Source organism: Eurosta solidaginis, chromosome 2, assembly GCF_040869045.1.
Source record: "Eurosta solidaginis isolate ZX-2024a chromosome 2, ASM4086904v1, whole genome shotgun sequence".
Classification (NCBI taxonomy): Eukaryota; Metazoa; Arthropoda; class Insecta; order Diptera; family Tephritidae; genus Eurosta; species Eurosta solidaginis.
Window position 1 is genome coordinate 237,562,542 of NC_090320.1, and position 72,089 is coordinate 237,634,630.

General features: G+C 36.1%; 1 protein-coding gene across 1 annotated transcript; it reads left to right on the forward strand.

Annotated features, from left to right (window-relative positions):
* Positions 1-12,646: 12,646 nt before the first annotated feature.
* Positions 12,647-55,004, forward strand: TwdlE (TweedleE). Its single transcript, XM_067769928.1, has 3 exons — positions 12,647-12,794; positions 18,216-18,433; positions 54,038-55,004. Exons 1-3 carry the CDS (start codon positions 12,741-12,743, stop codon positions 54,375-54,377), a joined length of 612 nt encoding a protein of 203 aa, XP_067626029.1. The 5' UTR covers positions 12,647-12,740; the 3' UTR covers positions 54,378-55,004.
* Positions 55,005-72,089: the final 17,085 nt, after the last annotated feature.

The following is a 72,089-nucleotide window of genomic DNA, read 5'->3' on the forward strand; positions in this document are numbered from 1 at the left end:
GTTTTGGTTTTTAAAGCACATCTAAGTATATCTCCTATACATATTATAATTCCATGTCTTAAATTTAAAAATAGGTAATCTCCGACACTTCTGAATGTCTTGGGCCGTAACTTTCTTAAAAATGTTACATTCAGCTCTACATTCATTCCTGAATTATTTTAGGATTATGCTTTAAAATGGTTACACAGCGCACAGCATTGCTACGAATGGAAACGAAATTAAGTACTGTAGCAACAAGAAGTGTTATTGTCTGAGTCGTAAATTAACTGTCCTTCAGTTATTCACCCAAGGTATTGGTTTGTCGTGTGTGTTGTTAACATTCAAAAGTACTTCATCGTATTAAATTCAGCGCAGCTTTTAGGAAAACTCTTGAAAATTAGGACTGGATATTATTTGTGTGATTGCTTTACGAACGTTATGAAAAAACATCCACTTTATATATGGCTGGAATATTAATTAAGTGAAATTTGGAGAAGTTTCCGATGCTGTTTCGGTTGGTTAATGCCTTCGTCGAACCAAAGGCCGACATCACCGCCATAGAGGAAGCACGACGGGCGGGGCATGGCAGAAGGGCAATAGGACCTTGCGATGTCTAATGAAGTGGCAGTATGAACAAACTTGCGATTCGGAGTCAAGGTGTTAGTACTGCGGTACAAAAAAAAACTGTGAACGAGCATCTTGTTGCAATCCGCATCAGGGCAAAGTTTTTCAATACACCGTTTTTGAGCGTCTTGGGTTGAGTTTGATTTACTTCGCCGTGGCCTCAAATATGGTCATTTGCTGTACCAGGTTCCAGAATCGAATACACCAAGCTACTTGCCTGATCCATCAACATGAAAACCAAGTCGAGATTTACAACAACTAACCTGAAAATGTCTTTCACGGCAATTGAGAGGAGAGTGACTGCAGTTGAGAACGCGTGCTCTGATGTTCTGATGCTGCGTAATGAACTTATCGAAGCTCAGGCCCAACTCAATGCTCTTGAGAGTAGTTCTGTTGCATCCGATTTAATTATTACTGGCATTCCACAAACTGCTAATGAGTGTTTACCTGAGCTTTTCTCGAAAATTTGTTGTGCGGCTGAGCACAAAGCACCACCACTACGAGATGTGTTTCGACTGCGAAAGGGAGTAGGTAATAAACATCAAAAAACACACAATTCACCCATCGTTGTGAAACTGTTTTCTGCACCTGACCGAAATCATCTTCTGAAATCTATAGCTGTGTTTTGCAAGTCAAAAAAGAGATCGCTTGCGCTCTCTGATGTTGATTTGCCGGGTTATGGATCAGTGTTTTTGCATGAAAGCTTACCAAAAAAACTGCGAGTGGTGATGACACATGCCTCTGTGCTTAGGCGGCAGAAAAAGTTAGCGTCGGCGTTCTCAATTCGTGGCAAAGTTTTTGTTCGGCACAAAGCAGGTGAAGAGGCGAAAGTGGTAAGCAGCATAGCTGAGGCGAATGCTGTCATTGGGACATGAGTGCGTAAATAATAACATACATTGTATAACTTGCGAATGAACGTTTTGGATTATTTAAGATATGTTTTTTACCTTTTCATTTCCCATCTTACTCTCTTAAATATACTTTTTTCTATCTCTTTGATTCTGTGCTGCAATCTACATTATTCAAATGTTTACTATTATTGTTTCTTCTTAGTCTTTACTCTTCCCAGGCATAATTTTATTTGTTATGATCTCCTGCATTTGTTTCTGTGCTGTTGTTTTTATGTATTTAGCACCGCTTGTATTTGTTCCTTCTCCGACTGATGGACTCAGACCCCTGTAGGAAATCTGCCTTCAGCATAAACGAATATCACAAGATAGTAATTAACATTTTATGCAAGCAGTCTAATGGATTTAACATTGTGCATTTCAACGCTCGTAGCTTAAATAGAGAGAAACTGGATTATGTGAGGGATGTTTTTGCTGAGTCGAATGTGGACGTTGTTTGTGTTTCAGAAACCTGGTTTTCAAATGACATATCCGATTTCTACTACAATATCCCTAACTATAGACTTATGCGCGTTGATCGAACATCTAAAAAGGGAGGAGGCGTTGCCATCTATTGCAAGACTTCCCTTAAAGTTAGAACCCTAGTGGAATCAAAAAACAATGGTGCGGAGTTTATTATTGCTGAAATCTCAGATAACTCGAATAAAGTATTAGTATCATGTGTATACAACCCCCATAAGTGTTTTCTGTTAGACTCGTTCTTTGCCGAGTTATCCCCGTTTTTGATTGATTATGAGCGTTATGTTATATGTGGTGACTTTAATGTTAATATTCTTGTTGATGACTCTTATACCAATAAATTGCTCGATCATGTCTCAGCTGCAGGTCTCACCATCGTAAACACACATTTACCTACAAGATATTCGCAAAATACGACTCCGAGCTTGTTAGATCTCTTTATCACGTCAAGCCCGGACCATGTTCTTAAGTTTGACCAAATTAGCTTTATTTCGGACCATGACTTAGTTTTTTGTACACTGGATGTTACCTTTAATTGCCCTGTTGATACTCTTACTACTGTATATCGTGATTTTAAGTCTATAAATGTACGCTCGTTGTTTTGGGATTTGTCTAATGTCGACTGGACCGCGTGTTGGAGTATTGCTACGGTGGATGCGAAGCTGAACTTTTTGAATAAAACTCTTGGTAGACTTTATGATACACACGTCCCTCTAAAAAAAGTGAGTGTTAAAGCTAACTCTGTTCCTTGGTATAACGGCAAAGTGAGATATGCAATTAAAAATCGTAACAAGCTTTACTCCAAGTGGAAGAGGAGCAAAACCGTGGTTGCCTGGTCGCAGTATAAAATCGCCCGGAATAAAGCCACTGATATTACCAGAAAAGCGAAACAGATGTACTGCGACTATAAGCTAAACCCCTCACTACCTCCAAAAGACTTATGGCGCAATTTGAAAAATCTAAATATACATGGTAAGCAGCAATCTGAGTGTCAGGTTGATCCGGATACCCTTAATGACTATTTTGTTAGCTCAGGCAACCGCCGGGTCAATCCTGTACCTTATCATATAACCAGAAACCTTTCACCGGAGATTAACTTTGAGTTTAGGGCAGTGTCGGAGGAAGAGGTTCTAATATCACTTATGGCCATTAAGTCCAATGCAATTGGTGAAGACGGAATATGTTTGAAATTCGTGAAACTATTGCTGCCATATGTTTTAGGAACTCTCACACATATTATTAACCACTGCTTCACAACGTCATGTTTTCCAAAGGAATGGAAAAAGGCGTTGATTATTCCCGTCGCAAAAATAAATAATGCAGTCGAGCTTAGTAATTATAGGCCTATTAGCATCTTATCTGCTTTTGCAAAAGTGTGTGAGTCCTTGATGGCCTCTCAAATTTCAAAATATGTCCTAGATCACCATATTTTAAGCCCATTCCAATCAGGGTTTAGATCCAAGCATAGTTGCTCTACTGCAATAATAAAAATACTTGACGATATAAGAGTAAAATTCGATAATAGTGACCTTACTCTCCTGTGTCTCCTTGATTTCTCTAAAGCATTTGACTCAGTCAGCCATAGTCTCCTATGCAAAAAGCTTGAGTCCTATTTTGGCTTCTCTGACAGTTCTGTAAAGCTTATGGCTAGTTATTTGGCGAGAAGGACCCAGAGAGTGTTATGCAAAGGCTCTGCATCAAAACCATGTACTGTTTCCTCGGGTGTACCACAAGGCTCTGTACTAGGCCCTCTCCTGTTTAGTCTTTTTGTCAATGATGTGTTCTCTGTTTGCCAGTACGTAAATATCCATGCCTATGCCGATGACATTCAATTATATTTGTCTAGCCGTGTTGGTCTCGTCGAGGATTTGTGTTTTAAAATTAATAGTGATTTGTCTGCAATTTCGAAATGGGCGTTTGAAAACTGTCTCTGTTTAAATGCTCAAAAGTCCTATGTGTTGCCCATTAGTAACAGTGTTGTGCACGTTGAAGATATTCCTAAACTGTTAGTTGGAAATAGTGTTCTTCCGTTTACTGACAAAATTAGGAATTTAGGTTTTGTGATAAATTCTAAAATGAACTGTGTTGACCACGTTAATAAAGTCGTGAGTAGTGTTTATTCGGTTTTACGCAGATTAAGAATGTCTGCCTCGTTTACTCCCTTAGAGACAAGAAAAAAGCTAGCTGTTCAGCTTATAGTCCCACACATAACGTACTCAGAGCTAGTTTATAGTCAGTTTGATTCTGCCTCGTACCACAAAATTGATGTTGCGTTCAACAATATCACGCGTTATGTCTCCGGCTAAGGAAATATGATCACATCTCTCTTTTTAATCGCGAAATACTAGGATGCAGCATTTTTGAGTACATTGAGGCGCGAAACTGTATTTATATGTTCAAGCTCATCGAGTTCAAAACCCCTCAATATCTTTACGAAAAGCTTAAATTCCCAAAGTCTTGTAGGCACCGCAATCTGATAATCCCCAAATATTACTATCTGGCCTCATCGAGGCTATTTTTTGTAAATGCTGTAAGGCTTTGGAACTCTATACCTGATTTTCTCAAGGGTGCTTTGAGTAGGAGCAATTACAATAAGGTGATCCATGATTACTTCAGCTCAGCGTGAATATTGTGATTTCAACATAACTGCATGACTACATCTCTTTCACTTCCTATCTCTGTTTTTTCTTTCCTACCATATTTAAATGGCTCTACTCTTTAGTCTTAAGTGTATATTTAAGGCTTAACATTAAGTTTAGATTTAACATTAATATGAATTATAAGAAAGTCGTTTTATTGTTAATCTTAAGCTCGAATTTAGTTTTATGGTAATTATATTGTATTTATAAAACGGACGATGTGCTATAAAAGACTCCGTCTTACTGTCACAACCACTTTTTTCAACTAATAAATTTGAATTTGAATTTGAATTTGAACTAAGACATGACGTGGCTGAATGCGTTTGTAACACTTCAACCATTGTAGGAGCGCGGGTTCAAATCCCACTCCCGGGAAAAAAGGCTTTAAAGAGATTTACAAGGTACAATCGAAACAACTGTCGCCTTGTCCGTCCTGATGTTACGTTGTTTAAATTTTTCCCAAAATTATTAAATAAATTATAAATTAGAAATTGCTTCAAATAAATGTATTCATACATTTAAAGCAATAAGGGCAATCCCCGCTTAACTCATACAAATCGATTTCGACTTCGGTATCAAAGGCAGATGTAATTCCGATAACCTGGATGTGCGCATTCTACGAGATTCTATCATCGAATCGGACTACTACCTTGTGTCAGGCAAGATAAGTGCACGCCTCTGTGCAGCAAACAAAACAAAACTTAGCCGTCGAAAAGCTCCGCACTATATATACAGCGTGTGATTACTCCAGTCGGCTCTCACACTTCCACACTTAGAGCAATTTTCGACCTGATGACACCGAATAGTATAGTGGAAGCGTATTTTTTACCACTGCTCCAGACAGTATACGTTTTCAGTGAACCCAAAAACACAACTGGCACGATAAAAAATGTCGCGATGCCTCGGAAAAAATGCACCCTGCATATAGTACCACGTTTCGTGTGAGCGAGGCTAAGCGCGTCCGCCGTTTTTTGGCGATAGCGTGCACCGCCTACCACGCCAAAGGTCCTAGGTTCACGTCCAGTACAAAACAACTCTAAACATTTTTCTAAGCGGGGCCGCGCTTCGGCAGTGATTTGACAAACAGTCCGAGTGTAATTACGCAATGAAAAGCGTCCCAGTGAAAATTCATCTGCCTTGCATATGTCGTTCAGAATCGGTATAAAACACGTAGATCTCGTCCCACCAATTTGTTTTGCCCACAAAAAAGAGCACTATGCAAATTACAAGAGAAGCTTGGCCTAAATCTTCTCTGTGGTTAATCACGCCTTGTGCTTATATTTTATATTGGTCTTACTCTTACTCTTTCTCTCATTCTTTTTCTTGCTCCTCACCCTTTGCACAGCCTTCCTTGCCCCCAGAGAGCCCTTTCACCTTCTCTTCGCTTTTTCTCTTCCTCCATTGACACCCCTTCGCCCCTTTTCTATATTTTCTCCACCTCCCTGTTGTTGCTGTTGTAGCGGTGCTTCGTCCCATCCAATAGGTGTGACCAATCACAAATTGTCATCAATGTCCTCTAATGAGAGTCCAAGGAAACTTGCTGTTTCAACAGGCGTGTACCATAATGAAAGGGGTGTTAGAGGCGTTGGTTCCACATTACAATTGAAGAGATGGTTGGTGGCATGTGGGGACACATTACAAGTAGGACATACATTTTGTATGTCGGGGTTGATTCTGGAGAGGTAGGAGTTTAACCTGTTACAGTATCCAGATCGAAGTTCAGCTAGAGTGGCGCGCGTTTCCCTAGGGAGAGTGCGTTCCTCCTCTGCTAGTTTTGGGTATTTTTCTTTGAGTACCGGATTTGCCGGGAAATTCATGGCATAGGGGTCCGACGCCTGTTTGTGGATATCATTGAGGACTTGCTTGCCATTTTTTGCTTCATACAACACAGCTTACGGTTAAGCTCAGGTGCCGTATTTCCTCATAATGCTTTCTTTATCTTTACCACAAGTGCTGCCGGCAAGAGATTTGAGGATTTTATTACGGCTCTGAATTTTCGATACAACTGCGGTTGCATCCTCTCTAAAATGTAGATCATGATCGAACGTCACACCAAATATTTTAGGGTGTAAGACAGGCGGTAGCGTGATGCCATCGACGTGGATGTTCAATATGGTCGACATTTGGCACGTCCATGTTGAAAATAAGTTCGCTGATGATTTGGTCGGTGGCAATTTCAGGTTCCGCGAGACGAAGAAAATGGGGAGATCAATTAGACAGCTGTTTATTTTTATACAAACCTCATCGATCGCTTCCCAATGCAGCCGGTTCTATGTACCTACCGGAGCCACTCGGGATTTTTCCCGACCAAGGGCTGTCATTTGGGTGTAACCCCATTTAATTTGTCACGTCTACCGCTCCCTCTCTCCTACTTTTGACTTTGCTCTTTGAGCTTTCTCTCCATCTTCCTCTTGATTTCTGCTATCCTGCTTCAGCTCCCCTCACCCTCATTCCTTTCTATTCCTTTTCTACTCGTTTATCATTTTTAATTTCTATACCTTTTTCCTACATGTTCTCCTTGCACTCCCTATCAATTTTCCAAAACACATTCCCTTTCGCCTCTCTACCACCTCCATCTTTTTGCCAACTTCATTTTCCATTTCCTTTCCTCTCACCCTTCCTTTCCACTACGTTGTCAGTAGCTTTCCCTTCCCCTTTCTCTTGCTCTCCGCCTTTCCTTCCCTTTCGACTCTTTCGTACTTCCGACTATCTCGTTTACTTTACGTTCTTCTTGCTGTTTATGTTTCACTTCTTTTCTTGTCACTCTGTCTTCCTCCAACAAATTTCGCCAATGACTTCTTCCACAAGTCAACTGGCGCGAATTGGAAAGACCAAAGGAACTGAAATCGATTTCCGCCTGATCCTTGTAGTTCTAGGAAAGATTTATGACGAGTTGGCTATATACCTATATCGACTACCGAAAAAAATATTAAAATGAACTGCATGAACTCTACGTAGACATCAACATAGTCAAACGTATTGCAACACAGTGGATATATTGACTAGCCCATGTTATGGGAATGGAAGAAGATGTTTCGGCTTAGAAGGTATTGTACAATGACCTCCTAAAATGGTTTAAATGGTCTTGTTTTATTCGAAATTCAAAACTAGCAACTAGATATACGTTTATTGTTCGGTATCGTCAAGTAAAATGACGTATGAGTTGTACCTACTGCAAAATTTCAGATCATTCTTTGCAGTATCTTCTTAAATATTTTTCTTCAAACTTCACTAATTTGAAAAGCATTTAATTAGTCAAAAAACCAGAATGCTCCTATTTTCGGACAATAAATTTAACCTTGCGAATACCTAAATTTATAATAAAAAAAAGATATTAAATTATCACACGATCCCAATTTAGATTGAGCCAATCTTTTAGCAGTAAGCACAACTGTTGCTTTGATTAGCGACATATTCGTGTTGATTCAACACAAAAATTGATCTTCAACTAAGCGAAAGTTGCGATCGTGCTGACAATGAACGTTGTTACCAAAATGCTAGCATCTGTTTGACTGACTGATCGCAACGTTTGCTGGCCATTTGACCGCGCGCAAATGCTGCAACGTCGAGGGAGCGCCAGAGCAACCAAACAACCAAGAAACATATTATAAACAACAACGCAGCAAACAAGCTGCATGAGCCAACAAGATCTAGCAGTCAATAGCCATATGAGTCTCAGCTACAGAATTCTGCTGCAACATTTGGCTTAAGATTGTGGTAAGTGGCGAGTACCTACATTGTTGCATCTGCAGATGGAAAGGAATTTAAATTTTTAAATCAAAAAACAGTCAAATACACAAACAAAGAAATTACAAAAAATGAGAGAGAAACTAAGAAAAGCTAAATCTCAGTTCAAAAGCACACAGAGTGTAACTCAGTGTAGCTGATGAAGTTTGCTTTAATGGTCATTAAGCGTTGAGGCAGAAGACCACAAGTTTAACTTGAAACAAAAACAATAACACTGTAATGAAAATGAAAACAATTGCATCGTTAACAATGAAGAGCGATCCCCAACGATGCGCGATCCACAAACCACAAAAAGAAAGAAAAATTCAGAGAGTTTATCGCTTGATTTTTTATACTCAGTTGAGCAGAGCTCACAGAGTATATTAAGTTTGATTGGATAACGGTTGGTTGTACATATATAAAGGAATCGAGATGGATATAGACTTCCATATATCAAAATAATCAGGATCGAAAAAAAATTTGATTGAGCCATGTCCGTCCGTCCGTCCGTCCGTCCGTCCGTCCGTCCGTCCGTCCGTCCGTCCGTCCGTCCGTCCGTCCGTCCGTCCGTCCGTCCGTTAACACGATAACTTGAGTAAATTTTGAGGTATCTTGATGAAATTTGGTATGTAGGTTCCTGAGCACTCATCTCAGATCGCTATTTAAAATGAACGATATCGGACTATAACCACGCCCACTTTTTCGATATCGAAAATTTCGAAAAATCGAAAAAATGCGATAATTCATTGCCAAAGGCGGCTAAAGCGATGAAACTTGGTAGATGGGTTGACGTTATGACGCAGAATAGAAAATTAGTAAGATTTTGGACAATGGGCGTGGCACCGCCCACTTTTACAAGAAGGTAATTTAAAAGTTTTGCAAGCTGTAATTTGGCAGTCGTTGAAGATATCATGATGAAATTTGGCAGGAACGTTACTACTATTACTATATATGTGCTAAATAAAAATTAGCAAAATTGGATGAAGAACACGCCCACTTTTTAAAAAATTTTTTTTTTAAATTCAAATTTTAACAAAAAATTTAATATCTTTACTGTATATAAGTAAATTAAGTCAAAATTCAACTCCAGTAATGACATGATGCAACAAAATACAAAAATAAAAGAAAATTTCAAAATGGGTGTGGCTCCGCCCATTTTCATTTAGTTTGTCTAGAATACTTTTAATGCCATAAGTCGAACAAAAATTTACCAATCCTTCTCAACTTTCTTAGGAGCATAGATTCTCTGACGCTAACTGTTCTCTGTGAAAATGGGCGAAATCGGTGGAAGCCACGCCCAGTTTTTATACACAGTCCACCGTCTGTCCTTCCGCTCGGCCGTTAACACGATAACTTGAGCAAAAACCTATATATCTTTACTAAACTTAGCCCACGTACTTATCTGAACTCACTTTATCTTGGTATAAAAAATGGCCGAAATCCGACCATAACCACGCCCACCTACTATATTATGTAGAAGAAAATGAAAAAGTTCTACAAGGCAAAATCAACAGCCCTTGGAATCTTGGCAGGAATACTGTTAGTGGTATTGCATATATAAATAAATTAGCAGTACCCGACAGATGATTTTCTGGATCACCTGGTCCACATTTTGGTCGCTATCGCGAGAACGCCTTCACATATACTTCTAAGGGCCACTCGCTTTTAAAACCCTCATTAATACTTTTAATTTGATATCCATATCGTACAAACACATTCTAGAGTCACCCTGGCTCACCCTAATGGCGATATCTCGAAAAGGCGTCCACCTATAGACCTAATGCCCATTCCCTCTTAAAATGCTCAGTAACACCTTTCGTTTGATACCCATATCGTACAAACATTCTAGAGTCACCCCTGGCCCACCCTATTGGCGATATCTCGAAAAGGCGTCCACCTATATACCTAATGTCCACTCCCTCTTAAAATGCTCAGTAACACCTTTCGTTTAATACCCATATCGTACAAACATTCTAGAGTCACCCCTGGCCCACCCTAATGGCGATATCTCGAAAAGGCGTCCACCTATTGACCTAATGCCCACTCCCTCTTAAAATGCTCAGTAATACCTTTCGTTTAATACCCATATCGTACAAACATTCTAGAGTCACCCCTGGCCCACCCTAATGGCGATATCTCGAAAAGGCGTCCACCTATAGACCTAATGCCCACTCCCTCTTAAAATGCTCAGTAACACCTTTCGTTTGATACCCATATCGTACAAACAATCTAGAGTCACCCTTGGTCCACCTTTATGGCGATATCTCGAAAAGGCGTCCACCTATAGAACTAAGGATTACTCCCTTTTAAAATACTCATTACCACCTTTCATTTGATACCCATATCGTACAAACACATTCTATAGTCACCCTGGCCCACCCTAATGGCGATATCTCGAAAAGGCGTCCAACTATAGACCTAATGCCCACTCCCTCTTAAAATGCTCAGTAACACCTTTCGTTTGATACCCATATCGTACAAACATTCTAGAGTCACCCCTGGCCCACCCTAATGACGATATCTCGAAAAGGCGTCCACCTATAGACCTAATGCCCACTCCCTCTTAAAATGCTCAGTAACACCTTTCGTTTGATACCCATATCGTACAAACATTCTAGAGTCACCCTTGGTCCACCTTTATGGCGATATCTCGAAAAGGCGTCCACCTATAGAACTAAGGATTACTCCCTTTTAAAATACTCATTACCACCTTTGATTTGATACCCATATCGTACAAAAAGATTCTAGAGTCACCCCTGGCCCACCCTAATGGCGATATCTCGAAAAGGCGTCCACCTATAGACCTAATGCCCACTCCCTCTTAAAATGCTCAGTAACACCTTTCGTTTGATACCCATATCGTACAAACATTCTAGAGTCACCCCTGGCCCACCCTAATGGCGATATCTCGAAAAGGCGTCCACCTATAGACCTAATGCTCACTCCCTCTTAAAATGCTCAGTAACACCTTTCGTTTGATACCCATATCGTACAAACACATTCTAGAGTCACCCCTGGCCCACCCTAATGACGATATCTCGAAAAGGCGTCCACCTATAGACCTCATGCCCACTCCCTCTTAAAATGCTCAGTAGCACCTTTCGTTTGATACCCATATCGTACAAACATTCTGGAGTCACCCTTGGTCCACCTTTATGGCGATATCTCGAAAAGGCGTCCACCTATAGAACTAAGGATTACTCCCTTTTAAAATACTCATTACCATCTTTCATTTGATACCCATATCATACAAACACATTCTAGAGTCACCCCTGGCCCACCCTAATGGCGACATTTCGAAAAGGCGTCCACCTATAGGCCTAATGCCCACTCCCTCTTAAAATGCTCAGTAACACCTTTCATTTGATTCCGATATCGTACAACTAGAGACACCCCTGGTCCACCTTTATGGCGATATCTCGAAACAGCGTCCACCTATGGAACTAAGGATCACTCCTTTTCAAAATACCCATTAACAGCTTTCATTTGATACCCATATCGTACAAACATATTCTAGAGTCACCCCTGGTCCACCTTTATGGCGATTTCTCGAAAAGGCGTTCACCTATAGAACTAAAGCCCATTCCCTTTTAAAATACTCATTATCACCTTTCGTTTGATACCCATATCGTACAAACACATTCTAGAGTCAGCCCTGTCCACCTTTATGGCGATATCCCTAAATGGCGTCCATCCATAGAACTATGGCCTACTCTCTCTTAAAATACTCTTTAATACCTTCCATTTGATACACATGTCATACAACCACATTCCAGGGTTACCCTAGGTTCATTTTCCTACATGGTGATTTTCCTTATTTTGTCTCCATAGCTCTCAACTGAGTATGTAATGTTCGGTTACACCCGAACTTAGCCTTCCTTACTTGTTATATTTTATTTTGGTTTAGCATTTTAATTTTAGTAATGCTGTTTTGTCTTCTGCTCCGCAATGAAATCGAAAGTGATCGCATACGATCCACAAAACCAGCACCAAAAACAAAACACCAACAACAAAGACACAAAAGCATTGAGTGTAATGAAAGCAAAAGCAAAAATACCAAAAGTCTTCTTCATTTGCAGCAGAAGTTAAAAAAGAAGTTGGACGCTCTGGTTATTACGTTTGCCTTGCACATCGTCGCCGTCTCTACTGTCCTCACATTAACGGAAGGTTACGCATGCGTAGATGGTTTACTATGAGCGCGCCTGCTGACTTTGTTGCGCCAAAACGGTGCTTTTTACAACGCGTAGCTATATAAACGGCAAGCACCGCAGCAGAAACATGCAGAAAGACGCGTCGCGCGATACAGTGAATTTGGTCAACTAGTGAAAATTTGTGTATTTTGATATTTTTGGGTTTTTTCGTGACCCTCTTCAGCAGCGAAGCGCCGTAATCCTTGAAAGCTCCTATGAAAGAGTTTGTTTTTTCGAAAACGTCTAATAAAATGAAACGTTTTTGTGCGGTACGTTTAATTAAGTATATTTTTTATAATATGTCTTTTTTTTATAACTATTCAAAAGAACATAACAAACATTTTGAGAAATAACCGAGAAGTGATGAAAGATATATAATAATAAATTAGGTTTCAAATAAAAAATAAATGAAAAGTGTACCTACCAAAGTTATCAAAGATACAGATTCAAAAAAAAAAAAAATACAAAATGACAAAACAAAAGAAAACATTAAAGAAAAAAAAAATATATTGCAAAAAAAAAAAAACAGCAATACAATAAATTATAAATAGGTACTAAAGATGATATCTTACAAAATATATATAAGAGTTAATGCAAGAAAAAAATTTGTCCACTACCAAGAAAAGATTGTGATTTATTTCTTACAAAAAAAAAAAAAAAAAAAAAAACAAAGAAGCGAACTCACAGTTTTAAGTGTTAAAGGCTACTACGAATTGAAAAAAATTTAGTTGTGAAAAACTGTTCCTAAGAAAACTTCAGAGAATTAAGGACCTTGTTACTTAAAAAATAAAAAAAATAATATTAAAATCCAACTTATAAGCGTTGGAAAAAACCTACACGCACGGTAAAAAAGTGTTGGCACGAGCATTTTTTGCAGGTTTCGCCTAGTTTCGAGAAAATTCAAATTAAAACAGGAATCTTAAGTAAAATTTTAAAATTTGCAATAAGAATTTTTAGAACTTTTCTGACTATGCAGTTTTATAGGTGCCAGAATTTTAGTATAATAAAGTGGGTAATCTTAATCTTCAAAAAAATATACTGGTTTTGTCTAATTTTTTTCTCTGTTGAGTTGAACATTTTCTTTCTTTTAAAAAAATGATATTCAAAAGTTTGTATGGAAGAAAACGTATACTCCATTAATAAAAAAAATTGCAAAAAATCAGGGGATTATTAGAATTATTATTATTATTACTCCCGGAAGCACTGCGACCTTTGTGTAGATCGTTGTGCATGACCTTTCAGCTTAATTTTGTATGTGGAGGCTTTTAATGTATCTAAGTAGCTCTTCATGATTTTTACTCCTTATCACATAGGGATTAAGAATCACACCGCCTAGATGGGAGAGTCTCTGCCTGCCGGAGCGGCGCATTCGCAGAGAATGTGAACCGGCGTTTCATCCTCCAGCTCACAGAAATAACAAATTTGAGTATCGGATAGATTTAACTTACTTAGGTGATATCGTAGACCACAGTATCCCTTATAGTACCCAGTGACAGTTCGTAGGTTCTCCCTGCTTAGATTAATGAGTTTGGCTAATAATTTCGTTGTCGGAAGTATAAACCGCTTGGTCTGTCAATGCCCTGGGCCGTCAATCCGGTGACGTCTAAATTGTTTTGTTTCCCAGTTACTTATGGTTTCCCTGGTGTGTGCTTTTGTGAGTCGAAAAAAGGGCTCTGGACCATAGAATGCTGCTGTAGCACCCTGCTTTGCTAGGTAATCTGTATGTTCATTACCTTTGTTTTTGGCTCCCAGGTCATTAAAGATTTCAATGCACAGCCATTCACTAGATTAGATGTAACTGCGTAGGATTGCAAGGCACGGAGAGCCGCCTGGCTGTCCAAGGATGATTTGAACTGTCTCTAATTTAGCCTTAGATCTTGAACTTTACTTTATATTGATTTTATTACATATTTGTCTTCCTTTTTATAAAATATAAGCAAAGCAAGGCGAAACTGAAAAAAGTCCTTTTGTCAATACTTTTTTCCGTGAGCATAATTTTTTTGTAAATGTTTTATTACAAAACAAATATTAAGCGCGATTTAAAAATTATTTAAAAACTTTATTCCAAAGAGTTACCAAGTTTGAACACTTCCTTTATATAATATAAATATTAAATGAATAAATGGAACAAAAAGTAGCGGAAAATGTGTCCCTAAACGCAGACATGATGTTGATGACTTTTGATTTTTAAATTTAAACAAAAGCTACTGTAGACAGATTTTCCGATTTGTTACAAAAGCAGAGCACAGTTACTGAGCCTAAGTGAACAATTATTTGAAGTCCAGCTAGATAAGAAACTTCGCATTAAAGAAAACACTAAATTTTATTTAAAAAAAAAACAAAAGAAACACCAGGTGCCATAACTTCCGAAGAGACCCTTTTTGAATTCGCCTTTTTACTCCTTATGGCTTCCGCAATGCTTTTCAAATTTAAAACTTCGAGCCTTCCACAAAGTTATAAGTTAGTTATATATTAAAATGACCGAAAGATTTTAATTTTAAAATTTTCCATTTTTATTGCAATGTATGAAGTATGTGTGAGGTAGCAAATTTATTGTTCAATTGCAAGTTTTGTAAAACTCGATCCAGAAATTCTCTCGTTTGCTTTGAAGTCTCTCAAAAACTGATCACAAGATTTCATCCGATTTGTATTAACATTAACACTTTAGCGTGTTATGCCTCCGAAGAGATTTACACCGAGCTTCTCTTCCAATTTGCGTTATCCTCCTATTTAGTTTTTCCTACGAATTGGCGGAACGGGACCTACATATATGTTGTATGCCGACTCCGAACGGTAGCTGGAAGGCAGATAAATTTAAATAGTTAAAAACGCTTAGTGTGTTTACCAAAGCACTGCCGAGGGGCCACCCCTCTTTTTAATTGGAAATATGTTTTGTAAGTTTTTGATATCGCTTTATGCGGAACTTGAGCTCAGACCTTCGGTGTGCCGCTTCCACCACACTTCGTTGGCCGTGCTACTAATATTGAAACTTTTTGCGTTAAACTTACATTGAACCCTGAACCACACCAACTTCAGGTCTGCAGCTCGCCAGACCCGATGCAAATATCCTTAATCTCGTACAAATTGTGTAATTGTCTCGATCGGAACATTGGCCTTGTGGTAATTTTTTCTCCTTTTGCTGCATCGCTATGAGAATTGACTCAAACATCAATCGCCAAACATGTTTTATATGAATTTTCTAAATATATTGATTCCCGCCCCATTAAAAATAATTTTGGAACCTTGATATTGCATATTAAAAGATATTAAAAGGATGTTAAGCAGCATTGCAGCTTTTATGCCCCTAGGTTATCAGGAAGTTGTTTCAAAACACTATATTACAATTTCCAAATTCAGACATGTTTATTATTTTTCACGCTCTCTGCGCCACCTAGCGACACTTTTATCTTCTTGTGTTACTTTTTCATCAGATCCTGAAGCACGTTCCAAGTTTTAAGAGTACAGATTGCAAGATCCCCCAATATTGTGCTAAAATTGTTCCATTGTGCAGTTGATTTTATTAGACCCAGTCTTTCCACGCCAAGTTAAAACTCAGCTGAGTAAGATTAACCTCAACTCGGCATCTCTTATACAGCTGGCTTAGAAGAGTAATCCAAAAATTGAGTAAATGTTTTCATTTTGTTGATCATCAGTTAAAAGAGTCCGTCGACAAGCAAGTGCTAGTTCCCTGTTCTCCTTCTACTTGTATCGATAAATATACTACCCGAAGTTTTTGGGCTTGTTATCGATGTTGATGGTCCTTTGCCTGATCTAGTACGTTACGGTAACACGTACCATTAATTACCAGCCAGATTATCCTGCGAGCGACTTAACTTGACTGCAAAGCAGCTTCTAAGTCATCCCGTCCCACCCCCAGGTTCCATGAGGAACTTTGGATCGCCAGAGCCTGTCGTGCTAAATAAGTGTATGATACATTCATATTTGTAACAGTATTCGCCTCAGGTACGTGAAGTTGAAAACTGGGTGCTCGTTAGTGTAAAAGTGATGTAGTAATGAGAATAATTTTATATTGATATTCACATTTACATAGACATATTTTAGCCTATAGAGAGTTTTGACTAAAGGGGATGTTAAACTAAGTGACCTGACTTGGCTTAGTATTATGCAATCCTCAAACACTGAATTGAACTCTTCTTCAATCCTACCGTCCGCCATTTGAAGCATAAAATGGAATATATTATCTGGTGATTTCCACTTGGAAAAAGTTAATGCTGCACATTTAATTTTGCATTTGTTTAATTCTTCTCGTACTGTTGTGTTCGTATTCGGAACAATGGGAAATGTATGTCGAGAAGCGGATCCGGAAACTCTTCACTATGATGTGACCTCGTTCTCGTTCTTATATAAAGACCTTATCTCATCCAGATAAGATAGATACTCTGTTGACTCATCCTACTACGTCTCTGTTTCCAGAGTTTTTGCTAGCTTTAAAATCTTCCTTACCAGCACTTTAAGTAGAATTAGCTCCTATGTCCACCATCGCGGATTGTCTCAGTTCAGCCGGCCAAGTTGGCGGGGTTACTGTGTATTAACGTACCATCAACACGATTCCTACTCAATTTAGTTCGATTGTTAACAATAAAAATCATTGGAAAACTCTTTAGCTACAAGAGATTTAATTATATTTTAGCTTAATTCAGTTGCTCGACATTGGGAAATTATGACATCAAGTTCGTTTCTTAAGTCTTTTGAATAAAGTGGAAAATTCGTTTAGTTGCACTTTTTTGGACTAATTGTTATTTTTCGACTACAGTACCGACAAAATATTGATTCTAACACGAGGGCTATGTACAGTTGAGAGAACCAAAATAGCAGTGACTATTTTTATTAAATTTCGTCAAATAAATAAGAAAAATCAACTGCGCTTAATGAATTAATGTTAAGTATTGTATATTTATGTTTAGTAATGTCTATATGTTTTAATAAAGTTATTTAACATTGAATGTAAGTAGAAAGTCTGTTAAAGAGTTGTGTAAAGTTTTCATTGTTAAATACGTTAATGTTTGTTTTGTTTTATGTTTATATTTTTATGTTAAAATATAAAGCCTCCCTGAGGAAGATGGAAAATACCCATCGAAACGCGTAGGAGAAAAAGAAAAACTTGTGTTTTGTCTTCAAATTATCGGCCGAAAAGCTCCGATAACCACAAGAAAAATCAATTTTGTTCCTCAAACCAAGCAAATCATATCTCAAAAATGTTTTCGAAAAAAAAAAATTTTAATTGGAAAAAATTTTACGAAAATATCGAATCTCTTATTTAAGGTTTTCAGAATTTTTTCGAGTGGGCAGTTTTATTGCAACTGATATTAGAGAAAAACAAAAAATTTTGCATACGGCGATGGTTATTAGAACATGTTTCTGAATTTTTCTTATTTATCAGTTAGCTTTTCGGAAGCTGAGTTTTGAACTCGAAATCTTCAACATTCATACTTCATACTAGTGTAATGGCAGATGCCTTTATTCTGTCAGTCCTATGAGCTGAATAAGTGGACCACGTTGTTTTAACAAATAAATCGCTAGAGAGAATGAAACATAATGAAATCAAGCAACTTAACTTCCAAATTTAACAATAAAAAAAATACGTATATATGTTGCTTATAGAACCTCAAAATAAAATCGACCTCACTAAAGCTTATTTGTTATTCTCTCTTTTTCTTTCCTCACACCAGGTTTTTCTTGCCTTAGTTGCGGCTGATTTGACAGCAGCACGCCCAGAACCACCACGTGACAGTTATAGTGCACCACCGCCTAGCAGCTACCAGCCATCATCGTCTAGTGGCAACTATGGACCACCACCAGTATATGGTCCCCCACAACAACCACCTGTGGTACATAAGCACGTTTATGTGCATGTGCCACCGCCAGAGCCAGAATATCTTCCGCCAAGGTAAGTGATTGCTTGATATGGGAATGTAGAAATAAACGCAATTTTTAACGAATTTGAAAAGAAATATATAGGTGTGAGATATATATGTGCATAAGCGCATCATTGATTAAAACAAAAACTAAAAGCTAAAGAGACTTATTTCCGCCTTATTGAACGGCCATATCCGTTTAGACGGTTAAGCACCAATTAGGTAAGTAAGTAAGTAAGTAACTTGAGCTATGTCAAGCTAATTCGATTGTCTATGTCTGCTTACAAATCAGTAATGTGCATATTGAAAAAATTGTCACAACTTTCAATTAGGAATTGTTATTAATAACATCGCTTGAAACTCTTACTTACTTACTTAATTGGCGCTTAACTGTTACGGCTATAGTTGTCCAACAAGGCGCGCCAGTCGCTTCTTCGCTCTGCTAACCGGCACCAATTGATCACAACAAGCTAGTCTAAATCGTTCTTCACCTGGTCCTTCCATCCTAGTTGGGGCCACCCTCTTCCTCGGCTTCCATACGCGGGTTCGGATCAAAATACTTTCTTAGCCGAAGTGTCATCTTTCGTTCGCATAACATGGCCTAGCAAGCGTAGCCGCTACGTTTTAATTCACTGGACTATGCTGATATCTACTTAAATGTCGTACAGCTCATCAATAAATCTTCTTCGTTACTCGCTATTGCCTACGCGTAGAGGTCTGTAAATCTTTCGAACACTCCCAGAGCCTCTTTATCTGATGTTGTAATGGTCCATGCTTCTGCAACATATATCAGGACTGGTAGGATAAGTGACTTGTAGAGAATGATTTTCTTTGCCGAGAGAGGACTTTACTTTTCAATTGCTTTTCGCGTCAAAAGAAGCATTTATTGGCAAGTGTGGTTCTACGCTGGATTTCAAAGCTGATTTTGTTGTTATTGTTGTTGCTAAAAATAATCTAGGCGATTACCTGCAAATCCATATTTCAATGACAAAGACAACAAATGTTAGTGGAAATCATAAATTTTAGCAAGTTTTTCTTTATTGATCTGGGCAAAGCCAGCGTGTTCACAACGATTTGTTAAGCAAAGTTTAAAATCCACCTGCTTTTAAACTGCTGAAAGAAGTGATACATAAATCAATAAACTATCAACATTTTTACTAAAATTTTATCTGTGTTATATCAAAATACATATATTGCACTTAAAATAGTTATTTATTAAAACACATTTTATAATGTGTTTAACAGGTGAACTAATTTGTTTCTAGAAACTTAAAAATATACTTGGTACCCTACCAAACGATTTTTCATAGAAATTTGATCGAAAATTGCCCTTCTTACTGGGATTCGCCCAAAATATTACTAAACAAATTTCTACTGCTAGAATATTGCGAGGTGTAAGTAAATACCAACCTAAACATTCGTTCCAGTCTGCACGAAGAAAATACAACATACAACTATAGCGAAAAATCCTGATATGATCCTAAAATCAGTACTGAGACAGTCCAGAAAATAATCTTGTACTCGAAATTAAGCGCACACTATAGGGGAATTGTACGGAGATTAACCCACAATGATCCATACACTGAATTTCGTAAAAGGATTGGTTTCAATACTCCCCTAAAATACTATTTTACGAAATGATCCCGGTGATAGCTTAAAAATATACGGAAGTAGCAGCCCCAACAATGTGATTTTCGAACAACCTCGAAATGGCTTTGAAAACATTTCCGAAATAGTCTTGAAATAGTTTTGAAAATAATCTCGAAACTTTATGTAGATATTCCCAAGACAGTCATGAAATGTCTTCGGCGATATTATTTCGAAAACAGCCAGGACTCTTATCCCGAATAGTTCCGAGAAAATCTCTAACATAAACGGTCCTGAAATAGTCTTGGTTAAAAATCTAAAGACCCGCAATTTTCCCACAATAATCCCGAAATGCTCCCCAAATAGTTCAGAAGTTATCTGGAAGGTATACGAAATAATCCTGAAGTAATCTAGAAATATTACAGATTTGAACACAGTCCCGAACTGGACCAACTGGTCATAATTTTATCCCGAAAATCATATCGATCAAAATCATCCGAAATCATCCCGAAATGACTCCGATATGATATCAAAAACAGTCCGAAAATTAGCCCGAAATGGTTCAAACATTATCCCAAAAAGCCCCGTTGTGATCTGGAAATAGCCCTAGGACGACGCCGATACAATCTAGAGAAAGCCGCGAAATGTGCTCGTAAAAGCCTAGAAATAATTTAGAAATGGTCTAGGAATGATTCCGGGAACTAACTATTTTCCACAATCATATAGACCAAAATCTATAAAAACCATGAACCCTGCATACATATGTTGTAAATGCGAATGTTGGGATGTATGGATGACCCAAAGTTATCCTGAATTAGGAAAACGGTTCCAGATGGAGAGGTGACGCAGCTGTTCGCTGTTCACTTCATTTGTGCGGCCCATAAAATAAACAGATTTTTCTAACTCAAATAGATAAATGTTGTTTAAGGGTCATTATTGGGCGTGTGGCGTGATGAGCTAGTTGGGGTTAAGTTGAAGCGATAACCTTCGGTGGCGTAAATTTCGTGTCCTTCCACTCGCAGATACTGCTGCTTTCGCAATAAAAATCTTATCAAAGCTCTCGATATTGCAGGCCCTGTATCAGCGGTGTCTTTTCTTCGAGGCAGCATGACCTTCCGTATCGCACCAGTTTTTATTTTCGGGCTCGCTGAAACCCCTTAATGCCTTCAGCGTCTGTACGTATTGATTATTAAACGTGCCACCACACTCACCTTCATCATCAAGGTAATGGTTTGTGTATGTGCGTGCTACCGATGACCCATTCCCTGACTCTGCAATACCACCTTACTATCACGAAATGAAAATATAAATATCTCGAATAAAAAAACCCGGTAGTATCAAGTACTGGCGAAGGTCGATGAGTATATTTGCCTATTATTATTATTATTATGTATTTAGGCCTAAAATAAATTTAAGACTAACAAAAGAGAGCACTAGCTGCTATGGCTATCAGCTCTAGAAAACACTTCGATAACAAAACGATAGCTCATCGAAAACAAATCGGTAACATATCGGTAGGACTCCGAAAAATGGTAGATAACATTTGTTTTAAATGGCGAAACTTTTCTGATAATAAATATATCACTTTTCTATGGCAAACCGACAAATCACAGATAAAGTTTGATCGATAACAAACCATTAATACTTCCATACACGCCGTCCAGGTTCGTTTGTGACAACATCCTACAGACTCGACCGAAGCCATGTCTTATTTTTGTACAGTTTTTTTGCAATTGTCTCGCGCCTTTATCGCCTTGCCGCCTTCCCTAAAAGTTTCTTAATACCTCAATTGGTACGCTTCCTAGTGTAATATTTAGCGATAGGCATTTGAATATCTTCGGCATTTGAAATGCCTTAAAAATTTCAAACCTTTTGCTTTCCAAGAAGTTACATAAAAATAGACTGAAAGGTTATAAATCTCGTATGAACTTCGTTATTTTCTCAACCCGTTCGCTACTAAGCGGTACTTTTCCTCCTTGCTCCTCTCGACTAAGTGTAAGGTTTCAAGTTTGTAGCTCAATGGGAAGTCCTTTAAAAATTGTTCGCACTTACGATATTCCGCAATATGTAGGTGCGTCACCTAGCGTGAATTTTTTGTGCTTATTTTGCGTGTTTCATGTTCCATGATATAAGTGCAAGAAAGGGAGTTCCTAGCTTGATGATTCCTGCTTCATTTTCTTCCTTGGTATATCATATTTATAGAGCTCTGAACTATAATCAAGTTTTAAGTTTAAGTTTAAGCTATTTAAAAACCCAATATTAAGATATTTTATCCCGTATGCATTATAATTAATTATACGTCCGCCACCTTGAGGGATATTTTCCCTTTGCTGCATTATAACAGTGCTCGGGTGTAAGGGTAAGGTTTTAAGTTTCTTGCTCAGTGAAAAGGTACTTAAAAATCGATCGCAAGATTCCATATACTCTGAAGGGATTTGCCAAAAATCTCTAATTATCTCGATTCCTAGTCAACTCTTTATCCTAATTATCATAAACAAATAGGGCTCTAAGATATGTGGAAATTTTCAGGTACATCGGTTTTTAGGGACTCCCCATTGTAGAAGAGTTTATTTATGATAAATATCTAAGTTTATTACAAATTTGAGGTAGCTTACCAGGAAGTTACTTAAAACACTACGCAAACTTTGCAATTTCGAACGAATTTTTAGAATACTGTGATCTTTGCACCCCCAACGACAGTTTTTTCCATCTTCTTGCATTCTTATCGGGTTCTGAAGTTTGTTCCCGGCTTCTAGGCTCTAGTCATATGGGAAGATACTTTAAAATCCATTGCCAAATTTCCCAAACATGACCAACATGAAACGGTCCTAATATAAAACAAATAAGGAAGTCTAAGTTCGAGTGTAACCGAACATTACATACTCAGCTGCCAAATTACGGCTTGCAAAACTTTTAAATTACCTTCTTTTAAAAGTGGGCGGTACCAAGCCCATTGTACAAAATTTTACAAACTTTCTATTCTGCGTCATAAGGTCAACCCACCTACCAAGTTTCATCGCTTTATCAGTCTTTGGTAATGAATTCTCGCACTTTCTCGGTTTATAGAAATTTTCGATATCGAAAAAGGGGGCATGGTTATAGTCCGATTTCGTTTATTTTAAATAGCGATCTCAGATGAGTGCCCAGGAACTTACATACCAAATTTCATTTAGATACCTCAAAATTTGCTCAAGTTATCGTGTTTACGGAGAGACGGACATGTCTTAATGAATTTCTTTATTCGCCCAGATCATTTTGATATATAGAAGTCTATATCTATCTCGATTAGTTTATGCCGTTACGGGGTACCATTATGCGAACAAAATTAATATACGCTGTGAGCTCTGCTCTCGGCGAACGAAAATCATACTCTACAAGTCACTTATACGGGTACGATGCTGTATGGGGCAGAAGCATGGACCATGACAGCAGCAGATGAAGCGGCTTTGGGAGTGTTCGAAGAAGATTTAATGATGAGCTGTACGAGCTATACGCAGACATCAACATAGTCCAGCAAATTAAAACGCAGCGGCTGCGCTGGCTAGGCCATGTTATGCGAATGAAAGATGATGCTCCAGCCAAGAAAGTGTTTCTATCGGAACCCGCCTATAGAAGCAGAGGTAGAGGGCGGCCCCCACTCCGTTGGAAGGACCAGGTGGAAAACGATTTAAACTCCCAATTGGCGTCGGTTCGCGGAGCGAAGGAGCGGCTGGGGCGCTTTGTTGGATGGCCATAACCGTTTAGACGGTTAAGCGCCAATTAAGTAAGTAAGTAAGAGCTCTGCTCAGCTGAGTATAAAAAAGTAATAAAAACACTAAACTGGGCTGAAAAGAATTAAAAAAAACTGTGCTTAAATTTGAAGTTGATTTTGAGAGGATCTGGGAATAAATGTTGTTTTTTTGTTGTGGTTAACCTTTTCGGTCGATATATATAAGGGAAAATATCAAATTATTCCTTTATCCTCCTACGCGTTTTGATGCCACTGCTCCTTCTTTCGGGATTGTCTGAAGTCGAGCGCCATTTTCATAAAAGAATCGACACAGTTTAATATAGTTACATACATATCTAATCCTCAGACCAATGCTGGAGAAATATTACAACATTTTCTGCATAACAATATGACATAAAAGTGTTGAAACCGAAATTTGTTGGAAGCTTAGTGCCAATAAAGTGGAAATTATTAAAAAAAAAAAAATAAAAAAATATGAATATTTATTTTGTAATGACAACAAAGTATGTACATATTTTACTAAGCATTTGTGCTAATAAAAATAGTATAAAAACTGAATGTAAGTTATGCATATTAATAAAGTAATTATATTTATGTGCATATATTCGCACAAACAAGCAAACGTACGGACGCCAAAAAAGCTTAACAATTTTGCTCTACAAGAGGTTACAGGCATTTTGAAACGTGCAACTTTTTTACTACCAACCGTTCAAATCAGATGCACTTGCATATGCTGTCGACAATAAAATGATACAACAACAAAAATTTATATGCGCGCACGCATATGAAACAAATATCGCAGTGCCAGTTGTAATACAAATTACTCTCGTGTTTCATTTATAAATTTGTACTAACATTTATATCTATGTAGAAATGAGTTATTTGCTACTGAAAAAGTGCCGGCGATAATTTTTCTTGCCATTTCATGTTGCATGCAACGTATACGTACATAGTTTCCATACGTTTTCCGTTACATTTATTTGCGTGTAAAGCGGCCGGAAAATTAGCAGCAAGTATATGCGAGTTGCACAATAATTGAATACCAACTCGTAGCCCCCAGCGGGTAAGGGGGTAAGAATATACCCGCGGTAGGTATGCCTGTCGTAAGAGGCGGCTAAAATACCAGATTCAAGGGGTGTGTAGCGCAACCCTTCAGGTTGCCAGCGCAATATATAGCTTCTCCAAGCCCAATTGTCAACCTCACCTATCCGCGGCGAATCCTGTTTCACTAACAGACGAGGCTCTGGCGACCTCTAGCTCCTCATGGAACTTGGGGGTGGGGAGGGAGGGTATGGCCTGAAGGTTTAATGTGGCCACATAAATCGTTCCCGAGATGGTCGGGCTAGCACCTTAATGGTGCTGTGGTACCGGATCTGTATCCGGCAAAGGACCATCACATCGATAACACTCCCCAAAGCCTTCGGGGAGCAACCTTATCGCTACAACAACAACAACAAAAACCTACCTCGTATTATTGCATATGAACAAACAAACAAGAAACTGGTATTTTAAAGATAGGGACGGTGTTGGCCCGCCAGCAAGTCGTATCAGTCGCTTCTTCGTGGGTCCAACAGGCGTCAATTGGTAACACCAAGGAATCGTTTCCACCTGATCCTTCCAGCGGACGCCCTCTTCCTCTGCTGACTTAGGTGGGTTCCGACAAGGATACCTTCTTGGCCAGAGCATCAGCTTTCGTTCGCATAACATAGAATAGCCAGTGTAGCCGCTGTAATTCGCTCGACTAAGTTGGTGTCTGCGTGAAGCTCGTCGAGCTCATCATTAAATCTTGTTTGGTACTCACCGTCGCCAAAACGTAGAGATCCCTTAGTCTTGCCGCAGCCAACGCCTAGAGGTCTGTAAATCTTTCGAAGAACTTTTCGCTAGCACACTCCCAGAGCAGCTTCATCTGATGATTTCAGTGGCCATGTTTCTGCACCATACAGCAAGACGATACCATAAATGACTTGTAAAGCATGACTATTGTTTGCCGAAAGAGAGCTTTACTTTTAATTGCCTACCTATTCCAAAGTAGCATTTATTGGCAAGAGTGATTCTTTGCCGGATTTCAAAGCTGATGCTGTTGCTTGTGCTTGTTTCCACATAAACGAAGTCTTTACTATTTCGAAATTTTGACTACCAACAGTGGCGTGGTTGCCAAGCCGAAAATGTGCTGACTCTTTCCTGGTGACAGTCCGTACCTTATTTTATACTCATTCATCATCAAACCCTTGTTTTGTGCTTATTATTCCAGTTTGGAGCACGCGGAACGGCGCAGGAGTTCTGGTTGATAATATTAATGTCGTCAGAATAAGCCATAAGAATACATCCTTATATAGAATATGGTTCCAAAGGGGTTAAGATCTGCAGCTAGTGTTATTTTCTCCAGCGTTAAATTGAAGAAATCGTACTGTGTGAAACCTCTCGAATGATTCGGAGAGGTGCACCCAATTCTCACTGAGCTGATGGTGTTACTCAACATCTTTTTGCACAGCCGTATAAGCTTTGCAGGGAAACCAAATTCAGATATAGCGGCATATAGGCAGCTCATTTTCGTGCTGTCGAAGGCGGCTTTAAAATCTACGCAGAGGTGATGTGTTTCAATTTGTTTGATTTTTTCCAAAATTTGGCGCATAGCGAAAATCTGGTCGATTGTATATTTCCCAGGTCTGAGGCCACACTAATACGGTCTAATCAGCCAATTCACGGTGGGCTTTAATCTTCCGCACAACAACGCTTGCCAGTACCTTATATGCGATATTAAAAGGGCTGATCAAGCTATAGTTGGCTCATTTTGCAGGATCATCCTTCATGTGGGCTGGGCAAAGAAGAGTTATATTCCAATAACCAGGCATATAATCGACCGTCGACATTTTGCTAGCCGTTTTGCCTCTGTTTTTTTCTTTCTGTAAAGTCGTCTCGCTTCCTTTTCTACTCACGGTATCAATCACACACTCTCCTTGTTGCTTTCGCTGTGTAGGAAACATTCTTCCTTCTGCTTGCGACTCGGTAGTCTTCATCGTACCAGCTGCTTTTCCGTGGTCACGGGTAACCATTTTTTCCTTGGCAGCGGTACGAACTGATTTAGAAATATGCTGCCATTGTCCCTGAATTCAATCAGTTTAACTTGTGCTCTCAGCAGGTGCAACAGTTTATTGGCGAAATCATTGGCAGTCTGCTGCGATTGCAGCCTTGCAACGTCTAGCTTTCTTTGTGTTTTTGTTTCGTGTTTTTAGTCGCTCTGAAACGGATGCTTATTCTGGCTGTGACGAAGGAATCATCCGATTGGATGTTAGATCTTTGAATCGTGTGCACATATAAAATACTGGTGGAATACCTCCTGTCTATTATAACATGTTGAACCTTATTGCGTGTATTTTGATCGGGGGACCGCTTGGTGTAGCTTGATAAACATTTTTATGCATGTACCTCGTGCTGGCTATGACCATGTTTGGAGCAACGGCGAAGACAAGGAGCCTCAGCGCATTAAAGGAGGTTTCATTGTGGAGGCTGAACTTTCCTAACGTGGACTCAAAAACACCTTCTTGGCCCACCATGACGTTAAAGTCGCCAACTACGACTTTTATAATTCTGAACTAAGCGGATAGTTTTTCTGTTGATAGTTTCGAGACATTTGTCTATGCGTAAACCAAAGTACTTGGCAAACAAGTCTCTCTTCCACCACGAATGCACCACCGAAATTGCGCTTATTGTATGGCCAATTATACTGATTAGTCAATGAAAAAAGGCGTGAGTAAATGGGTTAAAGTTCAACCACAACTAAGCTAACTTAACCGGCACAAACAATTTTGGCTTATTTGAGGAGAGCTTCGTCGGTTTCTTATTGGTAACAATCGATCTTGTCGGTATCGGTTAATGTTTTATTATCGATTTATTTTCGAAAGTAAATTTACCCCCAAGTCATCGGCATCTTATTGTATTGAAATTTACCGGTATTTGTTTAATAACCAACAGATGAATCATCTATAAGAAACCGATATCACGCCATTCACAAATTGATAGCGCTCATAAAAAATCGGAAAATTTTTTGATTACTAATCTTAAACCTGTTGATATCAAAGTGCTTACCGTTCCATAACAAATCGATTAAACGCTGATAACATATCGATAGCTTTCTGTTGACTTATCAACCGTCGGTGGACCAACGATATTTCGATCGTACGTTTGAAAAGGATAACACGCCCATATTTCTTCGAAAACAAACCAATAACTCATCTACAGCAAACCTTTAACACTTCTTTAACAAATTGATGACACGAAGTCCGTTTCTGGCTTCGGTTCTGACCTCTTATCTCTTCTCATCCCCTGTGTTATTTTTACCTGTCATTTCTCCACAGTTTCTTTCTTTCCCTTGCCTTCTTTTATGTTTACTTTTACCTCACGCTTACAGTTCGGATTCCCCCATCAAAACATCAAAAATTTGCTCATCACCAGCAAAATGAATACTTTAAAAGATAACGGGACTGCATGTAGGCTAATTAGGTGCATTTAATTTAGAATATTTTAAATACAATAAAATTTTATCAAAATGAGTAATTAAAACAAACCCCAAGATGCAAGTATGTCAAGCCACGCACATATGCGGAAATTATGTTTGCTCATTGAACTGAAGACCATTTCAGTTATTTCAAGTTTAAACCTTTTAGAGGATGCAATATTTCCAAAACAACAAGTGTGGAAACCCCAAAGTGGCTGTCAAAGCCAAAGAAATTGCCACAAAGTCTATTACAAATAATCAGCAAAACTTAGTTAAGTAGAAAACGAAAAGTAGCCAACAACTTGATCGCATTAGACTGACAAGCGGCAATTTAACGATTGACAACTGACGATAACGATTAAAGCGGCAAACTCTTTATGGTAAGAGCGAAATATAAGGGGAAAGATATTTAGAAAAAAAGTAATAAATAATTAAATTAAAATAAAAAGGGGAAAGACAAAATGCCAAGTATTTGTGTTAGAGCTCGTGGCGCGTGGCGCATGCGCAAGATGGGCATATGAAGCAAACCAATTAAAAAAACACTATATAATGAATTAGTTACTTGTTTTTGTTTTTCCTACTTTGTTTAATTTTTTTAGTTATTTAAATTTTGTATTACATTTTCGTTCCACTGGCTGAGATTTAAAGCAATAATTAATTATTTTTAAAGCTTCATGCCATCGCCGTCTTTACCAAGCACTCTTAAAGTTTATTACTCTCCTCATATAAATTTCTCAATGATTTGTGCTTTGGTAAATTATTTTATTACTCATTTCAAAAGCTTTTCTTTCTTTTTATTTAATTTCTTGCAAATTTATATCGGAAGACAATAAAATTTGGAAATTGACTTCCTTATTTCTATGAATTGTAAGTATTTATACAAACATACATGTATGTGTATTTATATGCATGAAAAAAATTAGCACGTGCATGCAAAATCACACAAACATTCACATATATTGATAAAAATAAATATACATAATTCAGAAATCAACTCCACAACAACCAACTCTCGGAAAACTTCGCCCAGTGAAAGGCCAAGAAGATTGATGATTTTCATGGTTGAAGTATTTATTTTATTTTTTTATTTTCAGGGTTATGTTTTTTTGTTTTTTTTTTTTGATAAGGAGCAGGTGTTAAATGTCTTTTTGTAAATTAATACATTCCTTTTTATGTAAATAAAATTTAGTAATAATGTTTATACAGTTATAGTTTAACACTAATTAGCATTCACTCGTTGGCATTACAACGTCTGAAGTCCGTAGGTGAGATGTTGATGTTGAGACATAACAGAAAGAAATGGGGAAGTGATATTAGTGATAATTTGTTACATGAAAAAAGTACTAGTATTTCCTTGTTTAATAAATATTAGTGAATAATGTACTATTAATGATGAATTTGTTAAACTTGTGGAGGAAATGTTTAAAAGATTGATTTGCACAAATCGGTTTTAAGGTATTAGTTTATTGAATTTTAAATGTTTTTATTTCCCGTTGCTTATGATATGGCGATCGCTAGCTGATAATTTTTATCACATGATACCAGCTGCATATAATCTTCCATTATTCATGGTTTAATCAAAATCAAGAACAACTTTTAGCCAGGGGCAGAAAATGTTAAAAAGATTGATTTACATAAATCGATTTTAAAAGAATAATTTATTGAACTTTAAATGTTTTTATTTCCCGATGCTTATGATATGGCGATCGCTAGGTGATGATTTTTATCACATGATACCAGCTGCATATCATCTTCCATTATTCTTGGTTTAATCAAAATCAACAACGAATTTTTGCCAGGGCGGAGGAAATGTTATCAAGATTTATTTACATAAATGGATTTTAAAGGATTAATTTATTGAACTTTAAATGCTTTTATTTCCCGATGCTTATGATATAGCGATCGCTAGGTGATGATTTTTATCCCATGATACCAGCTGCATATCATATTCCATTATTCATGGTTTAATCTAAATGAACAACGATTTTTAGTCAGGGCACGAAAATGTTAAAAAGATTGATTTAGATAAATCAATTTTCAAGCAGTAATTAGTTTAACTTAAAATATTTTTATTTTTCGATGCGATATGGCGATCGCTAGGTGATAATTTGTTTCACATGATATTATTACATACATTTTACCATGACTCATGATTTGATCCAAATCAACAACGGCCTATAGCCGGGGTGTGGGCTTTGCTAAATTTTTTATCTTTTTCTTGTTGTTGGAACACCATGGACTCATTTAATCTGAGGTTCTCACGTAGCGACCACTTCCATCTTATTCTGCTGAAAATGCTGAGAAGCTGTAACCCGTCGTGGAATGAACACAATGAACTATCCGGGGATTGGCATGCCTTTTCCTCTCCTCTTATTACAAATATAAAATTTTTGTAAGTTTTTCCTTGATAAAATTTCGAAGTTTTATTAATATGAAAAGTAAGGAATATATATTCTTAATATGAAACAACTGCTGTTAATATTATATTTCTGTTAGGATTCCCCCTTTTAAAATATTTGAGAAAATGGTAAATGTGGTTCCGATCTGTTCTGCACTGAAAGAAAAAACCTAGCAGAATGAACCGACTAAGCAGTCAATTCAACCGAAACTTATGTCAACTTTTATCCATCGCCAATAGCTAATGAACCAACATCGCAAAAATTTTTGTGTCTGAATTGACAAATGAAAAAATGAATAAATGAATTTTTGCGTCTGAATTGACAAATTAAAAAATTAATAACAATCGTCCAAATTATAATAACAGTGCAGGCTGTTGATTTAACAGAGATTTTTGTGGCACCATACCAATAAAAGCCGTTAATATAACAGATCTTCGTCCAAGTTAGAATCTCACTCCTATTCTGTTGATATAACAGAAATATCTGGTGCAACTGTTTCTCTTGTATTGAAATTACTAAACAAATTCAACTGTTTCTCTTGACAAAAAACTTGGCCATAATAAGATAAATTTTACCGACGTTCTGTGAAGAGCAACAAATCCGATTTTCTGGTTCTACTGCCATTATTTCACGAGCCCTTTTCTAAAATTTGCTTGTCCATTTCTCAAATTTATTTGGAAAAGTTGAAGTTGGAATATAAAATTTCACCAAAAAAAGTTTTTGCCATCAAAAGATGTCCCATTGTTCTAGTCAACCGGAGTCTCTACCTTTTCTAGGTAATTTTTCTTAAAGCAGGTGAAATCAACAAGAAAGAGAATCCGAATGAATATTTTGAATAAGGCTGTTAGCCCTGAAATTTTTTTGTATTGTTTTGCTTTTTCTAACGCTAATATCTTTATTATTAACAGAGTTTACGATTTCTTCTCGAAAACAAGCGAGGTTTTCTAGACCTGAGAAATCCGGAACTCGACATCTCGCGAGATTCTAGTGCCTCGAAGTACTCGTAAATCTCGCGAGCTTCTCGACATAAACTTAACCGCTGTATGGACAGTATTTATGCACTTAGTTTTTTTACTGGTTCCTTTTTTGACGATTTCCAATGACTCTTGACTCAAAACATATTTATTATACACATAATTTTGTTCCAAATATTTTTTTTTACGAGACATCGAGAACACGGCTTCTCGCGAGATTCTCGCATCTCGAAATACTCGTAATACTCGCGAGGTTCTCGACTTTCAATTCGGTCGCTGCATTGGCAGTATTCTATACATTTCGGTGTTTTTTATTTATGTTTTTGCGGACATTTTCGCTTCTGCTCCAGAAGAAATCGTAAGCTCTATAAAAAATAGCTAATGAATCGATTAAATTGAATGTCAAGAAGCTCGCGAGCCTTATGAGTAATTCGAGATTCGAGAATCTGCCGAGAAGGCGAGACGCGCGAGAAATATCTTCTCGAACAAGTTCGAGAAATCGTAAGCTCTAACTATTAATGAATTATCAATTTTTTATCTATGAATTACCGGTTTGTTATAAAAAACTTATCGTTTTGTTTTTTTAAGTTATATACTATTTATCAAAAAAATATTGGTTTGTTAACGAAAATTTAGCCATTATGTACAGAACTTTTTCGATTTGTAATCAAAAATAGATTTTTCGTGAAAAAATGTATCGATTTACCATCAAAAATTTATCGATCACGTGTCGAGACGTTATCGATTTCTTATCGAAGAGTTTTCGATGTCACAGAGGTAACTTTACCAGGCTCTACCTAGCTAAAAATATTTGTCTTCTGGAAGTACACCTGCATGTTTATACATGGAACTTCACGACTGCTTGGTACTCACTATTACTTTTTTTTAATTAGAATTTTTTGGAATATATTTAGGTTGTCTTTCTCTTTAGTCTGCCCCTTGACAGTTTACGACATAGTTAACTCCTTTTCTTTTGGTTTTCTTAGATATCACAAATACCATTTCCGCACAAAATTACTATGTGGTAAATTAAGATATTTTTAATATAAAGAAGTCACAGTGAATACCATAATTGATTCTGCATTTTGATTAAACTACATAATATAAATATAATATGCTTTTTTACACACATTTACTACTATTTGCCACAATGTATGTTCTTTATGTGTAAATTTTATTTAAAACTATTTATTACTGAAAATAAAAGGAAATTTATACGATATACCTTCATATATGTAAAACATATGTATATTTGCACCAGTTTCCCTCATGTTTTCTTTATTAAGACCAATTAGTTCAGCTAAAGATATATTTTACATTTTATGACTTTTGTGTTCATTTAGTCGCTCAAAATGAGTTTACATAATTGTACATATCGACATAAAAATGTAACAACATATATGAATTAATTGTTATGGGTGGCTAGTACAAGAGTTACCACCATACAACAACAACGTCATCGGCGATAACATCACTAACACCCAAATTTGTATTATGCACCCATTTGTAATGAAGAAGTAGCGCAAACTACAATGAGGAAGCACAAAAACTTAATTTTTTTCTTCTTTCTATGTTGAGTATGTGTTGTGCCACATAAGGCTGTAACCACATTGTCGCCATAGGCGTGATTCATGCCGGTATTTGCTGTTTTTATGCCTATGTTAAAATATAGTTTAAATAATTAGCAATTTTGGACGACCTATGATACTTTATTTGTTGTAGCTGTTTTTGTGTTGTTTTCTGTTTGAAATAATTATTGTTCGTGTGCTCTTTTACTTTGGGATTTTCACTTAAAATAATTAGTTTTTCTTGCCTACGTAATTTTTTAAATTAAGCGATAAACATTTATAGCGGTTACTAGATCTGTATAGAGTATATTTTTATGTATATAGCATGCCTTATATTAAAATGTAACCTTACCGCATATTAAACTTACATCAAATCATTAAAAATATCATACACAAGGCTGCTAGTGATGTAAAATATAAATTTCCTAGACATTTCACTGGAGTGTCATATACGCTGAAAAGTCCAAAATCATATGTTGTTTCATATTTCAAATTTCATATTTCATATCTTTATTAAGTCAAATGGTAACAACCTTACTGACAAGATTACAGGTTAACTTAGTACTAGAGTAACAATTTTAAAGTAAGATTTACTGAGATAAGTAATAGGACTCAATGCGTGCCTTAAACAGAGACCTTGGCATGGCAAAGTCCAGGTCAAGGCCTCTAGATAGGCGATCAAATTCTACAAGACCTCTTAGAACAGGTGCGAAACTGAAGGAATTCGAACGCAGCACTTCAACGCGGAATGTACTGTGAAAGCGGAGAGCTCTGTTAGGGACATTGAAAGTCAACTGCCCAAGTAGTTCTGCGAAGTCAATGGCACCGGATACTATGTCAAAAATAAACATTACGTTTTGAACAAGACGTCTAACTTCAAGTGGCAAGACATTGATAAGCATGCATCTTGCATTGTAGGGTGGCAGGGGATTAACAAAGTGCGGAGGTTGAAGAGCAAATCGTATAAACTTGCGCTGAATTCTTTCAATTCTTAAAGAGTGTGAAGAGTATATGGGATTCCAGATGACTGATGCATACTCTAACTTGGAATGCACTAAGGCATTGCATAAGATTTTCCTGGTATACGGGTCCTTGAAATCCTTGGCATATCGTCGCAAGAAAGCTAAGTTGGTATAATCCTTTGGTATGAGAAAGTTTACATGATTACAAAAAGTAAAAGATGATTCAAAAGTTACGCCAAGATCGCCATGATTACCACATAACAAATGAAGAGCTGGCGAGCACACTTACGTGGGACACTTCCAATCTGGAAGCGCTCAACCAGAAACACAGTATCATATAATACACCGATGGCTCGAGGACAACACAGGGCATCGGAACCGGGATATATGACCCCTAAACTAAGTAGTCTATATCACACGGACAATAACCTAATATTTTTCACCAGAGTTTGCCGCCATAACCCGGTGTGCGGAGAACAGCCTGCAAGTAGGGTACATAAATGAGAGAATCGTTATACTCAGCGACAGTCAGGCCGTGCTCAAGGCGATTTCGTCAGTTGAGATTAGATCAGCAACATTCTTTAAGTGCGTGGAGAGTATGTATAGTTTACGGGCTAATAACACCATTAGTTTGGATCTAATACTGACCACAGATGGGTGTATTGAACCGGGAAAGGGACGGGCTGGCCAGGAAGCCAGATACTGAAAGACCTAATGGCCCCGAGGCCATCATGGCGAAAGGGTATCACACAGTAAGGGTAGAATTCAGGTAGGATGAGGTACACCTCAGAGAACGACACGCGTGAAATTTGAGAACTCCGGCAGGCAAAGGTATTGACAGGAGCATATAACATAAAGCTATATAAAGCCATTATTAACCACCCAAAAAGCAGCATAAGAATTTTAACAGACATACTCACAGGTCACTGCACACCAAATAGCCAAATGCATTAAATTATGGTCTCATAACCTATATCGGTTCTGCTACAGCGAGGATAAGACTGCATAACACATCCTTCTCGAATGCGAAGCTAAAATGCAGTGCACAACCTTACAACAATCTATCTTTATAGCACATACGACGACTGCGTATTAAAATAAACTTAGCTCGAGTGAAGATAAAGAAATATCTAGAGCAATACAAGCCAATTTAAACGAAAAATTACACCGAAGATGGCACAACGCTAAAACTGGCTTGTCCCCAAACCAAATTTAACAAAGAATGGCGGAAAGTCGTTTCAATATACACCCGTTTGTTACTTCTATCTTAAATCGAGTCATGTTCTTTTAACAGATTGGCACAGTAATATGCTTGGTTTTCATTAGGTCAAAATGACTGACATCGAAAACTACCTCAATCTGAACGTCTGGTCAGTTGGGGTCAAAAGTGATTCCGTTTGTCACATTACTGACTCGAAGTCGATAAAGATGTGCTAAAATTTTCTGTTCATTTCACTTACAAAGCATTTCATTATTTCCCCTCGTTTCGTAGGCTTTTGCATTATTTATTGATATGTTAGCAAAAGAAAATATTTTTGAAGCATGCATTGGGTACACTTCTTCAAAGCCACTTTAAAAATGCCGATAAGACACAGTCGCCACAGGCCAAATCACAGATATAACCAAATATCCAGACAATACAATAACCCGACAACTCTAAGCCCATGAAAGACACAGTTCATACAAGAAAAGAAAAAAAACGATTAAATCAACCGAATTACGGCTCAATTCAACCGAAATTTTTGTCAATTTTTATCAAGCGCAAACAGCTTTTGAATCAACTTCGCAAAAATTCTTGATTCTGCATCATACGTAAGCCATATGTAGGTCTGCTAACTTAGCGATTGTTACTTTCACCCATAAAAAAGCAACGAAAACTGCTAAAACAACAGATTTTCGTCAACATTAAAATAACACTGCAGACTATTGTTGTAAGCGATCGTATTTTACCAAAATTTGAGAACCCACATTTCGCTGAACATCCCCATGTAAAAACAAGTAAGGAAGGCTAAGTAAGGATGTAACCGAACATTACATACTCAGTTGAGAGCTATGGAGACAAAATAAGGGAAAATCACCTCGTAGTAAAATGAACCTAGGGTAACCCTGGAATGTGTTTGTATGATATGTGTATCAAATGAAAGGCATTAAAGAGTATTTTATGAGGGAGTGGGCCATAGTTCTATAGATGGACGCCATTTAGGGATATCGCCATAACGGTGGACCAGGGCTGACTCTAGAATTTGTTTGTACGATATGGGTATCAAATGAAAGATGTTAATGAGTATTTTAAAAAGGAGTGGGTCTTAGCTCTATAGGTGGACGCCTTTTCGAGATATCGCTATAAAGGTGGACCAGGGGGACTCTAGAATTTCTTTGTACGATATGGGTATGAAATGAAAGGTGTTAATGAGTATTTTTAAAGGGCGTGGGCTTTAGTTCTATAGGTGGACGCCTTTTCGAGATATTGCCATAAAGGTGGACCAGGGGTGACTCTAGAATGCTTTTGTACAATATAGGTATCAAACGAAAGGTGTTAATAAGTATTTTAAAAGGGAATGGGCTTTCGTTCTATTCGTGGACGCGTTTTCGCGATATCAACATAACCGTGGACCAGGGGTGACTCTAGAATTTTTTTGTACGATATGGGTATCAAATTAAAGGTATTAATGAGGGTTTTAAAAGGGTGGTAGTTGGATATGTGAAGGCGTTTTCGAGATATCGACCAAAATGTGGACCAGGGTGACCCAGAACATCATCTGTCGGGTACCGCTAATTTATTTATATATGTAATACCACGAACAGTTATCCTTCCAAGATTCCAAGGGCTTTTGATTTCGCCCTGCAAAACTTTTTCATTTTCTTCTACTTAATATGGTAGGTGTCACACCCATTTTACAAAGTTTCTTTCTAAAGTTATATTTTGCGTCAATAGACCAATCCAATTACCATGTTTCATCCCTTTTTTCGTATTTGGTATATTATTATGGCATTTTTTTCATTTTTAGTAATTTTCGATATCGAAAAATTGGGCATGGTCATAGTCGGATTTCGGCCAATTTTTACACCAATATAAAGTGAGTTCAGATAAGTACGGGAACTGAGTTTAGTAAAGATATATCGATTTTTGCTCAAGTTATCGTGTTAATGGCCGAGCGGAAGGACAGGGGGTCGACTGTGTATAAAAACTGGGCGTGGCTTCAACCGATTTCGCCCTTTTCACAGAAAACAGTTATCGCCATAGAATCTAAGCCTCTACCAAAGTTCACAAGGATTGGTTAATTTTTGTTCGACATATGGCATTAAAAGTATCCTAGACAAATTAAATGAAAAAGGGCGAAGCCACGCCCATTTTGAAAATTTCTTTTATTTTTGTATTTTGTTGCACCATATAATTACTGGAGTTGAATGTTGACATAATTTACTTATATACTGTAAAGATATTAACTTTTCTTCTAAAATTTGAATTAAAAAAAAATTTTTTTTTAAAAGTGGGGGTGGTCGTTCTCAGATTTTGCTAGTTTTTATTAAGCATATATATAGTAATAAGAGTAACGTTCCTGAAAAATTTCATCATGATATCTTCAACTAATGCCAAATTACAGCTTGCAAAACTTCTAAATTACCTTCTTTTAAAAGTGGGCGGTGGCACGCCTATTGTCAAAAATTTTACTAGTTTTCTATTCTGCGTCATAAGTTCAACTCACCTACCAAGTTTCGCTTTATCCGTATTTGGTAATGAATTATCGCACTTTTTCGATTTTTCGATATCGAAAAAGTGGGCGTGGTTATAGTCCGATATCGTTTATTTTAAATGCTGATCTGAGATGAGTGCCCAGGAACCTACATACCAAATTTCATCAAGATACCTCAAAATTTACTCAAGTTATCGTGTTAACGGACCGATGGACGGACATGGCTCAATCGCATTTTTTTTCGATACTGATGATTTTGATATATGGAAGTTTATATTTATCTCGATTCCTTTATACCTGTACAACCAACCGTTTTCCAATCAAAGTTAATATACTCTGTGAGCTCTGCTCAACTGAGTATAATTATAATTTGCAGCGTCTATTCACCATGGGCTCCGGCAGAAAGAGGATGTCTGGGCTTGGGCCCATCATGTTTAGCTACTATAGGCTGACTGTTATTCACGAAAAAATAACTATAGTAAACAACAGATTTTACACTGCGATTGCGTTCCTTATTTGCCTTTATCTTTATTTTTACTAAATATAAACTTTATAATTCCAACTTCCTTCGAGCTAAACAGCCTATTTACTGGGCCCACTTTCCCAATACAAGTCTTAAAACGAGATATGTCTACCTAAAATTTAGATATAGGTATTCTTGAATTGTTATTTAAATAAAAACATGCTGAATTTTTCAACAGAGCATTGCCTAGTCTGTTTCCTTCGCAACCGTTTATATACTTGGAGAAAATAAATAAACTATAAATTACTCTCTAACCTTCTTTTTGTTTATGCTCATATGGGTCAGATACGGATCTAAAAAAATGTTATTTATGATCCGATTCGCTTAAAATTTGGTGCTTAAGCATCCCTTTGCTTTGTTATTATTTGCGATGCTTTTTTTCCAGGAAATGAATCACGGACAGACCTGCGCGATATAGTATTATTTAAGATGCGGTTTGCTTTTTGCCCAAACTAATATTGGGGATAATTGGATCAGGGATCGACATATTTGAAAAAGGTTGTATATATGGCTAGGAGGGAGCGGAGCAGAGGGAATTGTTAATTGAAGGGATGAGAAATGAGAAGACAAAGGAAAAAGAGACTGAAAGGGATGGGAAGGTGATATAGATGCGGCGAGAGATAGAGAAGGGCAGAGGCAGGACTCGTTGGAGAGGAAAAAAGGAGGAATAAGAGGAAATAAGCGAAGAAATGGAAGGGGAAGATGAAATTAGGATGCTAAAGGAGTAGAGCGATCTTTGATGAAACATTTAGGATAAAGGAGTGGAGATGTGAAAAAAGTAGTGGGAAAGGAAAAAGAAGAGAGAGAGTAGGAGTAAGAGAGGTAAGTATGCACCATATGTGTGCTCTAAAGAAAACAATTTTTCAAAAAAATACCAATTTTGGAAATTATTAGGCCAACTTGCAGAACGGCAGGTTATTTTTTTAGCTCAGAATTAATTAAAACAAGTATTGAAGTCTAAGTTCGGGTGAAACCGAACATTACATACCCAGCTTTACACTTGAAATGCTGTTGTTGTTTGTTTTGTATGCTTAATAATGTTACAAGGCTGCGCAATAATACATCTACATATGGTTCTATTCTGAACTAATTTTTCTTCGAGTTATGGCTCCTGAAACAGAAAATTGCTTGGTCATAAAAGGGCCGGTGCCACGCCCATTTTTTAAAATTTGAATTTTTTACTATTTATTGTTATAGACCCACTTGGGAAATGGAATACCATTGATATAAAGCTCTTTTTTGCAAAGATATAGCTTATTTTATTCGTCCACGAATGTGGGCGTGGTCCTTAACCGATTTCGTAAATTTTTCTTCAAAGCATTCCTTATAGTAAAGGCAACCTCTCTATCTTTTGTTACGATAGGTTTAACGATTTTTGATTTATGGTTAATTATATTTGTAAAATTAATTTTATCACAAGTGGGCGGTGCCACTCCCATTATCAAAAAAATTTTCAAAATTTTAATCAAGAGTCTCAATATAAGTCCACAAATCAAATTTCAACATTTTAGGTGCATTATTTACTAAATAATCAGGTTTTTTGTGTTTTCCAAAATGTTATATAAATAAAAAGTGGGCGTGGTTATCATCCGATTTCGCTCATTTTCAATACCAATCTGGGTTCAGATAAGCTGGTGTACCAAATTAGGTGTTAACGGACAGACGACCGGACGGAGATGGCTCAATCAAATTTTTTTTCGATATTGATGATTTTGATATATGGAAGTCCATATCTATCTCGATTCCTTTATACCTGTACAACCAACCGTTATCCAATCAAAGTTATAATACCCTGTATACAAGTACAGCTGGGTATAAAAACTTGTCATAAATGTATGAGTTTAACACCTCATTTCGGATTAACTTTGAGTTAAAAATATAGTTTTCGTTCTGCAAGTGGCCTTATTATTTATCAAAAAAAAAAAAAACAAAAAAAATACAAAATTGTTTTTATATAATGAATTTACAACGTTTCCACACAAAATAAGCATATTGCAACGAATTTGCTGCAAATCCTCTTATTTGCAACCTTCTACTAAGTACGAATCACTAAACTGTTGAATAAATAACTCCAATTTTCAATAATGCAAAATGGCCTTTATTAAAGTACTTCACAATAAATAACTCTACTATTGCCCGACAGATTGCGTGCTTAATCAAAATTGATTGTAGCTCCTCTATTGTTGAGGGCCTTTATACTCTTTGATTTCCTCGTTGCATCTTCTAGGTGCTTCTGTTCTCGAATCTACTAGTTGGTTATCTGTTATAACTAACTACAGATGTACGTGTATAGCTCTCATATGCGCGTGTGTTTGTGAGCGACACTTCCACAATTATAATTGCATATCTCAGATAAGATATATGCATGTGTTTGTGCGTTGCTTCTCCGCTGCGTATACGTACATATCTGTAGGCACAATAATTAAATTATTGATGTGCATTCACGTAACTGCTAAGCATCGGCTTAGAGATGGCAGTACCCTTTAGTGTTGCTAATATTCGTAACAATATCAAATAAATCAGAGAGAAATTGCAAGAAAAAATTTGATTTGAAACCAATAATCAAAAATAAAACTAAATGATTTAATATATAAACGTGCAAAAAATTTAAAAATAAATTGCTTAGACGGTCTTTACAGGCCGAAGAAAAAACTCTGTTTGTATATAAACACTATTTGTTCATCTCTGATGTCACTTATATAAAAATATTTACTTTTTTCTCTTTGATTAATTTATTTATGTATGCTTTAGCAACTGCATTGGAAATTCACGGAAAATTTATTTTTATGAAAGTGGGTGTGTTTATTAAACCGTGTCTAATTAAATCCAATATACAGTGTTTGGCCACCATGGTGTGATGGTAGCGTGCTCCGTCTACCACACCGTATCCCCTGAGTTCACACCCCGGGCAAGCAACATCAAAATTTTAGAAATAAGGTTTTTCAATTAGAAGAAAATTTTTCTAAGCGGGGTCGCCCCTCGGCAGTGTTTGGCAAGCGCTCCGGGTGTATATCTGCCATGAAAAGCTCTCAGTAAAAACTCATCTGCCTTGCAGATGCCGTTCGGAGTCGGCATAAAACATATAGGTCCCGTCCGGCCAATTTGTACGAAAAATCAAGAGGAGCGCGACCCAAATTGGAAGAGAAGCTCGGCCTTAGATCTCTTCGGAGGTTATCGCGCCTTACATTTATTTATTTATACAGTGCTTGGCTCATATGCTTGGCTTTGATTACCATAACAGAATACATTAAATCTTCAGTTTTTCTCAATGCCAACGTCTCTTGGCAGTGAGGGCAATTGATACAGATCCTAATAATTGGTGAATGCCTGTTTCAAGCTTATTTTAATTTTCTTTCAAAATGTACTCAAAGGAACATCTACGTATCGGCAAAACCAATTTTACCGTTATATTTATATGTTTTTTACTATATGTTTTCTTAATTATTATTTTTCATACAACTTCCTCATTTTTTCTCCAAACCAAATTTACCTAAATTACCTCCAATTTTCTTCCTTTCATACTTTTGCATTGTAATTTAATGCCATCACTTAGAAAGTACAAATTAAATTTTTCTAAAATTTTTTTAGTTGGTTTTTCATTACATTTCCACCTTATTATTTGATATTATCATGGCTGCTTAACAAAAGGAAACTCTTAAAGTAACAACAACAAAAATAACATAGCAAAGTAATTTGTTTATTTTGTTGAAGTAAACGTCATGGTGTTGAATTTGGATGCGTTATGCAGGTTTTGCTTGTTTATTTTTATTTTTTTATTTTTATTTTCAAAGTCAGTACGACAATGCTTTGCCATGAAAGATTTGAGGAATTGTTTGGTAGTGAAAGGTTTTGCAAGTGTTTACGAAGACAAGTTAAAGTGTGGCAAAATGAATGGACCTCTGAAGGGTTAATAGTTGCTGAGCTATTAAATTATTATATATTAGTTTTGTATGCCCTTTTCTTTTTCTTTTTCTTTTTCTTTTTCTCTTTCTTTGTTAAGGTTTAAGGCTACTCTTGGCACTTGCTTTTGTAGCTAATTTCTCCTAAAACTCCGAACAAAATTAAACTTGTTTAAAGTCAGTTATAACTTTTTTTTAAACCAAATGCCTTTCTTTCCACTCAAATGAATTTTTTTTCGAGCAATGTGAAACTTTTTTGAAACAAATGAAACTTTTTTCAAATCAAATGATTTTTTTTTTCAAATGAAATAAAACTTTTTTCAAATCAGATGAAATTTTTTCGAATCATATGAAACTTTTTTCAAATCAAGTGAAACTTTTTTGGATCGAATGAAACTATTTTGAATCAAATAAAGCTCTTCTGAAGTCAAGTGAAACTTTTAATAAATTTTAAGCCAAGTGAAACTTTTTGCAAATCAAATGAAATTTTTTTCTAGACAAGTAAAATTTTTTCCATATCAAATACATTTTTTTTTAAATAAAAGTGATCTTTTTTATATCAAGTTCATATTCAAATCAAAAGAAACTTTTTTAAGTCAAATGAAACTTTTTGACTAAAATAAACTTTTTTCAAATCAAACTTGAAAAAAGTTAAGTAATGTGAAACTTTAAACAAATAATTTTTTTTTCAAAGGAAACTTTTTCAAATCAAATGAAATTGTTTTGAATGAAATGAAACTTTTTTGAATGAAATGAAACTTTTTTCATATCAAATGAATCTTTATTTAAATGAAATAGGACTTTTTCAAGTGAAATCGAATTTTTTTGAATCAAATGAAACTTGTTTGAATCAAATAAAATTTTTTTTTTGAGTCAAGTATAGCCTTTCTTAAGCAAAATGAAATGTTTTCCAATCAAATGAAATTCTTTTCAAGTCAAGAGAAACTTTTTGCAAATAAAATGAAGTTCTTTCAAATCTAATGAGACTTGCTCAAATCAAATGAAACTTTTTTCAAGTCAAGTGAAGCTTTAAACAAGTGATACTTTTTTGAAAGGAAACTTTGAATGAAACGAAAGTTTTTCAAATCAAATGAAACTTTTTTCAAATCAAATGAAACTTCTTTCCAGTCAAATAAAACTTTTTGAATCAAATGGAATTATTTTTTTCAAGTCAAATGAACTTTTTTCAAACCAAATCAAACAAAGCTTTTTCAAGTCAAGGGACACTTTTTGAAACCAACTGAAGTTTTTAAAATCAGATGAAACTTTTTTCAATGAATTGAAGACCAATAGCTCCGCTCTACTTTTTCAAACGATCAGCCGTATTATTAAACCTCTTTCTCCTATGCAGTACCCACTTCCCTAATGATGGACTCGGACATTGCACCACAAATTACATGTTAATACATGTGTAGTGTTTCTAGATCGGTCTAACTTTCTTAAGCGTGGTTTTGTAGTTGGAGAGAAAAAAAAATGGAAAGAAGAATTGGAGGGATAACAAAAGGACCAAAAAAAAGAGAGAAGAAAAGACTAAAGAAGAACGAGAATGGAAGTAAGAGCAAAGTGAGAGAGCAGTAAGTATACAAATAATAGTCAGATGTAGACTAGGAATATGGTAGAAAAAGACTATGGTTAAAGTTTAGAATAAGAGTAAAATTGAGAGTACTTATAAGAGTAAAAATATGTTTAGGAGTAAGAGTAAGAGTAGAAAAGATTAATAGTAAAAGTGAGAGCCAGAGCCAGAATAAGAGTGATAATAAGAGTAAGGGTGAAAATAAGAGCAATAGTTAGAATAAGATAAATAGTAAGAATAAGTGTAAGAGAAAGAGACAAAGTAAAAGTAATAGAAATATAAATAATACGGATTAAGGTAGCAGTAAATGGTGACCTCCATGGTGTGGTGGTAACGTGCTCCGTCTACCACACTGACGATACTGGGTTCACGTCCTGGGCAAAGCAACATTAAAGTTTTAGAAACAAGTTTTCTTAATTAGAAGAAAGTTTTTCTAGGCGGGGTCGCCCCTAGGCAGTAGTTTGGCAACCACTCCGAATGTATTTCTGCCATGAAAAGGTTCTCAGTGAAAATTCATTTCCTTGAAGCTGCCGTTTGGAGTCGATAAAACATGAAGGTCCCGTCCACGCAACTTGGAAGAGAAGCTAACCCTAAAACTCCTCGGAGGTCAATGGCGCCAAGTATCTATTTTTTTTAAGAGTAGGACACCCACATATCGCAAGCTCAAACATTGACGGTGATCGGTGAATAAAATGCTTCCCTCTCGATATTATAGTGAAGTATGAAAAATAATTTAAGAAGTCCTTTCCCTTAAAGTTTAAGGAACTTTTATCACTCCACTGACGGAGACATGTTTGCAACGTATCAGCACAAATAGTGTTCGCTGAAAACGCCCAATGCCAGTGACTGCGAAACTCTCACTGTGTTAGTGGTTGAATTCCATGGAAAAGGCTCGACAGATTCTCATGAAATTTAGGAGCATATTGATTAGGTCGCGAATCGGATATTATCTGTTTTCCATACACCAAAATAATAAGGATTTCCCATTCCCTAATTTTTTTAGAAACAATTTTTTTTTTAGGTCGAAACAGCTTTCAAAAATACATGCAACCCTTATAGAGGGTGGGAGTAAGAAGGTGAGTTGGAGAGAGACTGGGAACGGAACCGGAATTGGGACTGTCACTGGGACTAGAAAAAAGGGATGGAGAAGAATAAAAAGAACTAGAGATTAAAAACGAGAGAAGGTGGAAAAGACTAAGAAAGAGAAGGAGTTAGACGAAAATAGAGAGATAAGTATAGATGAAGCTTGGGAGAGAGGAGAGGAAGCTAGAGAGAAAACAAGGGATAGGAAAAGCGGAGAGATAGAAAGAGACAAAGAGAGAGGAGTGAATGAAAGGATAAAGAAAAGCGGTAGAGAGGGAAAGAGAGTTAGAGCTAAAAACTTATTAAAAGTTGTGCAGCTAGATAAAAGCAGAACAGGGTCTGCCGGATGCTGGTATTTTTTGTAAGTTTTGATAAGTTGTTTGACTGTGGCTACACTAGTTACAGTATTAAACTGTAATTTATTCTGAAAATATGTTTCCTCATTTTCTTACATAGATTTTACGGTCTTACATAATCAATATTATGAAAAGGAACATTGGACCTCCCCCCGGAAAACATTTTCGGGATCCGTCCCTACCACAGCAAAATTATTTTGTGATCGTTTTACACCTATATTTTGGTTTTCAATTACAAACGGTTGAAGATAACCCGCCACGCTAGACAAAGAGTCTGCTATTTATTAAGTTGAAATCAAAGTGCTATTCATACCAAAAAGCCAACTCCAATTCGCGCCGTTCTCATCCACCCTACTCATGCAAATGCTCCAACAATCAAGCGTTCATACCCTAGTTAAAATTTACATTAAAAAATAAGCAGATGATCAGAAAGCCACAATTTACACCAACCTATTATTTAGTAAAGTATGTAGTAGGCTGCCCTGTGAAATAAAAATTAGTTCGCTTGCAAAAGTAGCCGAATACCGCATACATTTCTCAACCAGCTGAGGAGTACTCATCCACACTACAACACGCATACAAAGCATTGCTATGCGTCTTTGGTTGATGGCTTAGTCTGCGCACAAAAATTTTGATTATTTATTTTTATTTTTCGAAATCTTACTTAAAGAAAATGAAACCAATTAAAAGTACGCGTTTTATGGGGCGCTCCCAGATGTACAAAACTGATTTGAATTTAGCATAGCAAATTGTAAGCGGGTGGCACATGAAGCGCGGCATGCAACAAACAGTAGTTGCAACAGTAGCTGCGGCCGGCTGCTACTTTGTAACACTGTGAAAGAGATGAACGTCTTTGGTATGTTGCAAGATCGTCGCGGCTTTGAGGTATTTCACTCACTAAAGTGAATTTGCTACACCGCACACACACAGCAGAGTCTAATTGCTGTCGTGGTAGATAATGCGTTTGCGCAAACGATGAATAAATAATTTAGGCGCAAGTGGTTTATGAGAAACGAAACAAGAAAAAACAACATTTTTTTTTAAATAATCAAATGAATGATGACAAAAGATTAAAGATATAAGAAGATTAAAGAAATAAATATAATAAAATTAAATTTTTTTAGAGTTGATTTACATTAGCCCACAAAAGAAGCGCACTCAGTAAACGCATAAACGCCTCGTGAATTAGCTCAGCAGTTGAAACGCGCGCAAAAAAACTTTAAATTAACGGCTTTGTTGTAATTGTAAAGCTCAACAAAAGTTAATTAGCTCCGTTGCATCAGTTCATTTGCTTTTGTGATTACTTTTATTTTGCATAGGTTTGTATGTATGTATTTGTTGTAGCACTTAATTAGTACAAGTGTTGCTGTTGCTGCATACATTTTTTATACTCAGTTGAGCAGAGCTCACAGAGTATATTAAGTTTGATTGGATAACGGTTGGTTGTACATATATAAAGGAATCGAGATAGATATACACTTCCATATATCAAAATAATCAGGATCGAAAAAAAATTTGATTGAGCCATGTCCGTCCGTCCGTCCGTCCGTCCGTCCGTCCGTCGGTTAACACGATAACTTGAGTAAATTTTGAGCTATCTTGATGAAATTTGGTATGTAGATTCCTGGGCACTCATCTCAGATCGCTATTTAAAATGAACGATATCGGACTATAACCACGCCCACTTTTTCGATATCGAAAATTTCGAAAAACCGAAAAAATGCGATAATTCATTGCCAAAGGCAATTAAAGCGATGAAACTTGGCAGATGGGTTGACGTTATGACGCAGAATAGAAAATTAGTAAGATTTTGGACAATGGGCGTGGCACCGCCCACTTTTACAAGAAGGTAATTTAAAAGTTTTGCAAGCTGTAATTTGGCAGTCGTTGAAGATATCATGATGAAATTTGGCAGGAACGCTGCTACTATTACTATATATGTGCTAAATAAAAATTAGCAAAATTTGATGAAGAACACGCCCACTTTTTAAAAAAAAAAATTTTTTAATTCAAATTTTAACAAAAAATTTAATATCTTTACTGTATATAAGTAAATTAAGTCAAAATTCAACTCCTGTAATGATATGATGCAACAAAATACAAAAATAAAAGAAAATTTCAAAATGGGCGTGGCTCCGCCCATTTTCATTTAGTTTGTCTAGAATACTTTTAATGCCATAAGTCGAACAAAAATTTACCAATCCTTCTCAAATTTGGTAGGTACATAGATTCTATGACGGTAACTGTTCTCTGTGAAAATGGCCGAAATCGGTGGAAGCCACGCCCAGTTTTTATACACAGTCCACCGTCTGTCCTTCCGCTCGGCTGTTAACACAATAACTTGAGCAAAAACCGATATATCTTTACTAAACTTAGCCCACCTACTTATCTGAACTCACTTTATCTCGGTATAAAAAATAGCCGAAATCCGAACATAACCACGCCCACTTTATCGATATCGAAAATTACGAAAAATGAAAAAAATGCCATAATTCTATACCAAATACGAAAAAAGGGATGAAACATGGTAACTGGATTGGTTTATTGACGCAAAATATAACTTTGGAAAAAATTTTGTAAAATGGGTGTGACACCTACCATATTAAGTAGAAGAAAATGAAAAAGTTCTACAAGGCAAAATCAACAGCCCATGGAATCTTGGCAGGAATACTGTTAGTGGTATTGCATATATAAATAAATTAGCAGTACCCGACAGATGATTTTCTGGATCACCTTGTCCACATTTTGGTCGATATCGCGAGAACACCTTCACATATACATCTAAGGGCCACTCGCTTTTAAAACCCTTATTAATACCTTTAATTTGATATCCATATCGTACAAACACATTCTAGAGTCACCCCTGGCCCACCCTAATGGCGATATCTCGAAAAGGCGTCCACCTATAGACCTAATGCCCACTCCCTCTTAAAATGCTCAGTAACACCTTTCGTTTGATACCCATATCGTACAAACATTCTAGAGTCACCTCTGGCCCACCCTAATGGCGATATCTCGAAAAGGCGTCCACCTATAGACCTAATGTCCACTCCCTCTTAAAATGCTCAGTAACACCTTTCGTTTGATACCCATATCGTACAAACATTCTAGAGTCACCCCTGGCCCACCCTATTGACGATGTCTCGAAAAGGCCACCTATAGACCTAATGCCCACTCCCTCTTAAAATGCTCAGTAACACATTTCGTTTGATACCCATATCGTACAAACATTCTAGAGTCCCCCTGGCCCACCCTAATGGCGATATCTCGAAAAGGCGTCCACCTATAGACCTAATGTCCACTCCCTCTTAAAATGCTCAGTCACACCTTTCGTTTGATACCCATATCGTACAAACATTCTAGAGTCACCCTTGGTCCACCTTTATGGCGATATCTCGAAAAGGCGTCCACCTATAGACCTAATGCCCACTCCCTCTTAAAATGCTCAGTAACACCTTTCGTTTGATACCCATATCGTACAAACATTCTAGAGTCACCCTTGGTTCACCTTTATGGCGATATCTCGAAAAGGCGTCCACATATAGAACTAAGGATTACTCCATTTTAAAATACTCATTACCACCTTTCATTTGATACCCATATCGTACAAACACATTCTAGAGTCACCCCTGGCCCACCCTAATGGCGATATCTCGAAAAGGCGTCCACCTATAGACCTAATGCCCACTCCCTCTTAAAATGCTCAGTAACACCTTTCGTTTGATACCCATATCGCACAAACATTATAGAGTCACCCCTGGCCCACACTAATGGCGATATCTCGAAAAGACGTCCACCTATAGACCTAATGCCCACTCCCTCTTAAAATGCTCAGTAACACCTTTCGTTTGATACCCATATCGTACAAACACATTCTAGAGTCACCCCTGGCCCACCCTAATGACGATATCTCGAAAAGGCGTCCACTTATAGACCTAATGCCCACTCCCTCTTAAAATGCTCAGTAACACCTTTCGTTTGATACCCATATCGTACAAACATTCTAGAGTGACCCTTGGTCCACCTTTATGGCGATATATCGAAAAGGCGTCCACCTATAGAACTAAGGATTACTCCCTTTTAAGATACTCATTACCATCTTTCATTTGATACCCATATCATACAAACACATTCTAGAGTCACCCCTGGCCCACCCTAATGGCGACATTTCGAAAAGGCGTCCACCTATAGACCTATTGCCCACTCCCTCTTAAAATGCTCAGTAACACTTTTCGTTTTATACCCATATCGTACAAACATTCTAGAGTCACCCCTGGCCCACCCTAATGGCAATATCTCGAAAAGGCGTCCACCTATAGACCTAATGCCCACTCCCTCTTAAAATGCTCAGTAACACCTTTCATTTGATTCCCATATCGTACAAACACATTCTAGAGACACCCCTGGTCCACCTTTATGGCGATATCTCGAAACGGCGGCCACCTATGGACTAAGGATCACTCCTTTTCAAAATACTCATTAACAGCTTTCCTTTGATACCCATATCGTACAAACATATTCTACAGTCACCCCTGGTCCACCTTTATGGCGATTTCTCGAAAAGGCGTTCACCTATAGAACTAAAGCCCATTCCCTTTTAAAATACTCATTACCACCTTTCATTTGATACCCATATCGTACAAACACATTCTGGAGTCACCCCTGGTCCACCTTAATGGCGATATCTCGAAAGGGCGTCCACCGATAGACCTAAGGCCCACTCCCTCTTAAAATGCTCAGTAACACCTTTCATTTGATACCCATATCGTACAAACAAATTCTAGAGTCAGCCCTGGTCCACCTTTATGGCGATATTCCTAAATGGCGTCCATCCATAGAACTATGGCCTACTCTCTCTTAAAATACTCTTTAATACCTTCCATTTGATACACATGTCATACAACCACATTCCAAGGTTACCCTAGGTTCATTTTCCTACATGGTGATTTTCCTTATTTTGTCTCCATAGCTCTCAACTGAGTATGTAATGTTCGGTTACACCCGAACTTAGCCTTCCTTACTTGTTTTATAATATATTTATTCATTCTTTCACACACAACTTTTTATTAGTCTTTTGTTGCCACTATATACAAAAACTACTCAATCACAACTGACTCTAATGAATTGCTTGAGGAGATGAGTGAAAAATTAATGATTCAAATGACAATCAAGTTGGGTGGTGTTAGCTCATTTACATATGAAGTTATATTAGATCGCTGCAGGTGCTAATTACTTCAAGTACATACCCGTACATACAAATGTATGTATATTATCAGCAGTAATTGGCCCTTAACCGACTACGCGATTATAGCAATTGTATAACTGACGTCGACTGGGAGCACTAACAGAGATTAAGTGTTCCATCAGCTGTGTTTTCCAAACTCAGAAGAGAACTTTTCTCTCCAACATTCCCAGGACCAGCACGACTTCTTTCGACATAGTCCATATTCCAACCCATACATCAGCACAGATGTAACTTATATATGTTCTTATAAAGCTTGATTTTTGTTCGTCGAGAATTGACTTTACTTTTTAATTGCGTACTGAGTCTTAAGTAATAAGTCCTTTTTGTAATTAGTTTTTCACCTTTTTAATTTGTATGCACAGTCGCGGGTTTATAACCGTCAACAATGATGCAGCTGCTGCCTTCGCTAACATCTAGTCCTTAGCTTGCACCCGGCATCCAGGGGCTGAATTTTCCGATTTTTTTCCAGGCCACGGTTAGGCAGAACTTCCTGAAACTTTTTTAAGTCCGATGCTACTAATCCTAATAGTACCCCGAAAATTTCACCCTCTCATTGTTGTGACTCTCCAGCTAATTGCACTAGTTCCGAACTAGCGTAGAGCTATCGCATTACGAGACGGTAGTAGTTCTAATTCTGTCTCCTCGCAGTGCTTTCAAATACGAAGTGGCACTTACCCCCTTTGCAGATCTTTCGTAACCATTCTTAACTGCTTTACTCGTAGGTTATTCCGAAATAGTTGCTCAGAATATGTATTTCTAGCTCAAACATAAGCGCTGTTAGTACGAGTTTGGCTATCAATGTCCGGCTCTGTATCCGATGAGGATCGTTCAATCAATTTGTCCTGTGAGCATCAGTCTTACACAACGGCGCTAGGTAGAAACTTACATAAAATATTAAGAAGACTTGTTGCTCTGTAAAAGCCGTATTTTGCGGGAAGATAACCCTTTACTACTCAAAATGCAGACATGAACTATAAACGGGTGTCTTGCACTTATCCGACAAACTATGTCAGCATCGGCACCGGTCAAATCGGCTTAAGAGTTCATGCACCATTTTTGCGTTGTTGAACAGCTCGGCACATAATTTTTCGAATCTTTATTATTTATCTCTCGTGTTATTTCCATTCCCAATCATCGTAGTTGGGAGTTTAGACATATTTTTCCAACGGCAGGGATAACGGTCATCGATCCTATTACTTAGAAGTTAGGAGAAGTGCGCCGATTACCTGGTTTCTAATATTTTTCTTACGGGAATTCATTTTGAAACGTTCCTGTTTGAATTGAAATCCATTAAATCTAACACCTAGCATCTAAAGTAACTCGGACTGACGCCGTTTGGTCCTGAACCTTTTTTTAACTACGCGTATCCCCTCGCTTGTCGCGTTACTATAGTACCTTCGTAGAGTGAAGTTGGGTCGTCTCAGGATCTTTTTTCTCCGAGGTAGTGCGATATTTCTCACAGCACGAGTTATGCGTCCTAGCTCGCTAAAATTCTATAGTTTTAGCCGCTGCGATACGTAGTTAATGAGATTATGCTCCCACTGTTCGGTTACATTGTTGGATTGAAGATCATTACCAGAGAGCAGATGCAAGAGCATAGTTTACAGTCCATTATATGAGCAGCTTTGCAACGTCCGAGTTTTTGTGTGTGTCTGTGTTGGGTCTTATAGCTGCAAGCAGGCGTGTAAATACATATATTAGCTGTTATAAGCTGATGGTTCGATTTGATATTTCGTTTGCCTGTGTTGTTCACCATGAGCGGAACTATCAGCCTCCACTTTTTAGTAAGTGCTTTGAGATCGTCTTTCCTTTCGTCCCTAGGATCAGTAGCAGTACTGATACCGAAGTACACTTTAGTGTGTACTTAAACGATATAAAACAAGCTCATTTATTTCAGGTTGCTTTCCCAAAAGAAGTTACCAATCGAGCCTCTCCTTAAATACCATTGATTTTTCCTTAGTCCTCTTTTAATTGAGTTATTGATATAAGCTTTCGTTCTGAAAATGAATAGGAATGTTTTGGTTCTTCACGTGTCCTGGGCATATATCAATAATTTATATCGCTCTCATTCGATATATTTAAATTTGTTTTCATTCATCTCTTTGCCTACAGGTACTCTAAATTATAATTGATTTACTCCCTAATATGCCTCACTCTTTCAGTTTGTGTCGGTCTCCATTGGCTCTTTTATTCGAACGGTGTCATTTTATATTCACCTCTGTTTCTATCTTTTCGCCTTCATCTTTCTTTTTTCACTACTTTTCTCACTGCGTTTTACTTCCTTTATATTTAGGTCGGTTGAATGTATGTCCGCTTTTCATAAAAATCTTGCAATCGATTTTTAAATAACTTCTCATTGAGCTACAAACGTGAAAATTTACACATAGATTAGAACACCGTGACAATGCAACAAAAGGAAAAAAATCTGTTAGGTGGTGCACGGATCGAAATAATTAGATAAGAATTTGAAAATTTTCAAACCAGCTTTTAAGTAACTTCTCGATGAGGTAGAGACTTGAAATTTCAAACTTAGTTCAGAGGTCGATGACAGCCGATGACACGATACAAAAAGATTCGCTAGGGGGCGCACGGGATGAGATATTTAGTAAAATCGTACGAAGCGGAGGGAATTTCGGGATTGATTTTTATGTAAGTTCTCATTGAGCTACAACTGTATAACTTCACAGATAGGATAAGACGCCGAGAAAATTTAAGAAAATGAGAAAAAAATTCCGTTAGGTGGCACACGGATCGAAATATTTAGATAAGAATTTGGAAATTTGGTGTTTTGAGATCAATTTTAAAGTAACTTCTCATTGGGCTACAAACATGAAACCTCAGATACAGGTTAAGACACCGTGACAAAGGAACAAAAGGAGAAAAAAATTCCGTTAAGCACTTCCTTTATATTAATGGACAAAGGTAGGTAGGTGAAATGGCTGCGACCCTGGTCGCCCAAGTAGCTATTTAAATCCGTTTTGATGCCATTTATGTATTAATGGACAAAAATCAGCGACAAATTTTTCCTTATATAAAGACACATTCTTGCTAAACTTTGATTTTTAAATTTTGATGAAGAAATTGCGAAAATATTTATGAGCAGTATAAATATAAAAGTGGAGCGCAATTGATTGACTAATAATATCTCCTTTCTACCAACTTTGCAATCCAATTAATGCTCCACTTTTATATATTTACTTCTCATAAATAATTTTGCAATTTCTATGTCAAAATTTAAAAATGTAGAACATAGAGGCATCTAAGGAGCTTTCCAGAGCTACCGGTAGTCATCAGTGAATTACCAGAAAAATATTACAGATATTATAACAGATCTGTATGAAATATTTGGGCATATCGAACTTTTTTTTTTTTCATAACAGCAGTTCAGTTGGACTTATAAATTCCAAAAATTGTACTTCATTTATGATTGGCATTTCTTTGCTTAAAAACCCTTTTCAAAATCAGATTATAGGATAAAAAATAATTTAAGTTCTCAATACTCTGATAAGACATTAATCTAACATTATTTTTTTCTTTTCCATTCCAGAAAACCCATCAGCTTCCCACCACCACAGAAGCACTATAAAATCGTTTTCATTAAGGCGCCATCACCACCAGCACCAACAGCACCAGTGATTCCGGTCTTGCCACAAAACGAAGAGAAAACACTGGTCTATGTATTGGTGAAGAAACCCGAAGAACAACCGGAAATTGTTATACCAACACCAGCGCCGACACAACCCAGCAAACCCGAAGTATATTTCATACGCTACAAGACACAAAAGGAAGAGACCGGACCATATCCCAACAGTATTGCGCCTCCACCGTCGGGCGAATATGGTGCACCATCAGCACCCAACTCATCATATGGTGCGCCATCGCACTAATTGTACAGGGGAGTATTTAGAAAAAAAAAAGGAAAAGAGGAGCGAAATACGGGGGGGTTTTCTTGTATTGATTGCAGATGAAATGAAATTCATGAAGGGAAAGGTTTGTTAGAGGCAAATAGTAAAGAAAGCTTTCCAGAAATAAATTGAGTATACAAAAGTACGAAAGCTTTGTATATTAGCCTTTGAGTGGCGTTTGGAAAAGTTGTCGTGTAAAAAACGATTTACCTACTTTTGTGCGTTTTATTCACCAATTTATTTTAAGTATTTCTGTTTATTGTTAATGTACTTTTAATAATTTGCGCTACGATTTTTGTAAGTTTATACGTTTGTACATAGTTTATAATATTCAGCTCGTTTTTATTATTAATTAATTAGTTATTTTTTAAAAAGCAATTTGAAAAGCGAAACACTTTTTAACGTGTGACAACCAACAGCACCTCGAATCGCAAGTTTTACCAGCTAGTTTTTGTTATTTTTTTTTAATTTTTGAACGCAGTTTAAAGCAACTTCACAAAATGCTATTGAAAGCTTCAAAAGTTCGTGCAAACTCAAAACTACTTAACAGCTAAGTAAAGTTCAAAAGCTCGTAAAGTTCAAAAGTTCTTAAAAGCTTTAAATGCTCATAAAGTTCGTCAAAACTTTCAAAAGGTTCCAAAAGGTTCAATTCCCGTGAAATCCTCAAAAGTTCAACAGGGCTTCAAAAGTTATTAAAAGCTGCTTTGAAAGCTTTCAACATTTTCGAATGCTCTTAAAAGCTGGGAAAGCTATAAGAACATTTGAACGATCCAAAATCATTGGAAAGCTCCAAAAAGTTGTATGGCTAACATAACAAACAAGTTTTAGTTTTATATCAAAAGATTAATTTTTAAATATTTAGTTGAAGTTTGTTGTTTCTTGAATGCTTAGCATTAACAATTTGTGCCCGAGCGCTCTTTATAAGTCGCCCTACTCTCTTCTCTCCACGCCTTAAAGCGACTTCTAGCTCGCGCGCTCATTTTGTCTATGCAAATCGGCTGTTTGTTTCATATTTATTATATTTCTTCAAATATGTGCGTTATTCATTAACAAAGAAAATTATAAATAATATTACGTGCTTAATATATTCAATTACTCTGTTTTCTTAGTTTTAATTACACCCATACACTTACTTATGACATACGTAAATAAGTTTGTTAATTTTGTTTTAAATAATTTTTGCATATTTTTTTTTTGTTTTTTTTTTTTTAAAGCAGTTCAATTTGTTTCTCATAGTATTTTTTGATTTCTTTTTCATTTGTTTAATAATTTTTTGAAAAAAAAAAACAAAAACATCATCTTTGTTTACTTAATTAAGTATGTAAATCGATAATTAACATATTCCGAAAGTGTAAAGTTGATAATGAAGTTAATAAAGATCTTTTTATACATAACGGTAAGTTTGTGTTTTTGTTTTTTGCCTCGGATGCATTGAAAGCAAGACTTTCCAAATATAGGAAACCCTTGTTTTTGTTGGGAACACAGAATTTTCTTTACCTGGAATTGCACTTACTTTTGCCAGGGGTAGGAAAGCGCGATGCTCTGGTTCTATGGCTCCTATAACGTTAATGGGCTGGGCAGTTATCGCTTCACATATATGTGGAAATCCGCCAAACTTTGGTTTTTTTGGAGAAAAAAAATTTTTTTTTGGAACATGGTATCACGCAAATATCTTTTTGTTAGGAACATTGAGGGGTAAATTGGAGCTATAGTGCATGGCCGTTACTCGTCTTACATAAAGCCTCAAAAGCGTCAAAAGATCGTGCAAAATATATATAAATTGAGGTCGCAATGTTGAATATTCATTTATTTCAACACTTCTGTACCGATTATATCGAAATTTTAATAAAATATGGAGATATATGCAGCTTTTAGCTATGTAAAATTTTTTTGATACACGAGACCCGGTTTTGTAGATAAAGGTAAAAATATAAAACCGGGTAAAATAAAATATTTTCTACCCGTTTTTTAATTTTTTCTCTACACCACAGTAGTATAGCATCAATTGCCTCATCTTGGAATATTCACGCAAAAAAAGTTGTTGATGTTTGTACTCGGGGCAAATATACGAAATTTTCGCCAGAAATTGGCAATCGTCAAAAAGTGTAGAACAACTTTTTTTTGTAATTTTTGTACCAAATTTGTGTTTCTTTTCATTTACTTTTAAATAAAACCTGGTTAAAAAAAAATGTCTACACTTTTTGACGATTGCCAATTTTTGTCGGAAATTTCGTATATTTGCCCCATGTACAAACATCAATAACTTTCCTTGCGTGAATGTTCCAAGATGAGGCTATTGATGGTATACCACTGCGGTGTAGAGAAAAAATTAACAAACGGGTACGAAGTGATAAAAGTAAAATTTTAACTGTGCCCACAAAAAAACATGCTCCTGAAAAAAATTTACGCAACCAATTGCTTCCACTTTTCTGCCTCTACCTTCCAAACTGAAAGGGGCACATCGAATTTGAAGCCCCACGTATTTTTAGTCCCTGATAGGCTATTATCGTGCATAATCAAAATTTCAATACTCAGTTGCCTCAAAAAGCTACAAGCAAAAAACTGTCAATATGGAAAATGACAGAAAAAAAAGTATCGCTATTTTGATTGATGATAGTTTTGAGTCTTTGAGGGGAACATTAGTTTTGCTCATACTTTTAGAATCTACGTCTCAAAAACAACATTCAGTTTAAATTCCATAGCGTTTCAGCGATTCCTCAAAATTTCCTCGAAAAAATTCAAAAAAAAAAAAAAAAAAATCAAGGGTATCGCTTGATAAAGTGTAAAAATCCACGTTTTTTACGTTTCGGAGTTCTGCAAAAACTTACTATCAACTTTCTTGATTTTTAAAATCATCAGATAGCGGATAGTCAAAAGGTCAAACTTAATGTCCTTGTGTAGTTCTAATATTGATATAAATAAAGGAGCTATTTTAATGTAAAAATTAATATATTTTATTAAGGCTTAAATATCGGTTGTACTTAAATCGAATTTTCACAAGAATGAAAATTTTTGAAGTAACAAAATTCAAAATTGAAAAATTAAAAATACATCAATACATTTAAAAATTACAAAATTACAAAGTAAAATATTGTAAAGTTAAAATTATAAACAAACCCTACAATACTCCCCCTTCAAGAAAAATCAACATCAAACAAATTAAAAGTAACTCTCTTTTTAAGTGTATTGTTAGTGTTGTTTGTATCTGTTGTTTCAATTATTGCTGGTTTTAATCTGTCAATTGGAATAGTTTTAATAGTATCAATGATTTCCAATTTAAAATATTTTTGTTCTTTTTCCACAATTTTGTAAGGTCCCTCATATGGTTGCTGTAATGAGCGTTTATCTATAACTCGAACAAATTCAAATTTACAAGTTTGAAGATCTTTTGACACATAAATTCCTGTATCACAATTTCTATGATGACTTAAATTTGATTTAATATTCCGAAAATGTTCACGTAAACTACTTAAAATTTCAGTTGATGAACTATTCTCAGCTGATGGAACAACAAGTTCCCCCGGTAAACGTACATTTTGACCAAAAACCATTTCCGCCGGTGTAGCTGAAATATCCTCTTTGTAAATAGATCGCAACCCAAGTAGTATGACAGGTAACTCGTCATACCAATTGTTTGATCCATCTCTAGCCATTATAGTAACTTTTAGCTGCCTATGAAACCTTTCAACCATACCATTTCCTTGAGGGTGAAAAGCCGAAGTAGTAATATTATGACTACCGAGTAATTTGGTTAACTCTAAAAACAATTTTGATGTGAATTGGCTACCTTGACCGGTAGTTATTTTCAATGGAACTCCAAAACGAGTTATATATTCTTTGAAAAATTTGTTCGCAATTGTTGACGCTGAAATATCTTTTAGAGCATATGCCTCTGGCCAACGAGTAAATCTATCAATTATTGTTAAAATAAAACGATGTCCTTTCGAAATAGGTAACGGTCCAACTATATCTAGATGTATATGCTCAAATATATTCTTAGGAATGGGAATTTTGACAACAGGAGACTTTGTGTGACGATAAACTTTGGATTTTTGACTGTTAAGACCCTCTTTTGACCAACTATTAATATCTTTAGTCATGTTAGGCCAAAAATATTTTTTAATTATGAGTCGTCGTGTAGCTCTTGTACCAGAATGTGCAATTCCATGCAGCATGTCAAATACCGTCTTCCGTAATTTAATCGGTACAAATGGTCTAGATGTATCTCCAGAAACTTCACACCAAATATTGAAATTTAATATAGGTATATTAATTAACTTCAAATTTAAAAATTGTATTTTAGATATTAGTTCGTTTAAATCACTGTCATTTTGTTGTTCGCTTTGTAAAATTTTGAAATTCAGCTCTGTATTGTGTATTGCATTAACCTCGAAAGCTCTAGATAGCGTATCTGCTACAACATTGGATTCTCCTTTAATGTATTGTATGTCATCAGTAACTTGTGCTATAAACTCCAAATGTCTCGTTTGTCTGGGACTCCGTTCTGTTTTTGAATTTAAAGCTGTAGTTAAAGGTTTGTGGTCCGTAAAAACTGTAAATTGTCGTCCTTCCAGAAGATATTGAAAATGTTTTATATTTAAATAAATTGCCAATAATTCCCTATCAAATGCGCTGTACTTAATTTCGGTTGGAGAAAGTTTTTTAGAAAAGAATGCAAGAGGTTTGTTGTATAACACCACCAATAGCCGTATTACATGCATCTACTGTTAAAGATAATTTGGCATCTTTGTTAAAATGATTTAACAATATCGTAGATGGCAATTTATCCTTAATGCATTCAAAAGCTTTACTCGATATATCATCCCATATTAAAGTTTTGTCACGTTTCTTACTTGTTCTGTTAATTAGAACATAAATTTTGTTAAATTCTGCTAATTTTGGAATTTATCTATGGTAATAGTTTACCATGCCTATAAGTTTTTGGGCTTGCTTAACTGATTTCGGACGTTCGAAATTGCGAATAGCTGCTACCTTTTCGTCAGAAGGTCGAATACCTGTACCAGAAATATTATGTCCTATACAGTCTATATTTGATACGCCAAAAGTACATTTACTTGGTTTAATGTTTAAACCGTACTCTGAAAGGCGTTAAAAAATTATACGCAAATGTTTTAAATGTTATTCTTCGTCTTTACTTGCAATAAGTAAGTCGTCGATATAAGAATATACAAAATCTAAGTCACTGACTATTTCGTTAATGAATCTTTGGAAATTTTGTGCAGAATTTCTAAGTCCGAAGGGCATTCGCATGAATTCAAACATACCGAAAGGAGTTGTAATCGCAGTTTTATAAATGTCTTCCTCAGCTATAGGAATTTGGTGATATGCTCTAACTAAGTCTAATTTCGAAAATATATTTGTATTACGAAGATTCATACTAAAATCTTGTATGTGTGGTAAAGGATAACGATCCGGCACAGTTACAATATTCAATCTCCTAAAATCACCGCAAGGACGCCAATCATTCAACTCTGTTTTAGGTATGCCTGTTTTAACTAAAAAATCAAATTCCGTTTTAGTGACTTTGTATTTTATCGGATCTAAGCGCCTGGGTCTAGAAAATGGAAGACTAGCTTCCGTTATAAGTCGATGTACCGTTGTATGTTTAACAGGTTTCGTATAATCTGGTTATGCAATAAGTGACGGAAACTCTCTTAATAATTTCGTAAATTTATTATCAACCGCAAATAACTTTGGTAAAGGAATGTCACAAAAAGAAGAAATGGTATTGACCGAAAGATTTGTTAAGGGATCTACTAAGCTCTTATGTTTCATATCAATAAGGAGACCATATTTACAAAGAAAGTCTGCTCCAATAATTAGCTATATCCGCTATCAAAAATGTAAAGGGAAATTCACGTCTTAAACCTAAATTTACGTTTAAAAGCCTTTTCCCGTATGTGGAAATTGTTGAACCATTAGCTGCTGTAAGAATTATATCTGTACGTTTCGTATGCGAAAATTCCAAACTACCGTTGTTCATCGCTGCAACAACGGTTGAATTTAGTTTGTTGAATCATTATTTTTATTATAAGAACACGGTTGTTCACAATTTCGGGCATTACTTCCAAACTTGTAGTGAAATCTACACAGCCAATTTGGATTATTACGCGAATTGGAACGACGTCTAAATGAATTTCTAAAATAATTTCTGGAATTCGACCGTGATCTAGATTGATTTTGATAAACTTGAGTTTTTATTTCAGATAATTCTAAAGAAAGTTTTTGAATATTTTCTAACATCAAAGAAGTAGTTTTTACCAAATTTTCAACAACAGAATTTTGCGCTACTGAATTCGAAACCGTGTTAACCGAATATACTTCATATCTATTTATGACCTCCCAAATATTATCAGCGAGTTTTGTCAATTCATTTATATTAGTTGAATTGGAACTAGCTAAAATCGCACTTAAATTTTTGGGAAGTTTTCTTATCCAAATCTTTTTAAGAATATTTTCACTGAAATTTGAACCGGCAAGTAAAATCAATGATCGATAAAATTCTGAGGGTTTACGATCTCCCATCTCAGAATCACTAAAAATGTTATCTAGCTTTGAACTTTCACTTAATGAATGCCTTTCTATTAAGATTTTCTTAAGTTCAGAAAACTTATTAACTTGGGGGGAATTTTGAATAAAATCTAAAACCGTTAAAATTACTTCCTGTGGAAGCGAGGTAATAATATGTTCATATTTTGTGTTTTCTTGCGTTATATTTTTAGTACTAAATTGTGTTTCTGCATGGATAAACCAAGCTTCTGGACAACTAGTCCAAAATTGTGGAAGTTTAATTGATGTTGCGGAAATTTCATTTGATCTTATATTTTCGTAAGGATTCGAAATATGATCAGAAAAATTCTCATTCGGTAAATCAATTAGTGAGTCATTTAAATTGTTTGTGATTGTAGTTTGTATGTTGTGTGTATTGTTGTGTGGGGAGTGAAACATATTAACCGTTTTGAAAAAGAAAGTTAGAGAATAAAATAGCAAATTTGACAAGGGATGACAAAAAATCGTTTCCTGTTAGAAAATCAATAAAACAAAATTAATCTAAATCAGTAAAACAGTTATATAATTTATATTAAATAAATACTATACTGAATTGAAGGAAGAGTTCACAATTTAAAATTGTTCAATTTTACTACTACCTTATGGAATGTAAATAGTCCTATATAAATTACCAATTGAATGTAAATAAATTGACTTAATTACTCGAGATTTAGTATCTTAACCAGAAAAGAACAATTCAAAAATAACAAGATTCGAAACCAAACACAAGAATAGTATATGTAATAGTTAAACAAATATATATTTAAATATGAAGAATTGATCTCACCAATATGAAATTGTTTTTGAGATGCAGGAAGATGAAATTGTTGCTAGTAGTGTATCAGAAGTATCATTTACGTTGTGTAATTCTTACTTTATTAACAATAACGGTAGCGAAAGTGACGGAAGTGTCATTGATAACATCAGAGGTTGTTAAGGTTGATATAATCAATGGTCGTTATTGCTATAAAACCAGCTCTATCTCAATTCTAGGCGCAGCAACATAGACGGTATTTACGAAGACGCACACAGCTAATAGCGTTGCGAACAATAATCGTAGTGACCAATAGTGAATGAAATGTTTGTATATCGTCATAAAATTTGTTGTAATATAAGCTCCTCAATGTATCTGTAACTGCATCTAGAATTTTGCTATAATATTAGCTCTTATATGTATCTGCAACTGCATCTGTTGTAATATTAGTCGTATGTTAAACCGTTATAATGCCAAGAAATTATATACGATGACCGATATGGATACGATTATCCCACATTCAAAACAATTACTGCACTCGACAAATGTAAAAATTAATATATTTTATTAACGCTTAAAAATCGGTTGTACATAAATCGAATTTTCACAAGAATGAAAATTTTTGAAGTAACAAAATTCAAAATTGAAAAATTAAAAATACATGAATACATTTAAAAAATAACAAAATTACAAAGTAAAATATTGTAAATTATAAACAAACCCTACACCTTGTACTTTTTCTGGCCTTAAGTTTTTTGCCCGAATATCCAAAAAAGTAAAAGTTTTTGGGATTTGCCCATATGTTGCTCATATCCCATGTCTCATCTCTGCAGTTCATGTAATGGATGACGCTACTTAGAGGTATATATCTACTCTGGTTCATTTTTCGCGTTCGAAGAAGTTCACATTTTCAGCCTTTCACATTATGTGAAAAATTTACCAGAGCAACCGTGCTTGTGTAAGAAGCAAGACAGAGCTCACCATCTCCATGTGATAGCTTTAGTCATGGACCAAGCTCGGTCATTAATTCCAAGGCCGAATTGTCGTTGCTAGCGTTTCTTTATTCTTCTTGTGGCAATGTGGAAGCATCATCACCTCACCTTAATTTTGCAACGATATATCAATTTGCTTTCCGTAACGACGCGCCTTCTTCGTACGAGCAACTGAAAGGAAATCATAGCACCTCCGCCTTGGAAATATGTATGTGATAGCTTTTCGGTAATTCAATGCATTTCGTGATATAAATGATTTTGAAGATCAGCTTCGTTTTTAGAGTAAATATTTTAGTTGTTGCTACCATGACCAATCGTTCATCTACTTAACAAGAGGGGTGCCTTGTGGCAGGTCCAAAGAAGGATGACTGTACGTAACATTCTAATGACCGGAGCCATTGCTCTGTCTATTATCTTCACTTCACGTAATTTATGGATCGTCGAATTTCATCACCATCTTCATATCGGCCTCGCTTTGTGGCAACCTATCTTGGCATCGTCGAACAGTTTTACAGCATATATATGCTAGTGAAAGCCATAAGTTCCAGGTCGTGAAAATTTTCTATTTCGGCGCTGTTGAAGGCTCTTCAATGCCAAGGCAGCTTAGCAGCATGTACTCCTTGCCGTTGAGAGACTTCTCTATAAGAGGCGATGCAGTAATTATATGAGGCGCCTCTGGGCAAAGTCAGCGTCACGCTCTATCACGGACGCAAACAAGTGTCACAGTTCGTCACGAAAATGGAGTTGATTCCCATTATACTATTCCAGAGTTCTAATACTCTTTCATGACTATCACCATCATCGTCTTCAATCGATTTTGGCCGTTTCGTAACAAGTCACGCCAGCTTTTTCACGATAACTGTCGCCAATCGGGAGCATCAATGGTGGTCAAGTCTTCTTCCACCTGTCTCTCCCAACTCAGTGAAGGTCTTCGCCTTCATCTGCTTCCAAACTGCGGTGTCGACTGAAATCCTTTCTTGGAAGAAGCGTTTTCGTCGATTCGCATAACTTGATATAGCCAGCGAAGACTCTGGGTTTTTATTCGCCACACTATCGTCACATCTACGTAAAGATCATACAATTCATGGTCATGCCTCCTTCGATAATTGCCGTCGCCATCACGGAAAGAACCATAAATCATCCGTAGAACGGATACTCCAAGAGCCATCTCATCTCCTCTCCACTCTGTGCATGATTCCGAGCCATACATCAGGCCACGTATGACGAGCGACTTGTAGAGCGTGATTTCTGTTCATCGAGAGAGGACTTTACTTTTCATTTGCCAGTCCAAAGTGGTATTTGTTGGCAAGAATTATCCTCTGTTTGATTTCTAAGCTGACAATGTTTTTCTGGTTTCCAAATATATGAAACCGTTTACAGTTTTAATTTATATCCGCCAAATATGACGTGGTTGGCAAGGTCGGCAATGCGCCACTTCTTTCTTCGATAACAGCAAGCACTTTGTCTTGTCCTCATTTACTGCAGGACCCACCTTTTTAAACGGTTTTATTTAACTTGGCTCTGTGTAATTAAATCAATTAAAATTTAAGTAACTTCCCGACAAGCTACAAGCTTTAAACTTGGAATATAGTTCAGAACCCGATGACAATGCAATATTAAAAAAAACTCCGATAGGTGGCGCATGGATAGAAATATTTCAAAAAATCGCATTTGTGGTCCGATTTGGCTCATATTTGGAACACATAATACATACATGACTAGAAATCGACCTATGAAAAAATCGGCCTTAGGTGGCGCAAGGATCGAGATATTAAAAATGCTCGTGTTTGTGGTCCGATTTGGCCCATATATGGAACAGTCCGATAGAAGAGATATCAAAATACTTTAGAGTTCCAGGAGGGACAAGCATACGTGGTGCCCAGTGGAGTAAAGTCTTTCGAAGGATTACGTATTGAGGATGTAGATTGTAACAAATTGTCAGGAAAGGGCCCTTGTAGTAATGAGTCACTAAATGAACTAAATAGAATGAGAAATAATAGGCAATTAAATAAAGAATAAAAACTTGAAAATAAAATAATAAAAAAAAAACGTTTAAGTTAAACGGTTTTATTGAAAACAATACCTACATTAAGTTATAAAGTAGTAAAAGCTAGAAAATAATTAGGTAGGTCCTAACTACTAGTCATATCACTCCTCATCAATCCAGAGCGTTGATCAGAGGATTAAATAAAAGCGTTGGGTATGTGAAATTTCTAAAAATGTAAGGCGTAGCATAACCTGATTAAGGTTCAGTTGGTCTTACTTATGACTATCAATAGAAATTTGACACGACCCACCTTTTATTTAATTGTCTGATCAACGCCCTAGGTTGATGAGGAGTGCGATGACTTAGGACCTACCTAATTATTTTCTAATTTTTAGTATTATTATTCCTTAATGTAGGTATTGTTTTTAATAAAACCGTTTGACTTAAAAATTTTTTTTTATTTATTTTATTTGCTTCTTTATTTAATCTCGAGAAGGCCGAGCTCACAGCGCGTTTGTTCAGCAGTATTTATGTCAATATACCTATAGGGCACAAAATAGTGATATAAAGTGGTAAAAGCATCCATATGGTATCGTGCTCTTATGCAGAATGAGCAAGTGGTGCAGAAGAAACTCAGTTCATCCAGACGGTAGACAATCGGCTGTCCTCAAAATCGAAGAGATTGCTTGTCATCTTGTTTTTTAAATAATCAAAAAAAAATGCACACTAATTGATTTGGCATATCTCAAATCAACTCACACAATTTAGCTTGTAGTTACCATCTTTTCCTGCAGGGTATACAAATGTCTTAATGTTACTTCAAATAAACTTGAAATCTTTGAAGACTGCCCCAGCAAAAATATCCCTGCATTGAGGTGATGCTTTTAATGTTTTTTCAATATTGTTGTTGCTTTTAAATTGTTAAATTTTGTTTTATCAACTAATTTTCTGACTTTCCCCCCATTCCACTTAGTAGATACCATGACTTTAGCTACCCTTCCATTGAATGCACGCTCTGAACATTTTCTGCTCATTTGAGCTCCCCTTCCACTTAGCGATTACTTTCGACTATCAATAAGATTTTATCTTTTGAGTGAAAATGATACACAAAGTGAATATGTAATGAAATTTACACCCAAATTCATACAAGTGAAAAATCTTTCTGTTCCTCCATTGCCATACCTACATGTAAATAATTGCTGACAGGGAGAACGGCTGTCGCGAATGGCAGAAAGGTTTGTTTTTTGCACGCGGTTAATAAATTAATATGCCATGAGTTGCCCATTCATGTTTCAAACGAATTTTTCTTTTACATGAGTCTACAGAAAATGGGACTACAAATTAATATTGATTTTTAAAATCTAGTTAATAGAAAAAATATGAGCATACAGGTGAGCAAACATTTTAAAATATGTAATTAGCGCAATGTACCAGTCGTCTACAAAAATGTTTGAAAAACATTATTGAGCAAATGATTTAAGTAATCGAACAGCGATTCAACAGGTGATCCAATCTGTTTACTATTGTGAACATTTTTATCAAACATTCGCCTCTTTTATGAATTCAAAATGCCTTCTTATGTACATGGAAATTTTCGGGGTTTTGCTTAGGGGAAGCGATTCATGTAATTGAATATTCGTCAAAGTGAAATTGGCTCATATCGGCACAGCAAAATTTGGAGTTGTGAAACAAAGCTAATTTAGGAAATGATTGGTTTTTGATTGTTGAATATTTCCTTTTATGCAAACTACATAGATAACATTTTTTTGAATGATTAAGTTTACTAGAGTTCGCAAGTGGTTGAAATTCAACCGCATAAGCAGTTAAAATAATATATACAATTTTTATTGTTCATACTTAACGATATTTACCTTAGTAAGAAGAAGATTTATTTAAAAACGTTACAATTTTTATTAATATTAATAAATTGCTAAATTTAGCAATTTCAATACTGAAGTAAAAGTAATTTGTCATTTTAATATAATAATAGGAATATTCGATGGGTAATATAATGAATAAGTAAGCTCAAAATAGGGAATATTTATATTGCTCTGGCAGGAAGTGTATGATTTAATCAATCTGGTTCTCGTAAACAAAAGGTAGGAAAAGGAAAGGAAAGGAAAGAAAAGGAAAGGAAAGGAAAAGAAAGGAAAGGAAAGGAAAGGGAAGGAAAGGAAAGGAAAGGAAAGGAAAGGAAAGGAAGGAAAATCAATGGAAGGGAAATGAAAATGAAAGAAATGATAGAAAAGAAAAGTAGAGGAATGGAAAGGAAAGACAAGGAAAGGAAAGTAAAGGAAAAGAAAGGAAAGGAAAGGAAAAGAAAGGAAGGAAAGGAAAGGAGGGAATATGAATGGAAGAGAAATGAAAGTAAAAGAAAGGAAATAAAAAGAAAATTAAAAGAAAGGGAAGGAAGGGAAAGGAAAGGAAAGAAAAGGAAAGGAAAGCAAAGCAAAGCAAAGGACAGGAAAGGAAAGAAAAGGAAAGGAAAGAAAAGATAGGGAAGGAAAGGAAAGGAAAAGAAAGGAAAGGAAAGAAAGGAGAGGAAAGGAAAGTAAAGGAAAGGAAAAAGGAAAGTAGAGGAATGGAAAGGAAATGAAAGGAAAAGAAAGGAAAAGAAAGGAAGGAAAGGAAAGGAAGGACTATGAATAGAAGAGAAATGAATGTAAAAGAAAGGAAATAAAAAGAAAATTAAAAGAAAGGAAAGGAAAATAAAGAAAAGGAAAGGAAAGGACAAGAAAGGAAAGGAATGGAAAGGAAAGAAAAGGAAATGAAAGGAATGGAAAGGAAAGGAAAAGAAAGGGAGGAAAGGAAAGAAGAGGAAAGGAATGGAAAGGAAAGCAAAGAAAAGAAAACAAAGGAAAGGAAAATAAAAGAATATAATGGAAAAGAAAGGAAAGCAAAGGAAAGAAAACCAATAGACTTGATGCATGATCAGCTATGTATTTGGTTTCATTTTTATTGTGTACAAAGCAACTCCTCGGCCATGATCACGATTCAGCATAGTACACAAAAAGCAAGTACACTCACACAGCGTGTCTATAGTATGAATAAGTGCATGTGTAGTGGTGTGACTTTTATGTTAAATTTTTTAAATTTTTTTTTAATTTATTAAAAAGATTTTTCAAATTTTTTATTTATCGATAACAGTGCAGCTCAAAATTTCCTATCAATACATATATAATTTGTATACCTTAGAATTATAGTTTAGCAGAAAACGGTTCCACATTTTTTCATCTTGTCTATTTATTTATAAGATTATGGAGTTTAATTTCAAAAAGATGAAATGAAAACGATTCCCTTTCAAGTTTTTATGATCCCTATTTTATTTCCATTTTATTTTAAAGTCTAATCTATTAAGGCAGTACTGTGCCAAGTAGAGTTATATATTTGCTTTGGAATATATGATTTATTCGCATAAAACCTTACTGTATTCTATTATAAATCTTTTCGGAACTCAGTGAACCCCGTACCCTCCCAATTGCTTACTAAAATGTCGGGAAGGGCTTGCAGATACTCTTGATATACCGAAATAACAAAATCGGTATCTAGAACTTATTATTGCTCATGTTTATATGTACAGTACCTAACAGAAAAATAAAAAGCTTTGACGAAAAATCAAAACTTTTTGTTCGATATCCTCTGAATATTTTGAACTCTGAACTAAGAACTCTAAATTAAGAAATTTTTTATAAGATAACGGTTGGTTGTACAGGTATAAAGGAATCGAGATAGATATATACTTCCATATATCAAAATCATCAGTATCGAAAAAAAAAACCTGATTGAGCCATGTCCGTCCGTCCGTCCGTCACTCCGTCCGTCTGTCCGTTAACACCATAACTTGAGTAAATATTAAGATATCTTCACCAAATTTGGTACACGAGCTTATGTTGACCCAGAATAGGTTGGTATTGAAAATGAGCGAAATAGGATGATAACCACGCCCCCTTTTTATATATAACATTTTGCAAAACACAGAAAAACTGATTACTTAGTGAATAATACACCTAGAATGTTGAAATATGACGTGTGGACTGATATTGAGACTCTTGATAAAAATTTGAAATTTTTTTTAATGGGCGTGGCACCGCCCACTTGTGATAAAATCAATTTTACAAATATAATTAACCATAAACCAAAAATTATTAACCTATCGTAACAAAAGATGGAGAGGTTGCCTTTACTATAAGGAATGCTTTGAAGAAAAATTTACGAAATCCGTTAAGGACCACGCCCACTTTTATATAAAATATTTTTAAAAGGATCGTGGACGAACAAAATTAGCTATATCTTTGCAAAAAAGAACTTTATATCAATGGTTTTTCATTTCCCAACTGGATTTATAACAATAAATAAGAAAAGCTTCAAATTTAAAAAAATTAGAGTGGCACCGCCCCTTTTATGACTAAACAATTTTCTATGTTTCGGCAGCCATAACTCGAACAAAACACGACTAGAATAATAAGCTATAACTTAGCAAAAAATAGTTTGAAATCAATGATATTTCACTTATCAAGTTTTACTGTAAGCGGAAATGGGGAGACATTTTTCTTTTAAACGGGCGGTGCCAATTGTTATGTAGAAAAGTAATTTATCTGAAATGAAATGTACAATTGAAGCTCACGCTGAGTATATAATGTTCGGTTACACCCGAACTTAGTCACCTTTACTTGTTTTTCTTATTATTGCATTGTCATCGAGTTTTGAACTATATTCTAAGTTTTATTACCCAATTGATCACAAAACCATGTCGAAATATTCCCGCATTTATCATGAAGTTCGGCTTACTCCAAACTGGAAAATAGTGGAAAAATGGATGAATGGTTAATGAGGACAGAGCGAAGTACCTGCTATCATCAAGTGAAGAGTGAGCGCATTTGCCACTTTGGCAACCACGTCACTGTTGGCAGTCCTACTTTGGAAATAGTAAAAGGATCCGTTTATATGGGAACCAGCGACACAAGCAACAACATCAGTTTTGAAATCCAGCGAAGAACCACTTTTGTCAATAAATGCTACTTTGGACTAAATAGGCAATTGAAAACTAAAGTCTTCTCTCGGCAAACGAAAATCTTGCTCTACAAGCCATTTTTCGTACCCGTCAGTTAACTCAGCGAAGAAGCGACTGGGCGCCTTTTTAGACGGCCATAACCGTTTAAACGTTCATGCGCAAATTAAGTATGTAAGTAGGATTCTTAAACAGCTTTTAAATAATTCAAACTAGATCCCAAATCAATGTAGTATAATAGTTCTGAAATGATTGAAGTAATCGTTCCGAGCACAAACGGCTGATAATTCCAACAATAGTCTTGTAAAAATTCTGTTTTTTTTTTGCGCATCACAATTCTACCAGCATAATTTTCACACTCTGGCAAATGGACCTTCCCCATAAGAACTATCAAAGTTGACTCTCTCTTCATGCCATAAAGCCGGAGTGTAACGTGATATACGGAGCAGCAGGGTCTAAATAAGCCTTTGTAATTTTGCGCGGACTAGATGTTCCACATATTGACCGTCAATTCCTGTAACGTACTAGGTTCCGTAAAAGAAACCACTACCGAAAGAGAAAGTTATCGGGGTTAAAGAGGTAGCCGCTATCTTAAAATGTATTTTTCTTTAAACGAAACTATTATCTTAAAAATTACTATGACTGCAAGTGTAAATTTGCTCAAAGGTACCCTTTCCTCAAAAGTCTCTTACAAACTATGTGGTTCGTAAAAAGTACTCGATTCTTAAAAGGTAATGCAGAAAGTACACAATTGTACAAAAATGGCCAACTTAACAATTTTAACAGTTTCCAAAATGTAACCGGCTAGGAAAAAGTAACAGGCCCATAAAAGTATACGGTTCTGGAAGATTAACCTCTCTCTCTAAAAAGTAACTGGTGCCGGAAAAGTAACCGGTTCAAAAAAAAATAATCGGTTTCGAAAAAGTAGTCGGTTTAAAAGTTAAGGAAAGTTATAGCAGTCAAATAATTAACACGATCTTGAAAAACTTATTGTTTCCAGTAAAGTAATTGGTTGTAAAGGAGTAAGTTTTAGTTCAGGGCGATGGTTTCTTTTACAAACTATCCCGATATTATGAAAAATACCGAATTTCTTACTGTACTCAAAATGTTGCGAAAAGGTCACCAATTATTTTTCTTTAGATAGTTTTCGTAAAAATAATTAATTCTTACTACACATATGTACATACATTGTCATTTTAAGGCGTCTGGTAGATAGGATTGATCAAAATTTTTCCACATCAGTTGGGACTGTTCCGAGTATCTAGAAAGTGCCCAGCTGAACCCGACAAAAAGCATGCGGGATAATTTTATTTACATATTTTACAAATAACTTTCTGCGGGGTATTTTCATATAGCATATATAAATATCAAATGTATTTTTGTTTTCTGCGCCTATTCTAAAGTTAGCACTTGAAGCGTCAACTCAGCTTCCGTTTAAAACGCATTTGAAGTGTGAACTTTAACACCTTTTAAGTGCTTTAGGATTGTTGCATTCGAAGAAAAAAATCAAATATGAATGCAATTTTTCGTAGGTAAGTTAGTAAAGTGCTCTGAACCGCGGTTGAAAAAAAAATAAAACTTTTTCATATCGTTCACTTGAAATTCTTCTTCTTTTTTACACAAGCACAAAAACTATGTATTTCTGCGTGAAAAGAAACACATAACTTTGTTGCACTCGACCATCAAGAATAGGTTAAAAAAAAACACATTTTTATAATGTTAACATTATACTTACAACAACAAGCAGACATTTGTTCAGTTCATCGACACCCCTTTACTGTAGGTGAAATTATAAGATGCTAATATACCTCGACTCCTTCAGCGGTACACAAGAGTATGGTAAGTACACGGTCAACAATTTTTGTTAAATTTTTAAACATAGTGTGACGAATATTACCATCTCTAAGTGTTTACTAAGTAAATAATTACGCAACAGCAGAAAAAAAACCTAATTCGGATTTTTAAATCGGAGGTGGATACGCGTCTTTTGATACCACCTTTGATAATTTTTGATAAAAATTAGGTGGTGCACCGTCTTGTAAAACATTACCAAAAAAACATTGAAGCGAGCCACACATGTACATGTACATAAACACATTAATCATCATGTACACACATGCATACAAGCAGCAGAGAGGTTATCACAAACGCATGTCATCATCAGCTACTACTTCGCTCACATATACACACGCATATGGTTACAAACTACAAATACACGCGCGTATTGCTGTTGACCAGGTAGAGGATTCAAGAAGAAGAAACGTCTAGACATTTGGGCAGAGGGTATAAAAGCAGCAGAAGGTGAGTAGTCCGGAAACAGTTTGATTTAAGCACGCTATTAGTTGCGAAGTGTTATTGTGAAGTATTTTCAAAGAGATCTAAT

Coding starts and splice junctions, on each gene's coding strand:
- TwdlE (XM_067769928.1), top strand. CDS start 12,741: ATGAAAGAGTTTGTTTTTTCGAAAACGTCTAATAAAATGAAACGTTTT. Junction 12,795..18,215: donor AAATGAAACGTTTTTGTGCG/GTACGTTTAATT, acceptor TCCTCACACCAG/GTTTTTCTTGCCTTAGTTGC. Junction 18,434..54,037: donor CCAGAATATCTTCCGCCAAG/GTAAGTGATTGC, acceptor TTTCCATTCCAG/AAAACCCATCAGCTTCCCAC.